This window comes from Periplaneta americana, chromosome 14 (genome assembly GCF_040183065.1).
Source record: "Periplaneta americana isolate PAMFEO1 chromosome 14, P.americana_PAMFEO1_priV1, whole genome shotgun sequence".
Taxonomy (NCBI): domain Eukaryota; kingdom Metazoa; phylum Arthropoda; class Insecta; order Blattodea; family Blattidae; genus Periplaneta; species Periplaneta americana.
The window spans coordinates 79,582,824-79,654,640 of record NC_091130.1 but is presented as its reverse complement, the minus strand read 5'-3'; the positions used below and the strand labels follow the sequence as shown (position 1 = coordinate 79,654,640).

At 34.5% G+C, this 71,817-nt stretch overlaps 1 protein-coding gene across 6 annotated transcripts; it reads left to right on the top strand.

The window, feature by feature from the left end:
- Positions 1-30,145: 30,145 nt before the first annotated feature.
- LOC138713489 (peptidoglycan recognition protein 1-like) lies at positions 30,146-68,499 on the top strand. Of its 6 annotated transcripts, XM_069845648.1 has the most exons (5): positions 30,149-30,299; positions 37,454-37,572; positions 43,026-43,082; positions 46,712-46,888; positions 62,459-68,499. In XM_069845648.1, exons 4-5 carry the CDS (start codon positions 46,810-46,812, stop codon positions 63,040-63,042), a joined length of 663 nt encoding a protein of 220 aa, XP_069701749.1. In that variant the 5' UTR covers positions 30,149-30,299; positions 37,454-37,572; positions 43,026-43,082; positions 46,712-46,809; the 3' UTR covers positions 63,043-68,499. The 6 variants fall into 6 exon arrangements, with proteins under 6 accessions (XP_069701747.1, XP_069701748.1, XP_069701753.1 ...); XM_069845647.1 differs by lacking the exon at positions 37,454-37,572 and having other exon boundaries at positions 30,147-30,299; XM_069845652.1 differs by lacking the exon at positions 43,026-43,082 and having other exon boundaries at positions 30,148-30,299.
- The last annotated feature ends 3,318 nt before the right edge of the window (positions 68,500-71,817 follow it).

The window sequence follows — 71,817 nt, the reverse complement described above, 5'->3', positions numbered from 1 at the left end:
CTAATCTTGCACAGGATAGAGACCGATGGCGGGCACATGTGAGGGCGGCAATGAACCTGCGGGTTCCTTAAAAGCCATAAGTAAGTAAGTATTATTATTGTTGTTTTAATTTCGTCTATTATTTCTTGTGTAATTCGTCTCTGAAATTATGGCATTTGCATAATGTTTCGAAAGAGTTTGTAGACCCCGAAGAGAAGTGCAATAGCATGAGGAAAGTCAGATAGGACTGGAGCCAGTGTGAATATTAATGGCAGACGGAGTAATTATCTCATGCCTCCAAGTTAATTTTATAAACAGTGCACTTATTAGAACCAGATATCTAGCTGCTAAGACTGTTAACCTTATCAACTAGCAGTTTATTTTCGTGTTTAAATTTTGGCTTTATTACAAAGAAATACACATTTTGAAGCGGCTGACTTTATTATGTTAAAGCATGTGAATAGCAGTTCATATTCTGAATGTATAAAAATAGGCAGTATTAAGTGAGCGCTATTGTGTTTATAATTCTCGATACATTTAGATTTTACATTGTAAGCACACGTAAGAACATGGAGAGGGTAGGTCGAAGTCAATGCCCTAGGAAGAGCGATTCCAAAGCAGAAGCGTATTTCAACACGTGTTTGACAAATTTATTTATTTATTTTGCTAATAATTGTAACAAAATATAATACGAACAGAAAAACTTTAGCTCACCTCTGAAAGAGTAGAACTCGTGCTCAGGGGCGGATTCCTGAATTGAAATTAAAACGTATATAATACAATTTGTCTTATGTCTACTACACAATAAGAATATATAAATTTAAATTTACAGTTTTTCATTATTTATAAAATCCATACATAACTTTTTAAATTTAATATTAGAACTATTAGAATTGACAAGATTAGAATATTTAAATATAACTTTGTTACATGTTCTTGGACCTTATTTCCTGCAATGATTAAATACTTTAGCAGTATTCAATGTACTCGTTCAAAGAATCTCAAAGAATTCATATCTTTTGTTTCATAACTATGACAATACAATTCAAAATTATTTCGATTTTTATGTATGAATTTTACTAATACAATATAATAAATTTGTCTCCTTTAAGACCATTAAAGTGTAAAAAGAATTTTTGCGATGGAAAATCAATAGGTTTGTGAAGACATTTTAATTATTTTCTCCTGTAATAAATAAAGTGGATTAAAATTGGATTCAAATAAACTATCCCATCCTATAATTCCATACATAATTACCGAATGAAATAAAGTTAAGTATATTATGCATAATAAACTTATTGACAAGTAATTCCTCAATGAAACAAAATAATACATCACTTTACGTAATTTATTACAAAGATAATTAATGTGTTGGTTCCATTGTAAATGATTGTCGAAAATTATGCCTAACTATTTAACTTCAGAGGACTCCTTAATAATCGGACATTTACATTGTATAAGGCAATGCTTATTTAATAAATACAGATATAGACCTAACCTCATCAGAGACAATAAATTACAACACACTGTGTAGCTGAGCTGACGCAAGATTTCCTATCACTCACTTCCCTCAACAATGTGCAAAGTCAGGTTTGTGAGACTACCATAATCCCTGTGTTTCCAGAAATTGTGAATAATAATATTTCCAATCTTTTGGAAGATCATGATGCTCCACCGCCCACGACTTCCTGAATCATTTCCCCAGCGCCGTAATTATAAAATTAAAGTATTAACGTCAATGAAACCATCACAGTGGAATTCATATGTACTTCTAAATTGTATCTTGAAAACAGGCCTAAGGATTTCGTTGATATGTGATGAATAGGGCCCGGATTTTTCGAAAATGCATATGTGCATACGCAAATACATATTTTGAGGGTTAGTGCATGTTTAGGCATTTATTTAGTATGTGTATGATCAATTATCTGACATTTCTGAACGAACTATAAATCTAGTAATGAATTTGTATGTCGAAAATCCCTTGGCACCACAATAACCTTCCTATAGGGATATCCTCAACTAGCACCAACAGATAGCGCACCTGTACTTTGAGGGATGCGCTTTGCGTGTGCATTTCTTTTTCGATATATATACATTGAGGATATACGAAGTGTATTAGTATATTAAACACCCTTAAAAACAACTCAAAGTGCCAAATTTTTGTTATATTCCTACATGTAAAAACCAGGGAAAGCTTTTTGTCTTCATTCAGGTCCCGAAAAATTCTGAATATATGCTTTAAACCTTAAAAAAATGACGAATTAAATTGCGCCTCGAAAGTGCTAGCTATTAAACAAAAGTAACTACTTCAAGTAATGAATTGCTGGCTACAGTTTCATTTTGGAGAAGGGAAAAGAAAAATCAATAAAAATATTATGCAACCTCGACAGCGAGCTACGTTACCTTAGATTATATGCAGTCTCCGAAGTTTACGCCTGCAGTAAACTCTCTATAAACTGGGATGTTCATTGTCCAGGACGATCCGTAGTGAAATCCATTTCGTGAATAATGTTTTTAATGTACTGTAGACTAATTATTAAAACCATGTTTTAACTTCAAATTTTCAAAACCATCCTACATAATATTAAAAAACTGCATGTCTTTAACCTACAAAATACAGAATAATCATGATACTACGGCGATCATATTACATCAACCTAACGAACATTGTACTTCATCTTACTGCAACATAGAAATAAATACGAGGAATTCAATTTCGATAGTCCCTTCCCTATAAAAAAAAACACATTGGTGGCTGCATATCTTATTTTTAGAGTACCTACGGTACTTAAATACCAATGATTAAAAAGGGAAATATTCACCTACGACGTAGTTCCTTTTTTTTATTCGTGCATCTCGTTCTCAAAGTTCTCGTTTAGGTTCATGAACATTCAATTTACTCGTATCTATGCTCTGCATACTGCAGATTTCCCCACCCATCTCGGGGAATCGCTCAATATTATACAGGTTTAGGCCTATGCTATTATTTATTGTAAATGAAATTAAATTATGAGGTAAGAAAATGCTGAATTATATTAAGTTATACTAGGTTATACAAAATAATTATAAATATAATTTTGACACGCACAGGAAACCAACAAGCGGGAAACGTAGACAATTATAGCATATGACATAGTATAGCCCTACAACATGTTATGCTACGTTTACACGGCGACAGATTAGAGAAGAGAGCTAGAGATTACAGCTGAGTATCACCGTGTAAACGGTTATGAGAGCAGGTATCTCGTTGACTCTAATATCTAAATAGAGAGTCTAAATAGAGCGGCCTTGAAAACTGCTCTCGCCGTGTAAACACCCTGAACAGAGAACTCGCATATACTGTCAGCTCTCATTATAGCTACTCCAAATTAGTCAGCTAAGTTGAACTTTTTCATTAACTCTCGCGACTGTTGCGTACGAGATTATACAAGCTTGCGCATAACTCTTAAAATACAGATCTAAAGTAATAATCATGTTACGTTTGCACGGCGACAGTTCAGAGCGAAGTTCTGAAGAATCATGAGAGCTCTCTAACTGAGTGTTTACACGGTGACAGAATATAGCTTCTCTAAACCCATTAGCGAGCTCTCATGAGATTTATATAAGTCTAAACTCTAAGTTACTCTCCGGACCGTTTACATGGTACAGAAAGTTTAGAGTGAGAGAAAGTGTTGAGAGAGAGCATTTAGAGAAGAATAGGCTGGTCAGTGCGTTTTTATGACATCATTGCCCATCTAACTTCTGAGCAGTTGTGTAACCTGACCGCGCATAGCACTTGCGTTACTAATATTGTTGGGTGAGTCATTATTTATTTATTCGTATAGAATACTATAATTGCACGAAGGACGGAGTTGATAGTCTTGATCAAAAATGTGCAAATTATAGCTCAAGTCGGCACACATGTAATTTACATTCTATGAATCAGAGATGCATGAAAATAGTACCAATGGTAAGAGAAACTCAAAAAGTTTAGTTGTGTTGACTGATAACACGCCTCATAATAGTGCATATAAACAAATTTGTTCATTGTTGAGGTGAAATGGCTGCTATAGGCGACAGAAGAGCTTAATTTTCATGTGAACCAGTCGGTTATTAATGTGCAAAAGCATTACCGAACAAAGTTTGGTGCAGATCCACCCAGTGGGCCTAAAATCCGTAAATGGTATACAGATTTCAAGGCACGATTCTTCGCAAGCGGTTGCGACTCCATCCATACCTACTACAGTTGCTGCAAGCCCTAATACCAGAGGACAAAGTGCTACGAAGAAATTTTTGCACAAGTATGTAGACTTTAATTGAAAACGATGATGAATTTATTCGTTCTGTGGTGTTTTCTGACGACGTCACTTCCTGATAAGGTGAACAGACATAACCTCAGAATCTGAAGATCGGAAAATCCGCGTACCTACGTGGAACTTGACTATAGGCTTGATGTGTGCCATGTTACTAAGGAGGGGGGACACATTGAACATCTTTAAGTCAAGAAACTAAACGTTTGGAGTTTCTTTCCATTGGTACTATTTTCATGCACCTCAGATTCATAGCACATAAATTACATGTGTTCGAAACCGGAAAGGTCTTTTGTAGGAACCCTGTATAAAGACAATTTTCAGGCTTCCTGATGAAAGAAAGGCAACGGATGCAACTGAAGAAGTGGTTCTTGAGAAGAAGAAAAAGAAGAAGATGTGCTTTGTGCCCCCCCCCCAAAATTAAAAAGGAAAAAAATATTCTTGCTACAAGGGCCAAAGTCCAATTTAACTCCAATGTTAAAAAAAGTGTGCACCATTTGCGATGAAAATGACTGATTGCGTTTAAGTTCCTCAAAAGAGACCGAGTGTTCAAAGAAAAAAAAAAAAAAAACAATAATTTTTCACATAACATTATTCATCTTCTTTCATTATATTGTGTTTATAATGGTTCTACTAATACAGTGTAATAGTTGTGCCTATTTCGTTTTGTTAAATTATAACTATATTCTTGTTAACAGATACCGGTACGGACCCCACTGTACCTGTTATGTGATTTGTTTGTAATGTACTAGGTGAGCGTTATTATTATTAATATGATGCATTATCAATAGTATGAAAGGAATATAGAAAATATTGCACATCAAGTGAATGGTGATAATTGCATAGTAATAATAATAATAATAATAATAATAATAATAATAATAATAATAATAATGTGATAATAACATAATAATGATAATAATAATGATAATAAAATAGTGATAATAATAGTAATAACAATAATAAAATAGTGATAATAATAAAATAGTGATGATAATAATAATAATAATATTATTATTATTATTACTGTTCGCACTTACTGGAGGTTATGGACCTTTCGCTATACCTCCTCCAGCAAATAAATAAGCAAGAATAAAACCCACAAATTAACAACTAAAACAATGGACCTTGCTAAAATTACAGCCAAATTACAATAAATTAACAAAACTAAAAGCCAAATTCAGACGCCTCAACAGTCTCAGCTAATTTTGACAATGCCTGATTTCTCAAGGTCCTTACTCTTGTAATTCTTGTTAAACACATTCCACAAACAACTTTCCAATTCATATGCTTCAATCAATCTTCGTGTCTTAGACACTCCATTGTTTTTGGCCGTCATTTATACTGCTTCTGTCGCGAGAGTTTATGAAAAAGTTCAACTGAGTTGAATAATTTAGAGTAGCTATAATGAGAGTTGAGAGCATATGCGAGTTCTTTGTCCAAGGTGTTTACACGGCTAGAGCAGTTTTCAAGGCCGCTCTATTTAGTCTCTCTAATATTTAACTAGAGTCAACGATATACCTACTCTCAAAACCGTTTACACGGTGATATAGCTCGAATGGAACCTGGTGAAGCTTCACCTTGATGGAGAAACCAGTTCTACGGGCGGTTAAGAGTGGAGGGGGTAACGCTTGTTCAGTCTCGTTTACATATCGTCACATAACATCGGTTGGTAGTCGATCCCACACCACAATACTGTTCTCTCCCTCCAAGTTTCACCAGCTTCCGCACGAGCCATACTCAGCTATAATCTCTAGCCCTCTCTTCTCTAAACTCTCGCCGCTCAGAGCGCTGTTCGGTTCTAGATATTTGTAGCAGAACACTTATTAACATCGACATTTGGGACATTTAAAGGACTCATCGTTGGGTATTAAATGCTTCGTACAATATTTTATGGTCAATAGACGTAAGTTCAAAACTTCTACGTATCAATTATATTAAAATAAATGGTTGTCATTTTTGATATGAAAAGATATTACATATTATAAACTCAGGCACTACCTTCCTGTTGTTCAATGCATACACCATACCTTTTCGAACATAATGAAAGAAACAATACATTTTACATGAGCAATGTAGTCTACCATTTTCATATGTTTATTTAATATTATTATTATTATTATTATTATTATTATTATTATTATTCATAATTTATTCTGTCAAGAACAATAAAATAATGTGTTTAGGGTATAAACCTGTTGCTAGGAAGCGTAATGTGACCAACAGCCTTTCCTTTATACTAATGACAATCCTCATAGTTGTGTCTTTTTTGCAAATTACAGGTCCGATGTGTAAGCTCCATGCGTGTTCCGGCGAGATATCCAGGGTTTTTCCCACGTAGATCTATTTCTCCTCTGCCTTCTTCAATTCAGAAGAACTGCACACTACAGCGGCAGAAAAAAGTTGTGTTTCTGCCATAGTTGTAAACGCAGTGACCAGCAGTCATTTCTATAAGCAGTAACACATCTCACTCATATGCTCGTAACACTTCTCTCTCTAAACTATCTGCACCATTAAACGCCGAGAGTAACATTAGAGTTTAGAGTTACATAAATCTCATGAGAGCTCGCTAATGGGTTTAGAGAAGCTATATTCTGTCACCGTATAAACACTCCTTTAGAGAGTTCTCCTGGTACTTTAGATCTTCTCTCGCTCTAAACTGTCGCTGTGTAAACCTAGCATTACGCCGCATGGAACGCTCCTGCCATCTATCGGTAAAACTTCGCATAAGATATCTATTTCAAGTGAAATGTTAACGGGAACATACTTCCAGTCTCACAATACATGCAGGTAGCTGGACGTTGCAGACCTTTTTCACAAAAGGAATTTCTTAAGGCGCGTCCACACTATGCCGATCGGCAGTGCCGCTCGGCAATATGATATAGGTATGGACGTATCGTTCGGCCTGTGCCGAATGGCCGATTTGTGCCGAGCGGCTTGCCGAATTCAAACCGACTGATGTCGGTTTCCATGAAAGGAAGCCGAGCCGAATTGTATAGTGAAGACGTGCCGACACGTGCCGCGTGGCATCAATATGAATCAGAGAGCTGTGAGCAGTGTTTGCGCTATGGAGCGGTCCAACGAACAAGTTACCAAGTAACTTGATCTATATCGCAGTCGTCCTGTTTTATGGGATTGTGAATGTAAAGACCGTAATAAACGACACGATGCCCGTATGGAACTCACAGTCTCTTTCGGTGTTGGCAAAGAACAAATTGAGAGAAAAATAAAAAAATTGCTAAGCCATTCTGCTACGGAAGTGGAAAAGGAGAAGGACACCAATAAGTCGGGTTCCGGTAGTGATATCTGCTATAAAAGCAAATGGTTCTGTTACGATAGTATGCTGTTCTGAAAGACAGAAATAAACCAAGAGGCGTTACAGACACAGAGGTATGTATAATTATATTCAAATTTCACTCGTTTTCTAACACAGTATAGAGTGTTTTCTCATGTTTTACTGAAAGTCCAACTTCCCTTCAGGAAAAATAAAGTACTCTTTAAATTCATTTCTCACTGTCTGTGCATCCACTGTACTTCTTTGAGGCATCCTGGGAATAGTAATGAATCCTTGCGAACTTGAATTTTCTTGTCTCCATACTCCCGGAAGAGTTTCACCTGTAGTCGCACATTCAGTATCAAATGTTCCAGTCGGATTGTAAATGGCCTTTGGCGTACTCTTTCTGAGGAAATTGTGCAAATAAAGTATTGTTAATGTTACTTTTGTTGCTGTGTCCTGTTCCAATTACATTGGCTTTCGAAGTACTCGAAAGACGGAAGATATTAACCTGAAAGCGTTTTCAGAAGCTCTACGTCCTATACTTAATCGATAGTTAAAAATCCTGTTCTTCGATCCTTTGTCTTGCACTCCAGAAAATGGTTTCATAATGTTATGGGATAAGGGGAATGCATCATCCTCAAGAAAAACGGAGTAGCAGCAGTTCTCCCTGGAATAGCGCAGGCTGGTGGAAGATTCATTGTGTTAACTTCTAGACATTTCTTGAATTTCGTCTCATTGAATACGCCACCATCCGATATTCTTCCCTGGCATCCTACACTTGCATATGTGAAGTTGTAACTTGCGTCGATTACTGCAAATAAGACAATACTGAAGAAACCCTTACAATTAAAATATTCAGTTCCATTGTTGATTGAGCTTGCAAATTTGTCTTTCCCATTCATTGCTCCTACACAATTCCGAAAGTTCCACTTGCCATTAAAATCCTTTGCTATTATTTTGCATTCAGATTTTTTGGGGCATCTGAAGAAAAGATAATAAAGAAATATTAGCTGTTAAATATATATAACTAGTGGCTTGTGCAGCAAATGCTGCAAACTAAGTTCATTACAGTAGAAATTCAAATTCAAATTTTTCAAATTTATTTCCAATGAAGAATACCAGACATTTTGGAAGTTATTTGCTTCCATAATAAACATATCCCTCTGAATGGTTTTCTTCATGCTAAATACTTTTTATTGAACCTATACATCTTCAGTTCTTGAATTTCAATGCGAAAACGCAAGTAACAATGTCAGGACGATCAGTCGGTTTTTCATGTGGGAGTGAAGCAATAGGTCATTGAGGATTGTAGGTTAGAGTAATGAAAATATCAGATTTGCCATGCTTTCCAACAACAGACATAGCGTCTTGTATAGCTGCTGCATGTTTCGTGAACTACCTTGAAATGTAGAGGGTAGAATCATTTTATCCTGCCAAGTATCTTGCTAAAGTGATCGGGACACTACAACATTTTGTAGGCCTCTTATTTTATCAGTAAGTAATACCTTTGGTCTTCCCTTAGGCATTATAATTTTTGTGCATCCTCCAGACAATACTGAAGAGAATCACACATATAAATATCTATATCACTTACTTACAAATGGAGGTTCATTGCTGCCCTCCTATATAAGCCCACTATCGGTACCTATCCTGAGCAAGATTAATCCAGTCTCTACCATAATATCTCACCTCTCTCAAATTCATTTTAATATTATCCTCCCATTTACGTCTGCCTCCCTCAAGGTCTTTTCCCTTCAGGTCTTCCAACTAACACTCTATATGCATTTCTAGATTAACCCATACGTTCTACATCCGCTGCCATCTCAAACATCTGGATTTAATGTTCCTAATTATGTTAGGTGAAGAATACAGTGCGTGCAGTTCTCCGTTCTTCTATAACTTCATTCCTCTTAGCCCCAAATATTTTACTAAGCATCCTATTTTCGAACACCCTTAATCTCTCTTCCTCTCTCAAAGTGAGAGTCAAAGTTTCACAACCATAAAGAACAACCAATAGCATAACTGTTTTATAAATTCCAACTTTCAGCTTTAAATATCTACACTACACCACCATTAAATATAATATCGAAAAGACCCATACCACTTGATTAATAACTATAAAAATATTTCATTCTTTATAACAAAATTGTTATCTTATGTAAGTTTTGTATAGACTACTATATAGCCGTCACTCAGTAAATATTACAGAAATGAAGATCTAACTTCAAAAATTCTCTACGTCTACTTATATAAACCCAAAATGTTTCACTTTCATATCACCAATACAGCATTAATCTGTATGATTAGTAACAAAACTCACATCATGGCATTCACTATAATAATATTTCATTTTTAATGGTAATAATGTCATCAAACATTCCTAAATTTTGTAGTTTTTAATATCCAACGCACAGACAGCTCTACTCAGAAAATTACACACCAGAGAATCTGACCTGTAAATTCGTTTTAATAAGTCATGAAGTTTTTAATAACCAATATTACAGAAACGTTCTGAAAAAGTTACACAAATGAAGATCGACATATTGTAATTATGATGTCAGAGAATCTGAGCCATCTCAACTCTAAATATGTCAGCAATCCTGCAGGTCGTAGCCTTCGTGTGATATTGTTTATTGTAGTGTGCTTGTGTTTTGTTTTATTCTGAGAAATCAATAGGCTGTACAAGGAAGCGAGTATCAAGTCGGCCGTGATTTGGCCTATGTATTTCTCAAAACTGACGACAGATGGATTTTGAAAAATACAATGATGTAGGAAAATTGACATTTCACTGAAAACTACTACTTTTCCGAAAAAAATTGGGTTCCAAGCTTCAAAATGAGGGGTTATTTATTAAAATCCGTTCAGCCGTTTTCCCGTAATTTCCATTACCAGTTCAAATTATATATATATATATATATATATATATATATATATATATAGATTTGAATTTAAAACAACAAATCGGAGTTTTGAAACAATGAAATGATTTGATTATAAACAAAATGTTCGTTGCTAGGTTCAGAAGAGCTCAGAGTCAGAAGAAAGACCTGATGTAGGTACTCTTCCTGAACATGAAGACCAGACATCCGAGCTATCGCCGCAACCCGAAGATAGAGGGAAGAAAAGGGCATTTATATCACTGGAGAAAGGCTGTACTGCATCACAGAAAGGAAAAGGACGAGGAAAATGCAGCAAATCTTCGGCGCAAGATGAGGCACTTTCAATTATGAGGGAAATTAGGGAAAGGAGACAAGAAAGAGACGAGTACACTGTGTTTGCCGAAAACGTCGCAATGAAATTACGCAAACTCTCGTCACCGCATGCTACGATCCTGGTTCAACATAAACACTACACTATTCGAAGAAGAGATGGGGAAATACAACAATCCACCAGGACCCCAATACCCAACCTCCATGAATTCCCAAATGCCAGTATTTGGTTTTCCTCAAGCACAATATGGACTACTGTTTCCAAATCCTACAGTTACTTCTCTCTCGCGCACCTCAGTGTCTCTCACTGTTCAGTCCCTAAATTCAGATTCTGATGCTCCTCCCTCTACAGAATCTCTCGATGTAGAAACTACGGACAGTGATTCAATTGATAATATTCTCCTCAATCTTTAATATGTTCACTTGCAATAATTGTTATTGTAATTTTGTTTCACTGTGTGAATTTTCTAATAAATAAATCTATTACACAAATGTTTGTTGTTTTATTCACTTACTTTAATAAAAATCTTGTAGAGCTTCTATAAGTCTATCACACACTTCTGGAATAATAGTTGAAATCACTTGCTTCGAAATCTTAAAAGTATGCATGAGAGAATGATAGGAAGCCCCTGTTGCAAGAAACCGTAACGTTACAGCAAGACGCTCATTAGTAGGAATGGCTTTCCTGTATGAAGTATCACACGTGCTGATTTTCGGCCCAATCACAGTGAGAAGAGTTTCAAAATCAGCACTGGGCATTTGAAAAAAAAATTGTGAAACCCCCTCCACATCAATACTCGAGATTTAATTGGTCTACATCGTCCAATATCAAGTCTTTCATCATATCACTTCCTCGATATATCTTTCGACTCTGGAGACTAGGACGTACCCAAAATCTACGCCTTCGGAACTTACGGTGATTGGCACTTAAGATTATTATTATTAAAGCTGCTGAGGCAAGTAGAACGTCCTCCTCGTCGCACATTTTCACTACTGATGCCGACCGATGCTGACCCATGTGTGGACGTACGAAACATTTTAACAAAGCCGATTGACTTTGCCACGTGGCAATGCCGATCCCTGCCGATCGGCATAGTGTGGATGCGCCTTTACCTCCTTTTCTGAATGCAGTATCCTCTCAAAGTTTGTCTCGACAGGACGGCAGGTGCTCATATGTTGACTTGTTTTTCATCTACTAGTTTATGCGGTGTTCTGTCAGATTAAACTAAAAATGCCTAAAGATAAGTCCACTAAATCTTTTTTAATTAAACAGTGGATTTCATGCAATAGTGACTATTCAAGTGACGGCGATGTAGTGTATTGTCAAGTATGTGACAAGACTGTGAAATGTGAGAAAAAGTTTTAACTAGAACAGCATTCGAAAACAACTGCACATCTCTGGTCAAAATAAAAGGGTAAGAACACGCAACAGGTACTTTTAACTCAGGCGAAATCACGGTCTGAAGTTAGTACATTTTCTGCTGACCTTTGTAAAGTTTTTGTATGCAGAACATTCCGCTGCATAAATTAAATAATCCATATCTACTATCATTTCTTTAAAAATAGTGTCTTAATCAGACGACACCGGATGAATCCACTCTTAGGAAAAATTATTTACTTTCGCTACATGCTTCTATCCTGGATTCAATACGGTCTGACATAGGGGGGAACTTCGTATGGATTTTGGTTGATGAATCAACAGATTTGTGTGGCAGATACATAGCGAAATTCGTAGTGGGTAAATTATGTCCAAACTTCATTTACTTTCATGCAAGTGTTGGAAAAGAACCAACCACAGTACAGTTGCAAGATTTGGTTAGTGCATATTGTTTTGTTTTAGTGCATATTTGCATGCATATTTTAGGTATTTTCAGTGCATATATATCCGGGCTCTAGTGATGAATCTGCCGTTTTCGGCACTAGAAAACTATTTAGCGAGGTCTCGACTTTGGGAAAATTCATTTAGGGAATTTAATAATCAGATTTATTGAGTTAAATAGCCATATTGAATTATACGAACTAATAACCCACCAGTAATAAAAAATGAAACATATTTACAACGTCAACAAATACCTAAGCGACTTACGAATCAGTAGGCCTAATACAGAGGGTAGCAGGAAGTGAAAGCTCCCACCTATACAAACAATCGGCATTAATAGCAATAGGAATGTCAATCCTACGTGCACACCACCTTTATCTCAAAGGAAATGCCCTTTTAAAGGCTGAGTAAACCTAGGGCCATAGTGCGGCCAGAAGAAGTAGATCAATGGAGAAAATCCACGATACTATCGCGAATCCAACCCACGACCTTCCGAATTTTCAGCATTACTCCTTAATCGCGACGTTACCGCGCGTCCCAAAGTACACAAGCATTTACGTATTTATTACAACAGTCACAATACACTAAATGACAATCCGTCATTACAAATTCTTTTCCTTTCAATTATTTTTGACATAAGATCTCTACCTGGAGTTCCAACAGGAAAGTGAATTAAATTGCACTTTGCACAAGCATGCTGCTTCTGTCTTCCTTTCTTTGAGCATTTTGGCCTCGGATTTGTAATGAAAAGAATCGGGGGTTGGAAATTCCAGTGTAACAAAGAAAACGTTTAATGGAAAGTCCAAAGACTAGTTGTCAGATAGGATGCCACGAAATCATATTAGCTCTCTTTTCTTTCATTTTTTCAATAGACAAATAACGTGGAAATACCAGATTCTACAAAGCAACATTCATAAAAGGCAGTGTCATGCAAATTAACATAATATATGCACGATAGTCAGCAAAAAAAGATCATAATATGCAATATAAAATTCTAAATACTGTATGTGCTATTAAGTCTAAAACCTTCAAAATATGCATTACACATGAATTTACACCCAAAAAAGGGCCAAAACAGACAAACATGCACACAGAAAGTACGATTATTTGAATCGATGTCATAAAACAAATACAGTATTTGCAAAGTTTGAGAATCTTATATCGTGTGTTCATTTTCAAATGGGAACGTACGGCAGTTGTTTTTCGTTAATGATAACATTGATCTATTTGCTGAGCCTAACCAAAGCATTCTAACGTAGTACATACTTGTGTTTTGTTTGTTAACATAAAACGGAAAAAAAAAGAGGATTAAACTCGTTCTATACCCATGGCCTCATGGGCACAAAAAACAGATCCCATTTGAAAATAAACACAGGGTCTAAAAACATGTATTTGGATGGAAATCCGAGCTCTACTAATCAACACGACGTGTTTAAATATTGTCATTTTTTAATTTCCCTTCATAGAGTTAGTTTCCCACATACTTATAAATCATTCCAGCTACCATTTAGGATTCCTGTCGAAGGTTCTCCAGTAAACACGAGTTCAAACATTAAAAGAGTGCCTCACAACAGAATTATTATTATTATGATTATTATTATTATTATTATTATTATTATTATTATTATTATTATTATTATTATTATTATTATTATTATTGGAATATTTGAGTATTATCTTATCCAGGGCTATGCGTGGTTTCCTTTCCATAAGCAGCTCTGCTAGTGTAGATCCATTGACTTCCGTGGAAGTGTGTAGCCTCAGCAAAAATCTTGATCCTCGAACTTTCCAAGACTCAACAACGTGCCTCCTCAACGAGTTCTTCACTTCACGAACTTGGCGTTCGATTGATGCATTAGAACACGGATTCTACGTGCTGTAGTACCATGTTTAATTCCATTCAGTTGTAAGAACATGTTAAATTTCATTGAGGTAAATTTTGTGCCGTTGTCTGCGACTGCTGCAAATGGAAATCCATGGGTGGCTAAGATGTGTCTAAGTGATAGAATAATGGCATAAATGGAAGGAATCTATATTATATAATTTGAACTGGTAATGGAAATTACGGAAAAATGGCTGAACGGATTTTAATAAATGGCCCCTCATTTTGAAGCTTGGAACCTAAAGTTTTTCGGAAAAGTAGTAGTTTTCAGTGAAATGTCAATTTTCCTACATAATTTTCCTATTTTCCAAAATTCATCTGTTGTCAGTTTTGAGAATTAATTTTATTCAATAACGGCCGACTTGATTGAATTTCAGAACAAAACACAGACTACAATAAACGATAGGCTATAACACGAAGGCCATGACCTGCAGATTGCCGACATATTTAGAGCTCAATTCAATTTGTTATTAAAAACTGATTCTGCAGTGTATAATTTTCTGAGTACAGCTGTATATTGGATATTCAAATCTACGAAACTTGAGGTGGTTTGATGACATTATTACCATTAGAAATTAAATATTATTATAGTTAATATCATGATGCATCTATTTTTTATTAATTGTACATAATATTGATGCTATATTGATGACATGAAAGTGAAACGTTTAGAGGTTATGTAAGTAAATGTAGAGAATATCTTAATTTAGATCTTCATTTCTATAATTTATTGAGTGGCTGCTATATATAACTACAAAACTTAAGTAAGATAATAATATTGTTATTAAACTTGAAATATTTTTATACTTATTAACCCAGTGGGGTTGGGTATTTTTCATATACTTAATGGCGGTGTAGAGTAGATATTGATATGTGTCATTGTCTTCAGCATTGGCTCGAGAGAGCGCAAAAATTACAGTTCCTAATGGCAGTGTAGTGTAGATATTGATATGTGTCATTGTCTTCAGTATTGGCTCGAGAGAGCGCAAAAATTACAGTTCCTAAGGAAAGATCAAAAGGTATTACTTACTGATAAAATAAGAGGCCTAGAAAATTTTGTAGTCTCCAGATCATTTCAGCAAGATCTCTTAGTTGGATAAAATGATTTTACGCTCTACATTTCAAGTTCTACACGAAAATGCTATTTTTCGAAAGCTTAGAAAACGTGACACTTTTTTAACTTTTGCCTACAATCCACAATGACCTGAAATAGCTACTGCTGTCGTCCTGACATTGATACTTGCGTTTTCGCGTTGAAACTAAAAAACTGAAGTTGGATAGGTTCAAGAAAACGTATTTGGCCTAAAAAAAATCCATTCAGAGGGAGTATGTTTCATTATTATGGAAGCAAATAACTATCAAAAAGACAAGTATTCTTCATTGAAAATAAATCTGAAAAATTTTTATTTGAACGTCTAACGAACTTAGTTTGCAGCAGTATTTGCTGCACAAGCCACTAGTAAATATATAATTGGATGCGAACTTACTGAGTTTCCCGTAACACATGCTAGAGGAGCTAATGTATAAACTAATCTTGCAGCTATCTGTTGGACGGTGGAGAACTTATTACATCTACCAGCGTACAAAGTAGCGAAAACAAAAACTAATTACTCCATGCATTTAACAACGCACCTGGTGACGAAAATGTTAAACTATGCAGAAAGTATTCTCTCCCTCCCTCCCTCCCTATTCATAACTCACCCAATTTAAAATAAAACATTTTATTACAGTTTTATTTCTCACACCATCTTCCACTGAAAATTCTTACCGGAGCCAACTGGAAGATAAAAGAGAAGATCTATTTTGCACTACCTAATTAAAATATAACCAGACAGAAACAGGAAATAAAGCAAAAATTTAGATAATTGGAATTTATTCTTTGGGTATTCAGCGTAGCGCGCAATGGCAAAGTCTGCAAAAACTACTTAGATAGTTCAATTTATTATATTACTTTACAATACATTCAACAACACTATTTTACAACGTCCATAAACATCACTGTTTAACATATACTTCTTATACGTAGTAGGCTATCACTTTATGTCCACTCATTAGCAAGTTTCTGGCTGCCAACTTGCCTTCTTGAGCATCGTCTGTTCGTCTTGAATGAAGGGATAAAGAGAACTCTGAGTAATCTATCCAATACGTCGTTCTAATGTTCACTACCTACGACGTCCGGCGCTGATCATCTTATTTGAACCCCCTTCCGTCAGAGGTGCTGACAGCAGTTTCGCATCCTATTATATATTTATCCACGATAATGGTTTGAGTATTTGTACAGAAAAGCTAATGGCTTGAATACTTGTAGAGGAAAGCCGAACAACTTCCATCCATCTAGAAAAAAAAATCCACTAACATTAGGAAGTGTCGTTCCTGGAAGGGCCCGGCCAAGTCATTTTGAAGTGAAATCCATGGTTTATATTTCTCTCCCCACGAGTCAGTTTCCTTAGGCGGTATTGGTCGCGAGAGCTGACAAACCGTGCAGGTTTTAACAAAATTCTCAATTCATACATCAAAACCAGATCACTAAACATAACTACGACCTAAAGTTTTCATGTTAGAAATTTCTAGATGGTCATTGTGGATGAATTTTAGTACTTTATTTTGAAGAGTTTGGAGGAGAGGGGAGAAAGACCACTCTTGAGCCCCAAACTAGACAACCACCTTGCACTGACAGTTCCAAATATCCACGAATAAATAAACCAAATGACGATTCCAGCTTTCCTCTGGGCAACCATCCATTACATAAGTATGGACTCCTGAAAAAATGTCATTCTTGGCAGTTTCTGTAGCCATATCAGAAGATGGTATTGGAAATGTAGACGGATCTTCCAGGAAAGCAATAATTGGCGGAATCGCAGTTGTAGTATCTGGATAGCAAAAAGGTAGTAGGCCTGTACTTAAACCAGCAGCATTGCGAATTTGACTATCTGGTCGATGTTCGAGTTGATATTCATAAGCAGATAATGAAAGACACGAGCATAACATTCGAGACGATACTATTAATGGAATTGGACAGTTTGGGCCAAATGATCCTAACATTGGTTTAAGATCACTCATTTATAGTGATCGACAACTTAAGAGAAAATCATAGAATTTTTAACAGCCACAATGACCACTAGTATTTCCCGATCGATCTCTGGATAGCGTCACTCCTGATCAGTTAATGTTCTTGAATAATATGAGATAGGTTTTTCGCCATCCTTTTCGTTGTGATATAAAACTGCGACAATTCCACAGGGAGATGCATCACAGACTAGAATCAATGGCTTATGAAGATCGTAATGAACAAGGACTTACATGACAACAATTCTCTAACTTTTTCGAAAGATTCTTGATGAATGGGTGTCCACTTCCATCTGAACTTTTAACTAGGAGTCTATGCAACGGGTCAGCTATAGAGGCTTTATTAAAAATAAACTTATAGAAATTGAACATTCCAAGGAAAGCTTTAGTTCGCTAACGTTTCTACGTGTAGGTGCTTTTTTTAATTTGACTACTTTTCATTCAGTTCGAGAAATGCCTTCTTTAGTAATGTCACATCCTAAAAATTCACTTCTTCTACAAAGAACTGATATTTTCCTTCACATAAGCGAAGATCCTTTTCACATAAACGTCTGAATATTACTTTAAGTTTATTTCACACTTTAAAAGGTGAATCAGCAAAACTAAAATATCGTCGAAAGAGAGTACTACGCCAGTAATGTCACGTAACATGTTCTGCATCAAATCTTGAAATAGCCCAGATGCAGTGGAATCACATTGAATTTTAACCTATTTACTATAAATGCACCACGATGTATAATTACAGTTTGAGCTTTTTCTAAAATTTCTTTAGCTGATATTGTTAATATGCATTTGCTACATCAATCCGTGAAAAAATAATCCATTCACTTAAAGTGGATAGTAAATGATTTGTATTAGGAATCTAGAGCGAATGGGGTCGTAAGGCTTTATTAAGAATCGACTTATAATCACCACATAATCTCACCTCACAATTTGGTTTCACACCGAACAACTGGAGTGCAACATTTAGACATACTACTGGTTCAATTATTTTCAATTTAAGTAGGCGATCTAACTGTGTATCAACTTTACCCATTAATGAAAAGGGGACAGTACCGGTATGTGCTTTGTGACGAATTGGGGTAAATGATGGATCAATTATTGGAAGTGAAACAGCAGATCCAGTGCAATAATTAAGATTCTCATCCAATAATTCACAGTAATCTTTAAAAAGTGATGAGAGATCTGTACCTATTAATCACATATTTCTAGTGGTGCAGATACCCGAAGGTTCAAATTATTCTAAACCTAGGAGGTTGGTAGCTGATTTTTTCGGTAATAATTGCTATGAGTTCAGCATAGTATTTGCCATAACGAACTGGAATTCTGCAACCCCCTACCATAGGAATAAGATTGGGTTCTATTGTTAATCACGGAGCTCCGTCATAAAACGTTCTAACTTAAGGGTACCATCTGAATTAATTTTATCGCAAACATGCTTAGCAATTATTGCATCTTGATCCAAAATCCACTTCAAAGCTGACTGTTCGATTGTTGAGCAATATTAGTTATAAATTTCCTAATTAGTAACTCGTATATTGATAGACTCAAAATTATCAATGCGAATAATTTTAGCAGACGATTTAATACTTTATGAGTCCATTGAACGAACTATAGATTGACAACTTCTTCTTATAGGCCTATGGCCCTTGCGTTGACAAGCAAAACAAATGGATTGTCTAAACGGACAGCTTATACGAAAGTGCTGTCCTCCACAACCAAAACACAATGAAGTACCAGTGTTTGAAGTTCCCTTAGAATCTTTCTTAAGAACTTGAAAATCCGTTGTTGTATTAATATTAATTTACCTAATGTTACGATAACATGAAACTACATTCTCCGCCATAAAAACTTCTGTAACAGCTTGCTGCAAAGTTAGACCTTCAATACCTAACATATTCTTCTGTGTCATTTCATCTTGCATTCCACATACTGTATGTACCAACAATTAAATAGCTGCCCAGAACTGAAACACGATAATTTTAAGTGTAATTATTTATTTTACGTTCCTTTTACACTACAAAGGCTATTCATAGACGTAACATGATAATTTTAAGTGTAATTATTTATTTAACGATCCCTTTACACTACAGAGGCTATTCATAGAGTGTAACACGGTAATTTTAAACGTAATTATTTATTTAACGTTCCTTTTACACTACAGAGGCTATTCACAGACTGTAACGCGATAATTTTAAGTGTAATTAGTTATTTAACGTTCCTTTTACACTATAGAAGCTATTCACAGACTGTAACACAATAATGTTAAGTGTAATTATTTATTTAACGTTCCTTTTACACTAAAGGCAATTCACAGATGGTAACACGATAATTTTAAGTGAAATCATTTATTTAACGTTCCTTTTACACTACAGAGGCTATTCACAGATTGTAACACGATAATTTTAAGTGTATTTATTTATTTAACGTTCCTTTTACACTACAGAGGCTATTCACAGACTGTAACACGATAATTTTAAGTGTAATTATTTATTTGACGTTCCTCTTACACTACAGAGGCTATTCACAGACGGTAACACGATAATTTTAAGTGTAATTATTTATTTAACGTCCCCTTTTATAGTAAAGAGGCTATTCACAGATGGTAACACGATAATTTTACAAGTAATTATTTATTTAACGTTCCTTTTACACTACAGAGGCTATTCACAGATGGTAACACGATAATTTTATGAGTAATTATTTATTTAACGTTCCTTTTACACTACAGAGGCTATTCACAGACTATAACACAATAATTTTAAGTGTAATTATTTATTTAACGTTCCTTTTACACTACAGAGGCTATTCTCAGATGGTAACACGATAATTTTACGAGTAATTATTTATTTAACGTTCCTTTTACACTACAGAGGTTATTCACAGACAGTAACACGATAATTTTAAGTGTAATTATTTATTTCTCCAAACGGTGTACAATTCATTTGGAGATACCTGTCTGTTTGGTGCTGGTCCTGACCTACACCGTATTGAATTGTAAGTCGGTAATATAAGAAGGAAGTAAAATTGACGAACAAAGAAAGATAAAAGAAACAAATTCATTGCTAATTCCTGCCGGTCACGGTGATATGTTATTCCTGAAGTGCACGAGTGATAATGAAGGAATCCTGAGATAGATCCGGTTTGCATTTATCTTTTACTTTCTCGTTGTATGTAGAAGCATAATAAATTGTTTTGGTGCTTCAAAGAATCGATTTTTAGATTTTCTGACAAACAGATACAAGCTCTTAGCATCACTGATACCAAAAGAAGTGGTTTTGGACATGTCTGTCTGTGTACAACGATTTATCCACAACCGTAGCTCTGACGGCAGGCGCGTTTACTTGATCCGAAGTTCCGCTTGGGAGTGGCTACGATTTCCGCTTTCCTGGATGGGTTTTTCCGAGGTTTCCCCAACTGTAAGGGGAATTTCGGGTAATCTATGGCGAATCCTCGGACTCATCTTGCTATCACCAATTCCATCAACGCTAAATAACATAGTAGTTGAAACAGCGTCGTTAAATAGCCAACTAAAAATAGGTAAGTTGTGTCAGGGACAAAACCGCAAGATTTTAGCGTGAATACTTGAATTGCTGAGTCGTGAAAGGAACTAACTACATTTGTGTGGTTTTCGGTAAATTGAAAAAAATATGTCGGAAGGTAAAGAATGAGTCACTGCTGTTAAAAATTGAATATAAATTATAATTTGTATTTACTATAGTTAGAGAAATAAATTAATGTATTGTAGTTAGTTCCGTTCAATTCTACATGAAAGCATCAGACAATAAATTGGCACTTCAGATTATTTTTGCAAACATATTTAAATTGCAACCTCTGAAATATTAACTGGGCATAATGCTTAACAGAAATCAGATCATAGACGACATTAAGATATATGGCCCACATGAGGAAACGAAGAGGAATGCAGAAAATAGGAATGATTGGAGAAAGCTGGGTTTGCAGCGAAAGACCTGTCCTTGGCAAGACACTAAATAAAATGAAATGAAATGAAAATGCTAAACAGGTTGTTATCATCAATACAGCCATTACTGAAATAAATGAATGTATTGTACTTAGTTCCTTTCAATTCTACGTAAGTTTCAGACAAAAACTGGGACTTCAGATTACTTTATTGTAATTTTTGTAAGCATAAAATTAAATTTCAACCTCTCATACAATAATTCAATTCAGAGTGTAGATAATGAATCTATGTCATAATAAATCCCCTTACAGATATCTAGTGGAACTGCACGAGACATTTTGTTGTAGCCTCTGCTGTCTTTTGGACTGTAGTGTGAAACCAAAAGTGAAAATCATTTTCTGTGGTATACAGTGAATGTTTGTAAAAGATTTTCTAGAAACTTCTAAGCGGTTCGTGCCTTATCTTCACCAAGAAAGTCTAGCTGATTTTAAGCTTCTTCAGAATCCATGCCAAACTATTGCTTTCCTAAATAATTCCAAACAAACCTTAAAAAGATAAAAAATTAAACTCTGAGAGAGTGCTAAGGTTCATTTCATGCGGATACATATTAATGTATTTGTCACATAAATGCAACCATTATCAAATGAAGTGATGTAACTTTTGGAATTGAACGGAACTGAATGCAACAGTAATTCCTTTCTTCACCAACTCTAAAGAAGAGGTTGTAATCTACTTCCCTATACTGTTGCTCTAGGTCAGGCATGTCAAAACCCTGCACATTGTGCATCCGCGCACATTGTGCACTGGTCTCTGTGCAATGTGCAGTTCCTATTCCCCTATCTGGAGGGAGCCAATCGGCTTGGAGGGGAACGCGACAGGGCTGTACAGTACCTATAGTAGCAGATCAGGTTTTGTTTCAGTAACACTGATCAGTACGGGTGCTCATTGAGCTTTGATTGTGAATTCGTTATGTAAAATAAAGTGAGGAGTCCACAGATATAAGGAAGAAGAGAAATCACGAATCATATAACATAACTGTTATGATGTTTTCCTCAGCCAACAGTAATTATTTTAAAATGAAAGGCTTTCATCATATCATGTGGACCTAATAGTGATGTGAGAATTTAAATCATATTAGTAAAGTTCTCAAAATATGATATTCGTAATTAGTACTCTCACGGCAAGACAAACATGACAATGATGTTGTTTTGGAGTCTGTACTAACACAGCCATCAATGGTTAGACGACTTACAACTTTTATTTTATAAGCTGACAAGTGCTGAGAAAATAGTGAGGAATACATGTGAGGATCTTGAGGTTATAAGGGAAGAAAGAAAACTACTATTTGTAAGGCGGAAAATTTTTCTGGAAAAATAATACATAATGGCGAATTTTCCATTTCACATTACTATATTATCTTAATATACTTACGTTAATAAATCTTTAAACCTGACATAAAGAAAATGTCCTCGCTTCAGCTTGTGAAGTACTCTTTTAACTCAATTCAGTAACGCTCCCAACTTGCTAATACTTGCTCTCAACTTTTTCCAAATAAACTATACTGTATATAATTTTAAATTCAAGCTTAATTTATCCAAGTTATTAATAATAATGTGAATTTATATTAATATACAGCAAGGAAATGATTCCAGTGTAAAAGCCTCACATGTCCTACTGCATGTAATTGGGAGTAAAATATTTTCTCTAACATTTGTGCACCAATGGTTCCAATATTGTTGAGGAACAATGAAAGAGTATTACTTTGAAATAATCAGTACTACTACGTAAAATGAAATATTGTGTTCGTTTTTTGTTGTTTCGAAATTACTGCAATATTTATATTTTCTTCAAATACTGTATACAAATCATGTAAATAAATGATTCTTTACAAACGACTGCATTGTGAATTGTAACTGAGTAAGTCTATTGTTTCTTGTGTTACAATTGTTGTCAAATATAGACACTGACAATAATTGTGTTTTTTTCCTTCTGCTAAGTATGTTCATAATGTCCAAATGTCAATTTCATTGAACACTAGAAGCGCAGAATAGATTCTTGTACACCCCTTCCGCTAAGAACTGGTAAGAGCAACACGTGAATGACGCAATCTGCACAGACCGGCGTTCCGCGCACATACACTGCACTTTCAGTGTCTGATGTCTGACATGCCTGCTCTAGGTGGTTTCATTCATTACCAATCTTGAAAATATAAGAAACAATGTATAACTCACTTTACCATAAAAAATGTCACTTAGTGCCTTTTAATACTCACCAATACGCTGTCCTTATCTACTCCGCCGCTACTCGCTTCCTTGGCCGTCCACCTGCAGAGCGTGCAGCGTCAGTCTCATCCAGAGTCCGTGGATATACAGAGTAACGCAATCACCGAGTCGGCCGCCATTGTTAGTCCTTTTCAACACGCTAGGGATAGGAATATTTGAAGTAAAACTCAGATATTTTTAATTTGAAGGGCAAAAACGTCTAAAGGATCTTCTCACATTATAGAACATTATTATCAGTCAACATACTAATGTATAAAAACTTCATTTAATAATTATTGCAGCATAAATACGCATTTAAGTGTCCAATATACTCCTTCATGAACATCACAGTTATAGCCATTACAGCAGCATGAACTTAATAAATTACAAGTAACAAATGAAAACAACAATTTTGCAAATAAAATAACAATAAATTTAAACATTTCCAACTGCATTCCTCGTGCAAACTCTCCGGCTTCCGCATATAAGGGCACACTATACTGAAATTTCTCGAAGTTTATTAGTTTTAAGAGTTCACAACAGTGAAACCAATAACTACCATACTTACAAAGCTAGAGTCACCAAATTTTGATCACTGGTATATCTGCTTATTAGTGACAAGTGTACAAAATTGCATCCGCCTATGATACGTGGTTCGCAGTTTATTAATTATTTTATGAAAATATTGAACCGCTTTATATAAAAAGTCTCACTACAATTGACATTATTCTTAAGTGATTTTCACTTACATGGCTCCTTACATACCGGTACATGGAATCAAAGCTTACTATAAGGTTTTGCTGTAAAATTAATAAGTAAATTGCTAGAATTTTTTTATTATAAAATAAAAGAATTAAGTCATAAAAATGCCTAGTAATTTACCCATTCGCTGTACAGAAAATTCCAATAGCAATGTTTGTTCCAATGTATATAAAGAATCTTATAAGTGAATATCAATGGAAAATAATGCAAATTGTGACGCATGGGACTTTTTGCATTAAGCAATACACTATATAATTAAGTTATTAATAAAGTGTAAACCACTTATCATAGAGAGAGATGAAAGTTTGTACATGTGTTATTATCAACCAGATATACTAGTGATAAACATTTTGTGAGTTTAGCTTTAAAAGTATGGAAGTTAGTAATTTCATTATAATGTCCCCAAGGATACACTGATGTGAGATTTTGTCATTTTTGATAAAAAAAATCGCATCTTTGTTTTTATCTTTAAAAATTCATTTATGATCTAAAGATGCCCTCTGCCAATTTTCATGACCATACGACCGGTCTATCAGCTGTTTAGGGTCACATTTTAAACGGCTGCGGGCTCTGACTGTTAATTTAAATTCTCCGTCCACGACCTCCACTCTGAATTCTGCGACCATTTTGGAAATTACGCTATATTTCATACATTATTTATTATATTAGATTTCCGATTGAGCCAATGTAGCTTCTTGACTTCTCGAAATATTTCTTCATAGAATCCAACAGGTGTTAGACCTACTTCAAAGGCTGCTTTCCTTTAAAAGATATTCAGTTACAAAGGAGAGCACAACTCTTACCTAAATAAAATTCCACTTGTTGCTAGTAGCCATAACAACGTGTTTTCCATACTTGGTTTTTGTTTGTGATACAATAAATATTTGCAAGTTTCTAACAGTTTTATTGTTTGTGTTATAATAGTGTCTATAGTCCATAGTGATTTGTAAATAATATTTATCTATTACAGTGTTTTCATAAGATTACCTAATTTTTTAGTCATCTTTAATAACTAGTGTAGGTTAGGTGTGCACAGCGTGGTAGTGTATATAAGGATAAGTTCTGTATATAATATGAGAGTTCTATATGTTTCAAAATGCCTAGAAAATAAAGAAGACAGAGACCTGGTTAATTATTATTATACCAAACTTTTGAAGTCAATTTTCTCCACTTTAATTTTCTGTAAATTTTGAATTGCTAAAAATGCTACTCTTTCTACAGATTCTGTACTACATGCATGATTTTTTGTAGAGGTTTTTGAATATGTTCTTAACAAAACTTACTATCAGTATTAGGCCTATTCCTAACACTCTTTTTTTTTTTGTTGTTCTTGTTGTTTAGTCAATTGTCCGAAGACAGATTTGAACCTCATAAGTACCACCAATAAGGCATCACTCATGAGAAAACTAGGCCAGGAGATAATGGGGTAGGGTGGCAAGTTTCTTTCCCCCTCCAATGCATACTTCGCCGATTAGCTACATATTCCACTAATCACACTTCAGATACTTACAAACAATTGTCTTCCTCTGACACTATCGTCAAGTGAGATGTACTGCCTGATTATATCTATATGCATATCAGCCAGAAGATGTATTTTTTAATATTAAGTTTTTTACGCTCGAGTTGAATTTTTCTGTTTTTACTCTTTTAGTGCATTAAATATCTTTAATTATTTTTTAGTCAAATAAAGAGGAAAATTGTATAGTAAGTTTCGTTTCTGAAGGTCTGGCACGTATGTAGACAAAAATTGTGGCCAAAATAGTAGCAATTTTTGAAAACCTAAATTTGCACAATTTAAAATTACAAATTAAAAGTACAAAATTTCATAAATCTACTTAGAATAGTTTAGAAAATTGAAATTTCACATCAGTCTAACCTTAATCCTAGTTTCTACGATCTTTGTATTTTCTAATCGAGCCAAACAATACATCTTGTCTCAAGAATAAATTCAGAACTTCACAAATATATTATGTCATTCTTGCAAATAGCAAATAGGATTAAATTCAGAAATGCTTGATTTGAAAGGGAGAAGATGGTAAAAATTTGACACTGATACTAATTGGTACGTGACTTTCATTTGTTTTATGTAGAAATATCATTGCTAAATCAACTTAAATTCTAGATTAGTTTTATAAAATTATTTTGGGGCCCAAATCTTGAAAAAATAAATATCAAAATACAGTCATTCATTAATCTCACAATGTATGCTAGCTTAGGTAGCGGATCGTTCCTTTTTATATTTATAGTCACTTCTTTCCTTTTTCCTTATTTCTTTCACCTTGTCACAGAAAAAACAAATGTGCGCTTTTTTCAGTTCTCTGTGAACAGTTCTGAACACAGTAGCATTGCATTTTTTCGCACTTAAATTACATTCTTTCCCTATGCAACTGTATACTGCATAGCGCGCGCTGGACTAACAATGGCGGATTTGTCGGCATTTGCCGGCTCAAACGATTGCGGTACTCTGGATATCCACGTACTCTGGTCTCATCCTCCGCCACATTGGTGAGTTTTCGTCGTTTTCTGCTGGATATCTGTAGATAGACCGGAGTCAGTAAGACATTGTTGATTCCTCGGACTCTGCTCTATTCGCCTGTTCTCCTCTTTTGTAATTCTCATATTTTTGCTTCATATAGTCCTCTTTTGTAATTCTCATATTTTTGCTTCATATAGTCCGATATTTTCGGAACTGAGTCACTTTTTTTTTTTTAATTTCGTTCACATCTGAAACAAAACAGTTAAAAATAAGTGGTGCACTGTTTCTGACAGATCTCGACTAGACGAATCCGACGATATCGGCTTGCGCAGTCATGCAATGGCTCAGCGGCGAGGAAGGGGAGTGATGCATAAAAAACTTAAGTCCTTTGGCTACTTAACCTCAATACCACCATTCATTTCGGTTCAATGGTTTAGCAAGAGTGAACGAAACAAATTACTAGTAAAATCGTAACATCAGGTTGTACTGCACGACACCCAGTACGGGAGCAATTTTAAAGATGTATTCGCATAAAAACATTATTTCTCTTAAACCATTGTCAATATGCAGTATCTACAGAAGGAGAAAATTTATCTGGGAATGTGCAGTATAGGATACAATACTTTTGTTGTAAATAATAATGTTTGAATTTGGAATGAAAAACAAAAAATTGTGATAAATTCAAATTCTATTCATTTTTTTTTTTTTTACTTTGGTTTTTGCTAAAGATGAAGAAAGGATTAAATGAGCTACTTAGTGTATATATATATATATATGTATATATATATATATATATATATATATATATATATTGTGGCGCTTGATTTCGTCACTTTCCCAGTTTCCTGTGTTTCCTTTTATCTTTTTTTAGGCTATTTGGTTTTTCCTTTATTCACATCTATTTCTTTGTCGCCTGGGTAGCGTAGTCGGTATAGCGCTGGCCTTCTGTGCTGGAGGTTGCGTGTTCGTTCCCGGCCCAGGTCGATGACATTTAAGTGTGCTTAAATGCGACAGGCTCATGTCAGTAGATTTACTGGAATGTAAAAGAATTCCTGCGACGCTGATATAACCTCGGCAGTTGCGAGAGTCGTTAAATAAACCACAATTTGTTTTCTATTTCTTTCTTTACTCCTTCTAGTAGGTTCGATCTAGTTTGTGATTTTTACGTTAGAATTCACCATCCCTGAAGTATTTGTTGCATATTGCGTTAGGTATCGTGACCTCATTTCATATGCACACAGGTATCGAGATTAGTGATAGTCCCTTTTTTGAGTTCAAGGCTGGGTATTTTCATTGGCTCTTTTGAGCTGTAACGGTTTCTTTATTTTCCTTATTCACGGCATGTATGAATGAGGCAGAGTTTCTCCGGCCGCCGCCAAGAGTGGGAATAGCATAGGGTACGAGTCCATTATGTTAGTGCTGGGGTCTGCGTTCTACAATGTTACGCTAGCTGCAGGTCCAGGAACGGCCTCCGCGTTCACGAAAAAAGATTATTGTCTGCTGCGTCCCAGTGCAGCTGTGATATTGTCTGCCACTTAACGATCGCACTGCACCGTTTGATACGGCGTTTTTGTCGTTCAGGAAGAGAGGAACACCTAATATATTCTATTATTATCGTGCCATCGTGTACCAAATAGCTTCCTGCACTCGTCATCTACCATTCTAGAAACATTCCTAGTTCGGCACTCACTATTACCGTGTTTCGCATAATGTTATGGTGACTTGTTTTTAAATGGAGTGTGATGAAGCAGACTAATGGTAATCCTATGATAGCAGTGTGGAACAGTGGTACAGTGTACGTGGTAGACGACGTCATATCTAAAAGGGCAAAGCGTGGATCATAATCAGAGAATTAATACTCGGCTCGGCCGTAATATTTGTAATAGGAGATTCCATAATCTGAACGGCATGTGTGATAGGGAGAGTTAGTTGGGGGTCGTTAGATTTCATGTAGTACTGTAATGCTCTTTTTTGTGTGGATCTCAATCAAAGTATTGACACTCGGCCTCACAGTAATATCTGTACTAGAATATTTCATGCTCTGGATAATGTGCGTGTGATAGGTAGAATCAGTTGGAGCCTTAAAATTTTGTGTGGTATTGTAATATTGTGTATTTTTTAATGTTATTTATTTATTATTTTTTTTTTGTTTATGGTGAATAGTGTTATGTTTTTATCCTCATCTATTAATGAGACAATTCGAGAGGGAATTACTAAAAGGTCCGCCGAGAGTAATACACGAACGGGTTGCAGATTGAAAGAGACTATAGGGTACCTGAAATGAATAGAAAACCTACTCGTGTATTACGTTTTGTGACTAAATGTACGGTTAATTAGAGAATTAAATTTTAATTTTCACCAGTCCGACAACATCGTGGCCACTAACACACGCTTCTCGTGATACAGATGTAAAAGGTCAATGAACTAGGTACCTCTATGTGTCTCGCTAGATGAGCTGTTCTACGGTGCTGTGTTACAACCAACTCGCAGCGAGAAGTGGCTTGAATTTAGAGGTTTTTAAAATTAAATTTACACGAAAACCGTCCACATTATTGAAATACGCCAGAGGGATAAATCATTATTGATTAGTTTTCCTATCGATATTGATAAAAATCACGATTATACTCGCAATAGTTACCGATTAAAGGTTGTTAAACATTTGAGAATGTTTCTTCTAAAAAAACTATTAACTTTCCACCAATATGGTATCATAGTTTTTTGTTACATACGACATGAGCTATTCGCTCTGAAAATCTCCAAGGCTATTTCACTTCCACCTTTGGTATATAACATTGCAAAATCCCGCCGCCGGGAGCTATAGCACTTGCTACAGTACTTGAAACCAAGTCTAGCTTAGAACAAGATTGAGTCAAGGTTCAAGGTTCTACCATGCTCTTTAGAATCATTTATTAACGAAAAGATGAACAAATGACTGTAGATTTCAAGGATTTGGTATTAAAACGAACTAATTTTATTGTACCACTATTATATAACATCCACACCACTTTTAAATAAGTATTTTCTAACATACAGACATAGGAATAGGAAGCATGACAAACATAAATCGATAAAGAAAGGCTGAGCTGTACAAGGACAAGTATTATACCTCAGAATCAGCTGACACGATAAAACTGCAAACGTGTTAACCTTTTCACAATAGTGCGTAAATAAAAACTTATCCTTTAACGATGAATGTAACGCGATTGTCTTTAATTTGTCTCCGGGGAAAAACCTTCAAACTTCCCCAGTGAAGGACCTTAAACCCACATAACTAGCGCCACTGCTATCACTACAAATAAACTGCAGAACACCACAACAGAACTCTGGGTTCTACGGGAGGACGTAGCATGGGAATCTGTAAGTACAAATACCACAACAGCAGAAACAAGGCAGTGGCAAATACTGCGAGTAGATGATTTCCAAATCATTACTGTTTGTCCCTTAAAAGCTACTGTGGACATTCAGATGCAATAAGACGATAATTTAAGTGTACTTTTTTTTTTTTTAATTTCCCTTTCAAATTATACAGATAGAGGTTATTCACAGACGACAACAAGATAATATTGTAATTCTAATTCAATTCAGTAGCTGTTAATGTTAAATTACATGTAGGGATGGGCAAAAATAACCGGTTATTTTCATTAGGTTAACCGGTTAATTACCGGTTATTTTTGCTTGCCGGTTTAACCTGATAAACGGTTATTTTTATCAATAACCGAACTATCGGTTACACAGTCTAGTATATACAGTCACGAAGCTCAATACTTACTAAATATGCAAACATAGAAGTTGAAATATGCATCCATAGATAGTTGCTAACCACCAGGATCGCTACTATCGCCACATCACAGACTCTTTCCCCAGCAGACGATAAAATGTATTGTACTTTCGATATCGTGTTCTTTTGAAAATATTAACACCTTCCTTCCACTATTGAAATACGAAATACATAAGGTTTATATATTATTTTCATAAAGTATATATTATATTTTATAAACTCACCTTCCTGGATCTTTCGGAAGAAGGATAACTCTGACCTCTTTTTCTTACAATTTATAGTCCAACAAACGTCTCCTTGCCTCATATTATTATTCAAATTATTGTATTTTAGTCATTTACAGTTATTACAACCGATAACAAACATTTCACAGTTTACGCAACTTTTCACAACAATGCGAAATACGGCACAGTCAATGCCTTTTCGACCTGGACCGCCATAATGTATGTTCGAGTTTTCTATTTCAGTGTATGGAGCTCAATGGAATATTATATTATAACTTTATTACGTATCATTGCTAAGTTTTATTTAGTGTAATGTGTCCATAAGTTTCGTGTACTTCTTGCTGCATAATATGTTGCAGAAATAATTATAAAACTGTGGTATTTTAATGTGAAGAGAATTTTACATGTTAATATAATCTGTTCGCATCAACATTTTAAGTTAAGAATTGAAGCTATTGAGGTTTAATAAATAAGAATTTACATTGCGATTTTAATTTATCACATTTACCTTCCTTAATTGTAGACAGAAAATTTACTATACCACTCCTATGAAATTAGTGTACATACAATTATGTTATTTCGTTTCTTAGGTTGTAAAGAATACAGTAATTCAGTCCCAATTGTAGTATTAAAATACAGACAAATTGAATGTGAGGGTTATCATACATGACAGTATGTTTAATTATAATGTATACTTGCGAATATAGGACTATAAGTTAAATATAGTAAACATAACCTATAATTTTCATACGACATAATATACCGGTACATATGCAATGGCAGGGCATTGGAGACCACTAAAATTAGACAGAAAGGGGCAACTGGTACAGTAAACATAACCTATAATTTCAGCATACCTAAATAACCGTGCGGTGCAACTGAAAATTATTGAATAGTGCATAAATGAATGTACAAGAATTTCGCAATATTTAATCGAAATAAAGGTAGGTATTACACATACAAACAACGTAATTTTCACACCATAAATAATGTTACACCTTAACTCTCAAGTGAATTATGTTTGAAATGTCTCATAATCATTGTTTTAAATTTTATTAATGCAATTACACTACATTTGAAAGAAATATATGTTACTCTTTATGCATTCCAACTAATTTATACGGTTGAAACGCATCCTTCGTGATCGGTTAAGGGAGTCACATGGTCTGCCTTACGGCCTGTATTAGATCACGATGGCAATGGCACAGTCTATTGTTCCTAGTACTCACAGCGCTCCAAGCGGCTAGCAACTATCGCGAGAAATGCAAAAAATCATCCCAAGCTTCGCGACTGTATATATTAGACTGTGATCGGTTATTTTTTAAAATACATTGTCTGATTCCCATCAACAAATTGTTCTCTTGTGTCATTCCTAGTTGGAGCATGAGATGTTGCTTTAGTTATTTAATATGTCCATAGATGGCAAAATAATTTCGACTCCAGCAGAGTCCATGGATCCAAGGACTATGGACTCCACTTCAACTGTCAATCTATGCCTATCATAATCGCTTACTTTCTTTGATTGTGCGGATATTGCAGCATTTCAAACGGCGGACAATTTTCACTTGTCTGATTGGCTGATATAAAAAAACGCGGATTACTGGAACATTTCAAATGAGCCGTGATTTAAAACGATGTCCTATCTCCTTTTTTTTTATTAACTTCCTTCTAATTAAGATAGACGGTACGTGGCTTTCTTACCGTCAGGTCTGATAGTTGAAACTACTTAATAAATTATTTTATTGTACATAAATATACGTTCACTGTGAAAATGTTCTCTAAGAAAAGTGTTGTGTGGAATTTTTTTTACGAAGAAGACAAATAATACATGTGTTTGTAATTTATATGGAAAAAATTACAAAAGAGGTGGAGGAACAACTGATTTTAAAAAATCTACTTCTTTGTAAACATCTATCGTGCTTAAAGTTAAAGGAAAATGGACAAACTAAGAGATCTAAAAGAACTTCATGTAGTTCTCATGAAGCTGATTATGTTGAAATTCAGGTAAGGTAATAATTATGATTATTGTCAATACATTTATATTTTCAACTTATTAATATGCACATTGGACTACATATAATATATTTCCGATATTATAGAGAAATACAGCAATTTATGTGCAATTATTTGTAGTGCTATTTATTTTTAATGTTAAGGTACAGTTCCACCCATCATTATAAGCCTAATGTTAGTAAAGTAGTCCACACCTGTGGAGTAACGGTTAGCACGTCTAGCAGCGAAACCAGGTGGTCCGGGTTCGATTCCCGGTTGGGGCAAGTTACCTGGTTGAGGTTTTTTCCGGGGGTTTCCCTCAACACAATATGAGCAAATGCTGGGTAACTTTCGGTGCTGGACCCCGGACTCATTTCACCGGCATTATCACCTTCATCTCATTCAGACGCTAAATAACCTGAGATGTTGATATAGCGTCGTAAAATAACCTACTAAAATAATAAATAAATAAATAAATAAATAAATAGTGATGTAATTAGATAACTTATATAAACTGAAATTTCATAACCTTATTAGGCCAATTTGTTGCATTTTTTCAGATACGTCGTTGATGTTCTTGACCATCTAATAAAATCCTTTTAACTATCCTGTGGTTGGGTTTGCAGTTGACTGTACATTTTTCTTTGATGTGTATTGGCAATAACCTCTTATTTTGTTTTCCTGACTAATTTGACGAATTTCAAAGTTTAAAAAAAAAGCTAACCGGTTATTTTTGATCAATTAATCTCCTTCAGGTTAAGTTATTTTCAAATAACCGGTTAACGGATAACCGGTTATTATCAAAGAACCTCCCATCCCTAATTACAAGAAGTAATCAAGGCGGTAAGACGATAAATGTAAATGCTATTCTTCATTTAACGTTCTTTTTAAATTACAAATCATATTGTTAAGACAAGTACTATTTAAATTACTTTTTGCACGATCGTGTATTTGTTGTGCTCACTGTTATTGTTGACAGAACTTGTAAGTTGGATTTTCAACACGCGGGCAGCTTGCTAGAGAAATAGCTTATTGTAACAATTGAAGAGCACAGGAAAAGAACGTGCTTTGTCCACTTTATCAAATTTTTCAGGAGAGCAATTTCAAAGTTTGAAACCAAATTCCATGGATACTAACGGAGATATTAATGAACACTTAAGTCAGTATGAAAGAACAGGTTATCTGAATGAATTTGAATTTAAGTTTGCATCCTTATTTTTTAAAATTGTAGTTTTATTGACATTTACGTAAAGTAATGTCATAAGTTACAGGGAAAAAACGTGCTTCTTATGTACGGAGGAATTAATTTTAGATAAAATATTACAAGTAAAGCTGTTTTCTTCCGGAAACGTGTTTGTATGTGTGTTTGTGCGTATTGTGTGTATAGAAATTTTGAATTCAGAATTTCAAAATCACGGGATTGACAAACCTTTAAATGATAACGTAACGTTAAACATTTTCTCTTTCCTTTTTTAACTTTTTCTGTAATGAAATGGAGTGGGGAATAATAATAATAATAATAATAATAATAATAATGATAATAATAATAATAATAATAATAAAGATCACTTTTGTCACAAAATGCGCAGGGCCTTATGAGAATAAAACAAGATCAATTCTGTCCCAAATCACACAAGGTATAATAATAATAATAAAGATCACTTTTGGCTCAAAATACACATGAACTAATAATAATAAAAATCACTTTTGTCCCAAAATGCACAAAGCCTAATAATAATAATAATAATAATAATAATAATAATAATAATAATAATAATAAAGATCACTTTTGTCACAAAATGCGCAGGGCCTCATAAGAATAAAACAAGATCAATTCTGTCCCAAATCACACAAGGTATAATAATAATAATAAAGATCACTTTTGGCTCAAAATACACATGAACTAATAATAATAAAAATCACTTTTGTACCAAAATGCACAAAGCCTAATAATAATAATAATAATAATAATAATAATAATAATATTAATAATAATAATAATAATAATAATAATAATAATAATAATAATAATAATGCTCACTTTTGACTCAAAATGCACAGAGCCTAATAATAATAATAATAATATTAATATTATTAATAATAATAATAATAATAATAACAATGATCCCTTTGTTCCAAACTGCACAGGACCTAATAACAATAAAAATCACTTTTGTCCCAAAATGCACAGCCCAGTCTAGTGTGGAAGGTTTGTGTAAAACACTCTATCTTTGTGTCCACGAAATTCCTTCAAAATCTGGAGGTCCTAATACTTTTCCTTCGATATTACCAGAGAAGTTTCTTTGTTAGAAGTAATGTTACCGATATTTAAATTATTAGCAGATATAAAATAAATTATTCAAAATAATTTGTGTTTTGCCTCTGTAAGCAGGACATGGGTATTCTTCAGATTGCTGCTCTCGAAATCGCAGTGAAGCTCTCACCACCGATGAAATCCTAGTTCCATTACACACATCACGATATTGAATGAGGTGAGGGTGTTCTTTTGTATGATTACCCCTCTGATGGGCCTTGTAAGAAATGAATATTTCCTCAAATATTTCTTCTGCAGAAATGACTCCCAACTTCCCATCGTATCTTGATTGAACACCACAACATCAAAAGGCGTGTCGACCTGGTTGGCGAGTTGGTATAGCGCTGGCCTTCTATGCCCAAGGTTGCGGGTTCGATCCCGGGCCAGGTCGATGGCATTTAAGTGTGCTTAAATGCGACAGGCTCATGTCAGTAGATTTACTGGCATGTAAAAGAACTCCTGCGGGACAAAATTCCGGCACATCCGGCGACGCTGATATAACCTCTGCAGTTGCGAGCGTCGTTAAATAAAACATAACATAACATAACATTTTCAAAAGGCGTAGGTTTACTTCGAGCTTATACCATGATCCGCACCCAACCCATTGGAAGTTCTGCTACTGCTTTTGTATCAGTTAGTCCTATATTTTATTACATTCCATAAACGAATGTTTCATTCTGTACATAAGTTTCAATTCGTTCACAAGATAATTAAGATACTTCAGAACAATATAATTCTTGCTCTGGCCTGAACATGAATCACAAAAATTTTCAAGATATCCGCTTTGTTGTCCATTATTCCTGTCACAAAGTGATTTAAAAAGGATACGACTTCATTGGCTCCTTTTCTACCATTATCTTCAGTACAACTATAAAACACTGAAGTTTCATCTGAAATTTGATGAATATTGAAAGAGTAAACAGATAATTGCCTTCTGTAATACTAATAGACATCATTGATACTAATGTACGGTAAGCATACATTTTTTTGTAGTCCATGAAAATTGCTTCTGTTTCTTCAAACTTCCGACTTCTTAAACGAGCATTCCTCTTTCTGGTATAAAATATTTCAACTTTGAGTTTATGGACCTTGTTGTTACTGGTGATCTTATTAATTTATTCCAAAACTTCTTTCTTCATGTTGCCATCTAAATTATTTTCAGTCAGTCTTGCATTCAGCAATTCCATCTCAGCTGTGTACTTATCACATGCATGTATCACTCCTTGAATATCCAAATGCTATATTGAATTTGGTGTTGAACATTATTCTGTATATTTCATATGAAATTATTAAATTTTGGTATTTCTTCTTGAACATTTCATACATCTTTTTCACTGATAGTTCTTCTGGGAGATTCAATTTATTGGTCCTTCCATTGCTGTAATGACTGATTGCTTTCGATAAACTGGAATTATTGTAATGACCCCAGTCATATGTAATGATTGTTGATTCCAGTCTTCTAAATCATTAAATTGCCTTATAATACTTGATCTTTCTTCAGCACTTACTTCCTCGAAACACTTTAACTAACAGTTGCAGTATTCTCCTACTTCATGTGATTGAACCCTTAATTTCTTCATGACTGCAGTCATTCTCCCTCGTACTTTCTTTTTCTTAACACTGTTACAAGTCGAAGGTCTCTGAGTTCATCCTCAGATGAAGTACTCTACATTCAATAATATAATATTTAATAATAATATTAAAATTTAAGTGACAAATTTACAACACTTATACCTCTAAACTGAATTTCTCAAACTAAAAATATTTATACTTGTACATAAAGTTTATGCAGCAAGAACGAATTTTCTCATTATAACAATAATGAAAAACAATGGAATATTATTTTTACTCCAATTCCCTTCTTCCTGCTATAACATGCATGCCAATCCGTAAGGAAACTAAAAATTAAATCACAGAAACAGTGGACAGAGCACATTATTTCCCTGTAGTGAGAGGACTTAGCACGTTCTTTCCCTGTACGCCAAATCTAAAATCTCTTGTAGCACTTCGACTATTCACATTATCACATTGGTCGATTAATAACTTTAAACTACATGGAATCCTGCATCTCATAGCATGCATAACTCATTTTTTAAAAAAAGTGGACGAAGCACGTTCTTTTCCTGTCCTCTTCAATTCGTATCAGTATTAGTGCTGTTATTGGACATAATCGTAACAATGAATTACAACTTATTTTCCACAGGCCTAACTCTTCAACATTATTTTGTGTCCACGAATATGTCAGAATCATCTCTTTACCCATCTTACAAGAGAACCGTCCCAGGTCATGGTGCTTGAAGTTAATGAAAATGCGTATTTAAGGTAATTGTCATTCGTTAAAAAACGTGGAGTAGTTGTTCGTTTCGCTTTTTCCTCGTTTAAGAAATATATTGACTTGAAAATCGTTGCTACCTATGCCGTTTCTTGCGCTCACTCGGATTCTCACAGTTCCGTGACACCATATCACAGCTCTCGCATTAATTCTTTAGTCATTTTTTCTCTAAAAATATCCACCGGCATCTATCATTCGAGCACCGTCCAAATCCATAGGTATGCAGCTGGAAGTCTAGGAACACGACTGTACATATTATGCTTTCAAGAACCGAAAGGGAAATTTGGACCTAAAATAAAACAACGCGTAGACAAAGATAAGTCATTTAATGTCGAGGTTGATGCAAGAAGTTCCGGTAAACTGACAAAAAATCATGTGAGAAGATGATTAAGAGATGTATTTCTCCTGAATGTTAAAAAAGACGCACTACAACTTCTGGATTCCTCGAGTGATCACATGGATGATACTGTATTTACTGACCACTGACAATATTTCACGTGGTAGGACAATCAAAAACACAAATTATCTCTCCAAAAACTACAAAATTTGTGCAACCCTTGGACGTGTATTTTTTTAGACAATATAAAATTGTAATTCGAAGGCTAGAAGAGTATTTCAGACAAAAAATTATCTGGGAAAACACTCGAGACACATTCCACGATAGGGACTTCATAATGACATTACATTACTTTGTGTATCACCAGTTTCATTCATTTGTCCTCAAAGACATGCTAATATAGGTGTGGCAGAGGTGTAGATATGTGACGGAGAAACATGTACGAAAGAAGTTTGATAACGTTCTTGCAACAATGTTGCATGTTAGAAATAGTGTGGATATGTTACAGAAGAGTGTCAAAAACCCATCCTATATAAAATGTTTATACTGTTCAATGGTTCTTTTTTCCGACAACTTCATTTCGAATCCACACTATCATATTTAAAGTGAGTTACAAAGTTAATACATATTTTAAATTCAAATTGAATTTGCATTTCAGCAAGAGTACTGTATTAATATGAGTTAAGAGAAAAAGAAAATAGACTAGAGCACTAATGTGCGAACAGTGATACGGTGTCGCGGAACTATGAGGATTCTAGTGCGTTCAAGAAACGGTGTAAGTAGCAACGATTTTCAAGCTATTATATTTCGTAAACGAGAGAAAAAAACGAAACGAACTACTAGTAGTAGTAGTATTTATTCCATATTTATAAACCCTATTTTACATATAGTATATTAGGGTTATATTTTAAACTAATCATAACAAATTGAAATGTACAGACTACCATACAATAAATATACACTTGTAAGAGTGTAACATATATAAATTAATTAGATTAATGCCTTGAAATTACAGTCGAAAAACATAGAGAATTTAACATGAATAGCATGTTGCATTTATAGATAATATTATGACACTTAGCTAATATACACACATACACACACATACATACATACATACATACATACATACATACATACATACATACATACATACATACATACATAGATACATACATACATACATACATACATACATACATACATACATACATACATACATACATACATGCATACTTACGTATGTAGAGACATAACATATAGATACATACGGTGAATAAACATTAATTTGATTGAAGGCTTGAAATTATAATCGAAATACCTAGAGAATTTAACATGAATAGACATGTTGAACTTGTAGATCATATTAAGACATTTCGCTAAAATATGTACATTTGTAGACATAATATAACAACATGTAGACATATATTTATAAATATACACATGCATACATACATGCATACATACATACATACACTCACACACAGATACATACATACACTCACACACAGATACATATATATATATATATATATATATATATATATATATATATATATATATATATATACACAGCAAGATGTACGTCAGTAACAGATAATTGGAAAGGATGAACAATATTAAATACCTTGGACATTCATTATCACTTACACATGACTTTGATATACAAAATAATTTACCAAATTTATAAAAACATAATGCATAATAAATACAATTTTAAAACCATCATTTATTTAGAGTTATACACGAATCGCAGTTAAAAAGAACTCATGCCCGACAGTTTTAATAGCTGCCGAGATGGACTTCATGAGACACAAAATGGAACCACGAAAGAAATAATGATATCCTGAAATAACTCAAAGTCGAATCAATATTACAATATGTTAATCATTTCAAAAGGATGGATAGAACACTGATACCGAAACAAATCCTGCAGTACGCTCCTCGTGAAAGAAAATTTGTTGGTCGCCCTGCTAAGAGTTGGACTGACGTGAGACCTTAACAGACCATCTAGTCTAATACATGTTTTGGATTATCATGATGATAAAGATGAAATTATAACCTTGAATATATAAGATGTATGAATTTGACGAAACGTTTGTAGCAACAGTGCTTTTGAAAAACAGTGCATATTGGTTGCACATAGGTTATTTTACAGTTTAGAGCATGGACAGTAAGGTATTGTCTTTGCATGTAAAATATAGGACATTCAAACAGTAGATGTTCAACCGACTGAATATCTCCACACGAGCACATCGATTCTTCTCCAGTCTTAATTTTGAATCGTTCAAAATAAGCTCCAAATTTACCATGACCTGATATAAATTGTGTACTAATAAAGTTTGGAGAGTAAATTTTGCATTTCAGTCGATCATATACCTGAGGAAAAAATAGGTTTTTGGTGACTGAACCTTTATCACTTGCAGACCAGTGTGAATTCCAATTAGAAGTAATATGTTCTTTCATTTTACATTTGATACATGAGATTGGGCACTTTATGTATGAATAGGGTATGTCTGCGGAAGTAGCTTCTTTTGCAAGTTCGTCTGCTCGTTCATTGCCTACAATACCTGTGTGTCCTCTAACTCAGGATAGGCATATGTGATTATTGTGATGTTTAAATTCAGACCTTATATCCAAAGCAATGGGGTGAAGATTCCTATTGTTTCTAACTGACAGAAGTGCTGCTTGTGAATCAGACAGTATGCAGGAGTTCGTTTTGTTGATAGTACTCCATCTTATTGCTTGAAGTATGGCAAATAGTTCAGCTTGGTACACACTGCATACTGGTGCTAATCGATATTTAGAATAAAATATTTCTGTACCATTATTAAAAGCGGTAAAAGCACAACCTACAAAGTTCTTGCCATCTTCTCCCTGTGTTCGAGAACCATCTGTGTATATATACACATCGTGCTTGCAAAGGCATCTTGAATTTACAACAGGATGGAGATGATTTCTTGGATGACCCAATGAGAGAAAATTAGCTCTTTGTTCAATTTCGTATTGAACACCTTCGTCAAGAAATAATTTACCCTGTTTATAACTAAGGAGCTCAGTTCTTGCAATGGCAGTTAAATAGAGTGGTGCTATGCCTGCTATAATTAGAGCTGCATCTGTTGAGATAGTTCGAAAAGCCTGTGTGATACGTAAAATGAATCCACGTTGAATCTGTAGTAATTTTTTCTGAGCCCATTTTTTATCTAGAATGTTTCGAAGAGCAGAAGTACAGTAGAGTATTGAAGGTTCAAATGCTCCATGATAAATAATACGTAAAATATCAGAGTTTAGTCCCCAAGTTGGTTTAGCAGCCCTAACTAGTGATGAATGAAATTTACTGGCTTTCTTAGCCAGATTATCAAAGTGTAGTCTGAATAGCATACGACTATCAATTACAACACCTAGGTAAGTGAAGTGACTCACTGTTTGAGTGTATTCGCTGTTAAACTTTATTAACGGGACATCCACATTCTTTTTCTTAGTGACTAACATGGCCGTTGTTTTGTGAGGATTAAAGTGAAGTTTGTTGTTATTACCCCATTTCGAAATGATCTTCGAAGTTGAATTAGCTTTTTCTGTTATGGTTTGTATATCTTCGCCCTTTATTAATATGAGAGCATCATCCGCATATGCAATAATGTTGCAGTTTACTGGCAAATCTATTTGCAACAAACCATCATACAGGATTACCCAGAGTCCGGGACTACAGACTGAGCCTTGAGGACAACCTTTGGTAATATGTTTAGATACAGTCTTCAGTCCTAATGTAAGTTGTGCTTTGCGATTACAGAAATAATTTTTGATTAGCTTGTATAAGTTTCTGGGACATTCTTTTCTCTTAAGTTGCAACAAAATCATGGGCCACCAGGCATTATCAAAAGCACCTTTGATATCCAGAGATATTAGTAGTCCGATCTGTTTGTTTGCCAATACCTCTTTAGCCCAGTTAACCACATTAAGCACGGCATCTTCTGTGGATTTTTGGGGGATGAATCCATACTGGTTTGTATTTAAAAGATTATTTGAATGCATATGATACATAATCCTGTCAATGATCAACTTTTCAAAGACTTTTCCCATCACAGGTAGTAGGCAGATTGGTCGAAAGGCACTAGCTGTTAGTTTGTCAATGCAATGTGGTTTTGAAATTATTCTTACAGCAGCAATTTTCCAATGGTCAGGAAATATGTGCAGTTCCAAACACTTATTAAAAATATTTACAAACAAGTTAGGACAACAATTATGAACATTCTTAACTATGTTTGCTGACAGTGCATCTAATACCGGGGCTTTCTTGTCATCTAGTTTGTTGATGACACTATTCACTTCTTCGTACGTGAACTCTCGTTCATCTTCTGTACGCGGAGTTAGTTCAGTAAGATACCGTACATGTTTATGAAAATTTAAATCCTGCGTGTCATCAGGGAAGAAGTTGTTAATCAGATGGGTAGCAGTTTCTTGTGCATTGATCGTATAACCATCATCAGTTTTAACAGTCGTAAGTGTACGATTGAAATTTTCGGGTTTGCGGCAAATTTTATATATTACACTCCATGGATTCTGTGATGTTTGTGTGGAGCAGAATTCTTTCCACGAACTACTATCACCACGTTTCTTAACGAACGAAAATTAGCTTAAATATACATTTTCATCAAATTCAAGCACACGGTGACTTGGGGCGGTTCCCTTGTTAGCTGCTCTGACGTATAGGATGTATTATAACTAGACCTTGAATTTTAGCCAAAATGCATATTTTGTCTATGGAAATAAACAGAAACTACTTAAATATAATTTCGAGAGAAAAATTGTTCCCTCGAAATTATTCAAATCTGCTTTACAGGAAGCTTTACCTGAAAGACTAGATTCGCATACTTAAATATATTCACGGTTTATATAAAGTATGAACGTTTAGAATGGACTTTATGGGGTATAAACTGCCTGTTTTGCCCATTGTGACTTATTTTAAAATTATACAGTCTAAAAATAACTATTCTTATTTTGTTAATATTACGTGTTTTTAATTTTTTATTTCTAGCATTGAGAGACAACGTTTTGAATTTAATGAGGCGGATCCGATTCAAAGGCCTTGTAATATTTTGATTGTAGGAATGAAGAGTTTCCCGGAAAGTGACTGGTTTTGTTGAGCACTTAAGCAGGCAGCAGGTATGTGAAGAATGAGGCAAATGTAGCCTATTTCTCCGTAAAGAAATTAGCATGGTAAATGTTGCTAGACTTAATTCTTAAATTGAGTAAGTATCCTATAGGATACATTTTAATTTATGCTATAAATTTAATAAATTATTAAAGTAGTTTATTGCTACAAATTTCTATTTTTAAAGGATTGCCACAAGAACAAAGTGTTACAAAGAATTAAATGTATTGGATATAAAGGGTTCTGTTTACAAACTATTTAATATGAAGTGTACATTTGTTCTTTTAAATTATACACATTATCACAATATTCATTAAATTTTTAATAGGTAGGAAAACATATTTTTTCTACGATAGTGAGTAAAGTTTCATGTTATCTACTGTTATCAGTGCGTAAAGTGAGTCTTTAAATCACTAGTACGTAATAAGTAAGTAATCACTTTACGCATTGCTAAATAAAATGCAATATTCAATGTACAAACTTCATTCAGTAAGAAATTAATGCATTACCTCGATCTTTCAAGACGTAAATATTACACGTAACACAAATTCTAACAAATTTAACATTCATATTTACATTTTAGCCATTATTATTCCAAGTTACATCTGTAGTACTCAACTTTTCTCAACCGCTTTGCCGGTATAGAGAGCCATGAAATAGTAATCATGAATAAATGTTATGTAATTCCAATTTCTTAATGGTTTTAAGATTTAGACGCCATGGAATCGTGATCTCATAACTTCCACAACTTTAAATATTTATATAATGTAAATTTGTACAATCGTAAAAAAAATATTGTATGATACACATTCGTAAAGTTATCTTTCTGGCACCCGTGTATTTGTGAAAAAAATAGTAACCTATGCCAGTGGTATTCAACTGATGAGTCACGACCGACGGATCCCGAAACGCTTTCAAGTGGGTCGCTGGTCACCATATTTTGATTTCAAAACATATTCATAAACAAGTCTACTGCTTGAATTTGAAAATAATTTATAAGTTCATTTCTGAAAATATAACATTTTCTTCAGATGTCTACTATATTTATAACAATAATGTTTCAAACTGGAAATATAAAAATTGGAAATTTATCAAATACCTGGGAGCAACAGTAACAAATATAAATGATACATGGGAGGAAATTAAACGCAGAATAAATATGGGAAATGCCTATTATTATTCGGTTGAGAAGCTTTTATCATCCAGTCTGTTGTCAAAAAACCTGAAAGTTAGAATTTATAAAACAGTTATATTACCGGTTGTTCTTTATGGTTGTGAAACTTGGACTCTCACTTTGAGAGAGGAACAAAGTTTAAGGGTGTTTGAGAATAAGCTGCTTAGGAAAATATTTGGGGCTAAGAAGGATGAAGTTACAGGAGAATGGAGAAAGTTACGCAACACAGAACTGCAGGCATTGTGTTCTTCACCTGACATAAGTAGGAACATTAAATCCAGACGTTTGAGATGGGCAGGGCATGTAGCACGTATGGGCGAATCCAGAAATGCATATAGAGTGTTAGTTAGTATTAGTATTTATTTATTTAACCTGGTAGAGATAAGGCCATCAGGCCTTCTCTGTCCCTCTACCAGGGGATTACAACTATAATATGAAGAATAAAATTACAATTAATATTAAATTTAAAATTACAATTACAATAAAAATTAAAGTACGACAAGATTACCTGATTAATGAAAGCTAGACAATTTATCATAGAAGTTAAGAACAAAGAATATTTTTGTATATTTAGTTGGGAGGCCGGAGTGAAAAAGACCTTTGGGGAGGGCGAGACGTAGATGGGGGGATAATATTAAAATGAATTTGAGGGAAGTGGGATATGATGGCAGAGACTGGATTAAACTTGCTCAGGATAGGGACCAATGGCGGGCTTATGCGAGGACGGCAATGAACCTCCGGGTTCCTTAAAAGCCAATAAGTAGGTAATGTTTCACTCATCTTTTCCAAGTAAGAAAACTTAGCTGCATAAACCGCGGTCTTATTCAGAGCGGCTGGAGACCAATTCACAAAGAATCGACACCATAAATTTATTTTTACGAACAGTTAGCAGTAATAGAGAAGTCTCTGTTGATAGGGGTTTGGCAGTTTGAGTTACGTGTTACTTCAGCGTTTAGTGAATCTGTTTAACGTGTGTTACTATGCATGATTCATTGATTTGTGCTCCAGTTAGGTTTTCTCATTACTTATAAACATTGATAAATTTGTTAACTTATTAGAAAGAATAATATCGTTCCTCTCAACGCATTTAATACAGTTTCAGTGAATCCTATTGATGAGGAGTTGTTAACTTGTACTGCCATCGTTGAAAGTAATACAATACTTTAACTTCACCGGAAAAATTGAAGATCAAGCGGGGGGGGGGTGGGAGACATCGGCTAGCTGAGTTTCGGTTTTTGTGTTCGGGAAGAAAGTGTGATTTTATCCCAATGCGCAAAGTGTTGTTTGCGGTGAAATATTAGCAAATGAAAGTTTAAAATCTTATAAGTTGAAAAGATATTTGGAAATTAAACATTCCAATTGCAGAACAATCTTTAGACTGCTTTCAGTGTTTCAAAAAAGACTTGCTTAAAAACAAGCAAGTTATTAAACAATACGCAGTGTTTCACAGTCTGCCCTAAGAATCTTTTTCTAGTTTCGGACATAGGAATTATTAAATGTTTGGAACCATATTCGGTAGGTGCCTTATGCCATTGTTATATGTATCGAAATTATTGGTGAAACCACAGTCTAATGTCCAATACATACAGTCGCGCAACTCCATACGTATAAAATATGCTTACGTTTGATAGCTGGTGTGGCAGTAGCGCTCAAGCGGCTAGCAAGTTAAAAGTTTGCGGAGTTCATATATTACGATAACACAGCAGAGAAATGATATTACGTAGTTTATTTGATATTTTTATGCCATTTACAATAACTGTTTACGGTTCTTATTAATTTCATTTTAGAAAATTACAAGAATTTTACATCCAGTTAATCAGACAAAGTTGTAAGTACGAGAAATTGAGAATAAACTTAAATGTTAAATGTTATGTTTTATTTAACGACGCTCGCAAGTGCAGAGATTATATCAGCGTCGCCGTATGTGCCGGAATTTTGTCCCGCAGGAGTTCTTTTACATGCCAGTAAATCTACTGACATGAGTATGTCGCATTTAAGCACACTTAAATGCCATCGACCTGGCCCGAGATCGAACCCGCAACCTTGGGCATAGAAGGCAAGCGCTACACCAACCAGATTGACAAATAAACTTAAATCTTTCTGCTTCTTACTTTCAAGTGAATCATAGTTTGCAATATGCAATTTTTCGAACCTGGATAGCAAATTCAATTAATTCCTAAATGTATTTATGCATTATTTGAATTCTGTACGTATTTCCTGTGAGAAAAATCAATATTAGTAGTCTCAAAAACAAGGACGTCATTTCATTTTTAGCCTTGGGGGGGGGGGACAATATTTTCAGAGCAGATCTTCTCGATTGCTGTACTGCACACTACTTCCCCAGAAATTAATTTTTTTCGTGCGCCATCTATCGGTCACTCTGTTCATTAAACTCACTGTCTGACTGAATCGACCTTTTCGATTAGTTCGCTTGAATGGTTGGTGCATTGTTTGCTTCTGTCGCAGCTGTTAACCGCAAGACGGGAGCAGATCTAGAGACTTGCGCGTGCAGGACAGAGCTTCGATCCCAGAGAGGTTCTCTCTACATTCTCTTCGCAGCAGCCATGGTCATCATGAGCGGTGTGGTCTTCGCGGTGACTTTCTTCAGCATGCAATGCGCCACTGCACCATTCATGATAGAAGGTAAGAATGGGAAATCGTCGCATCGCCAGCACAATTTATTAAATCCAAAAGAGGATAAGACGGACTTTGGAACCTGGTGTCCTTTCATAAAAGACGATTTCTTTGTGTCCTTCAAAATTCTAGGCGCCAATGTCACAAAGTAAGCAGCATTGATTAGTGGGCTCTTAATCAAACATTAATTTTGTTTACTGATACGATATTACGTTTAATTAAACATTTATTTCGCTGTAACAATAAACAGTGTTTGTAGAGATAGTTATGGGGTAAGCTGTTTGATACGGCCAAATCAAGCGCGAAAATAAATAGAAAGTGCATTCTGAAATGTAAAATGACTACTAAGTACAGATGACGAGAGCGATGTGTCGTTGCACATGGGCGCAATAATTTTCAGCAAGAATAGACATCATACTAGATTTTAAACAAATTATGAAACAAGCGGTTGAAATAAGAAAAAAATTGCAGCAGAGAACCGATTCACTGCTCCAACTAAGAAATACCTTTTTTGACATTATTTTTTTAGATAAGTTAGTAAATAATATACATGAACTATTTGAGTTTCGTCTGTAACGATCCAACATCATCAACTGATTAAAATACAAAATATTGTGACATAAAGCATAAACGATCAGTACTGCGTGGTTAACCTTTCTACCTGCTACATTCTTCCGTTGGCACAAACATTTAGGAACATTTTCACGTCACTAATTCGTTTGTGATTGGAAGAAATGCTGAACGAATTGTGCGAAGAAAGCATGGGAGTAGGCCTAAAAATCAACACCAGCAAAACCAAAGTACTGACAAATGACGCAGAAGGGCAGATGATCGTCAACAATGCGAACATCGAATTTGTCACGCAATACATTTACCTTGGCCAGACTATATCATTTCAGAACAGCATGGATAAAGAAACTGATAGACGAACAGCATCGGCATGGAGAAAGTTTTGGAGTCTATCCTTCATCCTAATGGACATGAGCCAGAAATTGCAGAACAAGAGGCAGATCTTCAACAGCTGCATTGCACCTGTACTTCTATATGGGGCGCAATCCTGGTCACTCGCCAAGAAACAGGCATTAAAATTAGGAAGATGCCAAAGAAAAATGGAAAGGAAAATACTCGGAATAAGCCTGAAGGACAGAATCAGAAACGAAGAAGTACGGCGACGAAGCGGCGTAGAGGACGTGGTCACACTCGCTAATAGGACGAAATGGCGTTGGGGAGGACACGTGGTACGAATGCATCCTACCAGATGGGCACACACGGCGACACTGTGGGATCCAAGAATTGGCTGGAGAAACCGTGGACGATCGATAACCAGATGGGGGGGGACGAGTTCAGGTTGCAGTTAGGAGGACTGTGGACCAGAATAGGACGCCAAAGTACACGGTGGAAGGACGCAGTCAACCAACTTTGTGCGGGAGCAACAACCAGTGCTAGTGAAATTGTGGACAAAGGACTAGGAATGTAAATAGACCATCAGGTCGGCTCTTCTGATGGTCAAGACTTGAACCACCCCTGCCCAAGCAGGAGGCCTTGCCCCACTGGGGATTTACTTCTTTATTATTATTATTATTATTATTATTATTATTATTATTATTATTATTCGTTTGTGTTACAAGCTCCGGTTAATGCATAAGCATATGATGTAGACATGTAATCATGTAGCACAAGCCTGGGCATAAGAGGAGAAATGAAAACAACGGTGGAACCCACGCCCATGTCCTTTTCGCTTACACCGCCTTATAAACAAAGATAGAGTAAAGCACTGTGCATCAGTGATGGATTTTAGAAGCCGAAAGTTAGTAAAAACTGTGATGCCTGCCTGATACAATCTGTCACTGACTGTCCTGTCTACTTGTACCAATGAACCGGTACCGCATCAAAACATTACTGTCTTAGCCAGGGAAGGTGGAGTGAGGAGTTAAGTGGTGGTGTGGAGTACCTCCATCGAGTCAGGCCCAGGCCTGATGTAGCATATTTTACTTATGGGAACGCACTTATATTTCAATTTTTTATTTCAATTTTCTATTTTATTATTGTTCATCTGCATATATATATGTATATGTATGTGTATATATATATATATATATATATATATATATATATATATATATATGTCCTTTTCGCTTTTGCACGTATGTATATTTAAAATGTCCAATTGCATCATCATTATAATTTTAATGTTTTAATGTTTAATTTCAATTTTATTAGTTCTTAAACATATACACATATCTATAAGCTGCTCACGATACATAATTTTAAGATGCATAAAACATACATATCCAATATGCAAAATGTAAAATACTATACACTGCCATAACATTCTGTTCTTAAGTGATTCTATTCGACCTGAAGATGACTTTTAAGTCGAAAACGTTCGTCCTGTTATAATTAGAGACGAGAATTCCATGAAAATGGGTGTTTTTATAGGAACATAGGACATAGCTCAAACCTAGTACATATCAATTTCATTACTTTCCGGTTCCAAATATGTGTACTTTTTCCGTGCATATTTGCATGTTTTGACCTTTTGGGGATAAAAACATGTGTAGTGCATATTTAAGCAATTTTTAGCTTAATAATGCATATAATATTATATTCAGTTTAAATGCATGTTTTAATGGTTTTGAGTGGACACCTCAGTTTCTCGATTTGTATGTACCTTATTTTAGCTTCAAGAATCAAGAATGAAGAAGAAAAAAACTAAATAACAGAAAAATGAAATAAAATGTTAAGATTTTCACAATAAGATGTTAGAGGACCTTTTGCTGGACGGAAGTTCGCTTTTACAACACTTTACCGAGAACCCTCTATACATCATAAATGGATTTATTACGTTGGATATTTTGAGAATAGTAGAGAGGAAATATAGAGAGTTCAAGGAAACTGCCGACAAATAGTTTAGGTCAAAAACACAGTCTTTCAGGGAGGTTGTAAATTTTGAAAATTTTCTTCCTTTTCCGTCACTAGTAACAATTTACATTCTTCTAAAATTGAAATCATTCGCTAAACTGTGTAAGTGGTTAATGTGTTTGTTTATTCTGTTTGCGTGTGTTAATTGGTTCTAATATACTTCCAATTAAAAATTCCAAAAGTGTACTCTTTGCATAGTGGATTAAAGGAAAGGATTTTTTAGATCAGATGGGGATGTCGTATTTTGCGATTGTTGCAGAAAAAGAGTTAAGCAATGCTATTCAGTTTCCGAATATTTTATATGGCAGTTGTTCTTCGTAAAAAATTACAAAATTTCTTTAAAATAATTAATTAAATTACGATGTCCGTTTTTAAATCGTTTCTAGGTAACCATAAGATCTGTTATAATTTCAGACGAAATGTACTAAAAAATTTCAAGTCGACCAGTATGTAGCATCTGCTTCACATATTGCAAGAATGCTAAAAAAGGAAAGAATCAGCAAAGAATTCCAAAGACCTCTCAGTTATGCCCGTGGGAAAGTGGGTGTAGCGGCGAAAAACTGGACAGGGTCATAAATGCTAACCCGGACGACGGATTCTTTTGTCGAGTGAAGATTATTTGTGGCGAAAACTTGAATGAAGAATTTGACCTGACACTGTCACAATATGTTCAAGTTTAAACCCGTAACTTCTTGCGATGAAGAGAGGTCATTCTCTATCTACAAAAATATATTGACTTACAAGCGCAGGAACCACGCAGAAACCAATTTAGAAATGTTGTTCGGTTGTTAACTGTGCAAAAAAATAAAAAATTAATAAATAAATAAAAGTGAAATAATATTTGGGACAAAAATTAAAGTGCATATTTTAATGTATTTTTCCCTTGTTCGTGCATATTTCATACTTTGATGTGCATGAATGCATGCATATTTTGTAATTTTATAGTGTATGAAATTCTCGTCTCCACTTATAATATATTGGACAATATTTTGTATTTTAATACACTAATGTTGGATAAGTTACAGACGGAACTTAATAGTTTATGTATAAGAAAGAACTGTTCTTAACTAGAAACGTTCATGCTCTAGAGCAGTGATGTCAAAGCAAGCGAATTTTTCTGACCTTGACGTCGTGCGCTGGCATCGAGCGCTAGTTATGGGAGGAGGAAGGATTATGTACTGTATATGAATAAGCAGCCTGTTGAATTAAGAAAATAGTGGTGCACAAACTTCAAACGGAACGTGAAATTTTATGTCGTTATTTTTATATGGCTTCCTTCTGTTTGATATTATAGATATTGTCTGTAAAACAAAAGCACTAACACCAATTTGTTAATATTGCAGTTGTGTTTTAAACGTTAATAAAGTAATAAAGAGGTAAGGAGGAATAGTCACATAAATTCCATAATAGTACGACTATACTGTACTAAGTGAATGAAACACGTTATTTATAAAGAAAATAATATCCCGAAGGAAGAGATTGAGTATGACATAATAAGTTGGAATTGATATTGGTGATATCTTCAGTCTTATAAACGTAATCAATAAACTAATCAAAACAGTATTGTAGTACAGAGAAAAAAGTTACGTAGATACATGTTTTAACTGTAACTAATATTACTTAACAAACCTCTTATCTTAACTTTAAAGTTATATTGGTGCGAAATTTCATATCATCAGAATATTAAATTATTTTCTCGAATTCTGCTGAAGCTATAGAGCTGACGTTTTACCAACACATGGGCACATATCTTTTGCTTATGATGTAACAGTCGTTGCTTTGTTAATTAATTTCCTTACAAACATTTTCCATGCGAATATTTTCAAAATTTGCAATACACTATCTTCAGTAATACGTACTTACGATATATTAGATTTACAAAAACATTAGTTCAGTACTTGTAACGCTACTAAATAAACATGTCTGAAATTTCACTTTTCCGTAAGAAAGTTGAGAAAATATTCCTTTTGAATAGGAAAGGAAACTTGTGAAAAATGAATATTAAAATAATTAAAACTTACATTCTTATAATGCACTCATATTTCTCAGACAAATCTAAAAATTAGCATGGATACAGTTTTAATAAGTTCTCTTCCCTTTATCCACTGAACTAGTGCTGGCCATCCCTGTATATAGCTCGACCAAGCGGCATATACTACCTCACTCGTCTGTCTCTCTCCTTTCCGCTATAAAGCGCTCAGGCTCTCCTGAGCTCTACAGCGCTCACTTGCGCCTATGGGCATCAGCTGACATGACTGCTCTAGAGTCAAATGAATTAAATGTTACTAAAATGTCAACATCTGACGTCACTTGCTTAGCAATGGCGATGAATAAGTACGTCACACTATTCTGACGTCACTTGCTTAGCAACGGATTAAACTCTTGTATTGATATTGTGTCAATTCTCTTGTATGAATAAAATTGTATTGGTTATTTTTCTTACCATAGACCCACACAACTGTTCTCTAGCAAACTGATTCAGATAAAACACAGTAATTCCATTGTAAACACTTATGCAGATATATATGGTGTATATTCAATGAGGAAATGAAGAAAAATAATAATTAATAATACAACACCTATATTTCATTACATTTATTTCACTATTAATTATATTCACAATTATTATAAAAAAGAACCAATTACTTAAAAATCTAAATATCACAACAACCCCAACCGAAAGCATAAACATTTTACGTAATTACAGGAATCCTATAAATCCCTTGTCACTTATTTTTGTGTTATAATGTCATAACAATGATATGTCGTTGACGTTTTCGAGTAAAGTGGTATTTAATATTATTACACATTACTTGAATTTTTATCGAAAAAGATGGCGTTTCTTTAGTTTTCGAATAAATTTTGAGATTGTAATCATTATTTCTAACAAAAGAGCCTAATTTCGACGGAAAATAGAATTCCATGCATGTTTTAATAGTGTCATAAGTCACAAGTGTTCTTAGCTTGATGATAACACTGTATAACAATGAAAATGTAAAATTAATTAAAATAGCCATTTCCTATCAATTCTGTTGTGCTTATCACGAAAATCACAAAGGAAATTAAAAATTAACTCTAGTTTTCATTTTACACTGCTTCACTACAGTGAGCTAATTTTGTATGTATGTATTTATTCACACTGCAAATGGGTATATACAATAATAATAAATTACAATTCATAATATTAATAATAAAATAATAATAGCAATATATATAATAATATTAATAAGAAGCATCCTAAATTAAATGAAGCACAATAACATAATTAATTAAAGTAAATCTAATTTATATCTTAACCCTAATTTCGAACTTAAATCCACGAGTATATATGATGTGTTTATACTTGCACAAGTACCTTTCAGCACTATACTCATTTCGCTACCTATTCACTCACTGCACTGGAACTATGAAACATTTCACTGACACTATTCTGATTTCACTAACACTTCAAAAATAATTTGTACGAATTTTTATGTTTTAATTTTGAAATAAACCATTATAACGATTTGTTAAAGTCATAATAACTTGTAACAATGATTTTTATTTGTTCCTAGTCTTACTTGTGTTTAATAGTTTGGATATAAACTTCCAGTTGGGCACGCTGTGCATATGAAAGAGTCATACCAAAACACGAAACTTTTACTATAAGCCATTAAGTGTAATGACTCTCAATGGCAGATTTGTGGTGACCTGAAAGTGATTGCATTGCTATTAGGTATGCAGTTAGGATATACGAAATACTGTTGCTTTATTGTGAATGGGATAGCAGAGCTAGTGCATCTCGTTACAGTAAACATGACTGACCTACCAGTAAATCTCTTCAACCGGTATAAAGAACGTTCAGAGTGAACCTCTACTAGACCTCAAAAAGGTTCTGCTCCCGCCCTTGCATATCAAGTTGGGTCTCATGAAAAATTTTGTGAAGGGAATGAACAAGGTGACGCGTTTAAGTACTTAAGGCAAAAATGTCCTTACTTAAATGATGCCAAAATTAAAGAGGGCAACTTTGTTGGTTCACAGATTTCAGAGCTTTTCAGAGACCATACTTTTGATGGAATCATACAAGGTGATGAAAATGGTGCATGGGAATGTTTTAAGAAAGCCTGTTTACAGTTGTTGGACAACAACCGAGCAATAAATTACAAGGATATTGTGGATAACATGTTGGCATGCTATGAAAAACTTGGTTGCAACATGTCATTGAAAATGCACTTCCTCTATACTCATCTTGACTTCTTCCCCAAGGATTGTGGTGATGTTCATCACTTGAACATGTGAGCGATTTCATCAAGATATTTCCACACTTGAGAAGATATATGCAAAAAAAGTGGAGCCCTACTATTTTAGCAGATTACTGCTGAACTGTCATAAGGGTTGCTCCCGAGTATGTGTAAAAGTGCCAAGCCAAGCGAAAACGTTCATCTTCTGATTAATTTATCTCTGAACAAAAAATTTAATTTTATATACATAAGGACATTTAAAATTTGTGATCGTTTGTATATATTTGTGACCAGTTAATATATATATCTTTTCCTTTGTGATTTAATTCTGGTACAAAGTAGGCCTACAAAGTATTTTCATTCATGTAATATTATTTTCATGTTCCACTTAATATTATACATTTGTACTTGTGCATAGAACTACAATATATCAATGCCAAACATACAGGACAATTCAAGTAAATATTCACTTAAAATTTATTGTTTTGAATGAATCCTGGAACACGAAAGAATAATTATTTAGTGAGTTCTTGATACAAAGATATAGATTACTAAAAAGAAACTAGAGCTAGGTAACTATTTTTGATTATGATGATATTTTATCATTTTATACTGACATGAACTTAAAAAAACTCAATATTGTGCAATTTACACATTTTCACTTAAAATTTGTTGTTCAGTGTAATTAATGAGCGCGTGGCGCGAGTAAATTATTAAAGATACAGGAACTCCAATGATATTAATTTGAAGACTATTTCGCGAATAATAATAATAATAATAATAATAATAATAATAATAATAATAATAATAATAATAATAATAATGATAATAATAATAATAATAATAATAATATTAATAATAATAATAATTTAATAATCAACAAAACGAAGGTAACATAATTACATTACTTTACAAAAACAAATGATATTATAAATTACTACGATATTTATTATACTTGCAATTGCTAGCACGCCATCACACAATATCACGCCTACTGCATTCTTAAGAAAACACTGAACAGATTTAATATTTGAACATCAGGTGCAACGATTTTAAACAAATGCGTATCAGGTGCGACAAGTTTGCAGTTCATGTCGGCTTTCAGTGTTTAAAATCTCAATAGGTTTTGAGCTATCCAAAGAATCGCGTGATATTTGAGTACGACTATTTCGCGAATAAATGAATAAATAAATGAATGTGGGTATGTATGTATGTATGTATGTATGTATGTATGTATGTATGTATGTATGTATGTATGTATGTATGTATGTATGTATGTATGTATGTATGTATGTGTGTATGTTCTCTATACAAATCTATACACTTTGACCGATATTTGCCAAAGTTTGCACATTTAATCTCCATAACACAGAGAAGAACATAGGCTACATTAAAATTGGAAAGATGGACGTTAAATTATTGAAAACAATAAAAATTAGAACGTAAAAAGGCCTTTATGATATTAAAATGGCCTCTTCTACAATCAATTGTTTTTTATTGACGTCATCCAGTCACGTCTTCTTCCGTTGTAAAAGCGGCCATATTGTTATTGGAATCTATACTAATAATAAATCTGTAGCCGAAATTTTTCTGGTAATTTTCGATTTTCCAAAAATAATTGGTCCTAACATATATAATTAACCACCCTGAAACCGAAAATAGCATTTTTGAAATTTTTGTTTGTATGTCTGTCTGTATGTTTGTTACCTTTTCACGCGATAATGGCTGAACCGATTTGTATGAAAATTGGAATATAAATTAAATTCGTTGTAACTTAGATTTTAGGCTATACGGCATTCAAAATACTTTATTTAAAAGGGGGGTTATAAGGGGGACTGAATTAAATAAATCGAAATATCTCGCTTATTATTGACTTTTGTGAAGAATGTTATATAACAAAAGTTTCTTTAAAAACGATTTCCGATAAGTTTTATTCTTTACAAAATTTTGATAGGATTGATATTTAATGAGATAAATGAGTTTGAAATTAAAATAACGCCATCTAAGACGGTGCAATGAAATAACAAATGACTTCGTCTATAAGGGGCCTTGGACAACAACAATCGAAAGCTATTAAACATAGCCTACAGAGAATGTTTCTGTGTTTTATGAAGTAATATCAGAAGCTAAATTAACCGATTTGTATAATTAATTATTATTTCACCATTGGAAAGTGTAGTTTCTCTAGATGGACATAATGCTATAATGTTATTACAGTAACGTCTGAGTAAATCGAGGACAGGTAAGATTAAAATAGCTTCTTATGCACAGAAAATTTGATAGGCTATTTTGTACATTCGTTTTCTGTATTTCTTAAAATAATATTTATGTACACTCATTTTAATCTCAGAGAATTAACGAATAACGAGAGTGTATTGATTTAGTATGCAGTAATAGTACGTTAGCTTAGCAATCCATTATTTTATAATTCAAATTTTAACTATGCTCAATTGAATCGTGTTAAAATACATAAAAAATATATATGCAATAAATGCAATGCAAAAAAAAATTGGGTAATGAGCGAAGCAGATTATCTTGCGCTGCTGTAAAAGTTGTTCCCTGGATCAAACGTCATATTTTAATTATGTAATTACTTTATATTTATTTCTAACAGGTGCAGCGGAGCGCACGGGTACGGCTAATATAAAATAATATTAAATTAAAACTACGTAAATGAGCTACGATCTCTTGATTGAATGTATCATGGCCAATAATATACAATACAAAATGACATAAAACACATATTTGTTTAGTTTTTATAAATTCAAAATCAAACATAATAGACAGCAAATGTAAAACGTTCATAATACTTAAATTCAAGCACTTCAATAGGTAGCTCTGTAGCGTAGTGGTAAAATGAGTGATTATAGTGTAAGGGGTCACAGGTTCGAACCTGAGCTCAACTCCTTTTTTTTTAACTTTAATAATACATTTACATTATTTTAGATACGTTATTTTATTTTAACCCGCCATAAAGAGAGTTTTACTACATAAATAATATATCCTTGTATTTTATTTATGCTGTCTCAATGTTAATGTACAATTATACTGATATCTTAATATATATGGTAAAAGTGAATGTGGGTATGTATGTTCTCTATACAAATCTACACGCTTTGACCGATATGTGCCAAAGTTTGCACACTTAACCTTCATAACCAGGAGAAAAACATAGGCTGTATTAAAATTGTACAAATGGACGTTAAATTAATTAAAATATAAAAAACAGAAATAAATACGACTAAACATGTAATATTAAAATGCTATCTTCTATAGTCAATTGTTTTTTTATTATTGTCTTTTGTATTCAACATCGACTTTCACAAGGCCATGGAAATTATAACACAAATAACATTGTTGGTAAACATCATGAAGGCTAAAACTAGATAATTCGTAAAATAAATATCTTTACGCAGTCCATGACCGTATTATGAATTTCTCGATGCGTTGTAGATAGTGAGCAGGCTGTGTTTTATCCAACTGAATTCTAGAATTCTTTCAAACTACAAGGATTGCTACCACATAATTTACTTAATATTGAATAACCAGACGTACTACTGCGAAATATTAACCCACCAAAATTATGCACCAACATGAATTGGTGTGAAGAACCCATTCGAAACGTAATAGAAGTCGCAATATTAACTGGAAAAACGAAAGGATAAGATGTTTTTATCTCACGTATTGCTATGATACCCATTGTGTTTAATGCAATTGCAATTCAGTGCGACTAGCATTTGTAATGACCATATTAAAATGAAGCTCAAGGACAGTACCTCAAAGTTGCAGACATTTACTTAAAAACTGCGTGTTTTTCACATCCTCGACTAGGCTTATATTTTGTACAAAGGAGTGGGGGTAAAAAAAAATATTTTACACATATCAAAAAGCAATTCAATGATATTTCTGTCATGTTGCTAATGTAGTATGTGAATGGACATAAGCCGACTGACAATAGCATTGTATTAATTCTAAAATATACGTCTCTCAAAATATTGTTGTTCACGTCCGAAAATATGTTACTGCGAAATTCTATCTGTATAATCACATTGCAAATGTAGTATGTTATGCGTTGTGGAAATAACAATCTCTTAACTTCTAAAATACCGTCAAGCCTATACGTCTCTCAGAATGTTAGTCTTTATGTAAAAAAAATGACTTATTGCAAGTTTATATTGTATCTGTATTCTGTGTATAAAATAAGAATTAATATAATATGATCTGAATTTGTGCGATATAGTTTTCCAAGTCATATTTAAAAAAAAACTGGGTATGATATAAGTGGGTGTACAGCGGTCAAGGGGTAAAAAATCTTCCAATATAAATTAAATTATATATGTACATATTGATTCGATGCTGAAACTGATCAGAAAGAGGAAAAGGAATCATATTATCGTTGGATTTTACTTTGTTCATAGTTTGATTTTTCTATCATTTTATTTGTATTTCTGGTGATGTGGACGAGAAGGCCTAATGGCCTTAACTACACCAGAATAAATAAATAAAAACATATAAATAAACAAAAACCTTGAACGTGAAGCACATGATGACATGTTTTCTTCCGGTGCCTGATTTACAACTGTTTTAAATTGAGTTAACGCTGGCAGGCATTTCGCTAAGGAGTTCATCAATTCATGTAAGTGACGTTAACTAAAGAATAAATCTTAGCTTAGTAAAGGAATTCGTTTTGGTTGTCTATAGTTAGGTTTCCGAGATTTCCAAAAATGTAATAAGCAGTTTAATTAAAAACAGAAGCAGAAAGGAAAACCCGTGCAACGCCGGGTGCTTTAAGCTAGTGTATAATATAATAGTACACAAAGATTCATTTTTCTTAGCTTCCCTCAATTAACAAATTGTATTATAAATTAAGATATTTAACACTTACATTTCGTGGTATGGTCATTACGCAATAACACCAATGTAACTAGAATACTTCAATATCATATTGTTGAGTAAACAATTAAATATTTGACATCTGAACATTAGGTGCGACAAAATTGTTTCGACAAAATTGCAGTTAATGACCATAGATTGCTTTGATTGGTTAAAACTCAAAAGATTTTTACACTCCATTGGTACACTGATACACTGACTTTCAAAGATATCTATCCTACGATTTTATGATTGTGTAAGCGAACTTTGTAACCACGGGATTTCAGAACCGAAGATATAAAAAAATCGACAAACTTTGAAATAGTTCCTCTAGATCTCAATAGGTGACACCATTATTGGGAAGGTTAAAAAAGTATAGGGGAAAATTATGATTAAGCATAAATTATTTTCACAATTGACAATATCAGCGGTTTCCAGCTAAACTCAGTGATGTTTTACAATCAGCAGAGGGGTATGAAATATTGAATTCTGTAATACAGGTATAGAGGGTAATTCACGAGGATTTACCGTCCTTTACGGAGCTTATTTCCGAAGACATTCCGAGCAAAAAATGTCATATAAACATGGGTCCTATTCTCAATATTTACAGAGTTACTTTTCGTTATTGGAATGCATTGCTGTGAACGCGTGATCTTGGTCAGCGTGCAGTCAGAAGCCAGCGCGAGCGCTACGGAAATCAAAGATAGCCGTTTGCAATTACGTAGAGCGACGAGTGTCGTTCACAAGAGTGTGGCCAAGTATACTCAAGCGGGCGGCGACATTTTTTTAAATGTGTTCTAAACTCTCCAAGACTGTAAATTAGGATGCAAAATTGAACTGCAAATAATTAAGTCGGTGAAAGTAGTGTGATTTGTAATAATCAGGGAAAGGATTTATATGTAAATACATATTTACTTATAAAGCTAATATAATTTATATTTTGCATTATCTTTATGTTTCACAATGTGTAGGGTTGAAAAATCCTACTTTTATTTTCCATATTTTTCCATATTTTAGAGTTTAGTACATATTTTCGTTAATTTCCATATATTTTTCATATTTCATATAAAACAGTCCATATTATATTAGGTTTAACAATAAAACAAAACAAAATTCCATTAACTTTTAAAAATACATTTCAACAATAGAGATTTAAACACATGTTCAGTAATCCCTTTAACATCAGAGTTATTTGAAAATTAGCAGTCCTATCAACAATGGGAAAGTAAGTTACAAAACTGTATTAATTTAATTTAAAATTTTTAACAGACTTCAGTTGTGCAGCTCAACAGTTAAATGCCAGTCAGAGTACACATAGGTTCAGTTTTGTAAATCATACTATAAAGACGGTAAATATGCCAAAAGTACGTCATTCAGTCAATTTAAAATCAAAACTAACAAGTTACATTTCAGAATTTAAAGAAGATGGTTTATCAACTGACAATAAAATATTATTTTGTAATTTGTGTCAGTGTGCAGTATCATCTACACAAAAGTTCCTGGTGCAACAACACATTACAACTAGTAAACATCAGGCCAACAAACAACTAAATTCCAAGCAGAGACAATTGTTTTTAACACAACCAACAACATCGAATGTAAGATCTGAGTTTAACATCGACCTGTGCCGTTCTCTCATCTCTGCTGATATTCCTCTCTACAAACTAAAGAATAAGGTCTTCAGGGAATTCCTTGAAAAATATACTCAACATACAATCCCGGATGAGTCAACACTTAGGAAGACGTATGCTCCATCCATCTACGATGAGACAATACAGAAGATAAGAGATGAAATTAAAGATAGTTCAATTTGGGTTTCCATTGATGAGACTCCCGACAAAGAAGGTAGACTTGTTGGTAATGTAGTTATCGGTTTGTTAAGTGAACAATATTCTGAACGAATTCTTTTACATTGTGATGTTCTAGAAAAGTGCAATAACAAAACTATAGTTAAACTGTTCAACGAAGCTATGGGTATCCTGTGGCCAAAGGGTATTATGTACGATAATGTGTTATTCTTTATTAGCGATGCTGCCCCTTATATGGTCAAAGCTGGACAAGCATTATCTGTTGTATATCCTAAATTGACTCATTTTACTTGTGTGGCGCATGCATTTCATCGTGTGGCAGAAGTGGTCAGAGACAATTTCCCTAAAGTAGATTTGTTGATTTCATCAGTGAAAAAAGTATTTCTCAAAGCTCCCAGTAGAGTTAACGTGTTGAAAGAAATGTACCCTGAAATTCCATTGCCACCAAAGCCAATTTTAACTAGATGGGGTACATGGCTAGAAGCAGTTGAATATTATGCCGAACATATAGACTCTATTAACAATGTTCTCCTTGCATTGGACTCTGAAGATGCAGTCTCAATTGATACTGCGAAAACAGTTACCTGTGACATAAGTGTGAAGAATGACTTAGCTCACATTCAGCATACATTTTCATGCATCATAAAAACGCTCAAAAGACTCTCTCAAATAGGCACCTTTCACTATCTGAAAGTTTTGAAATTATAAATAGTACTGTGGAACAACTGAATCGTGGTAGAGGTAAAGTTGCAGATGCAGTAAGAGCTAAGGTGGACACTGTACTTTCAAAAAACCCTGGATATGAAGAACTACAAAAGGTTGTTGCTGTGATGAGTGGTGAATCAACAGTGAAGATTAACTTGGACTTATCCCCAGCAGACATTGTGAAATTGAATTATGTACCAGTTACTTCTTGTGACGTCGAACGCTCTTTTAGTCAGTATAAATCTATCCTCAGAGACAATAGAAGAAGATTCACTTTTCAGCACTTGAAAGAAATGTTTGTAACCTATTGTTATGGTAACAGACAATAAAAATTGTGTTTTGTTGAAACTACATTGGAAGATAAGGTACGTCCATTATATTTTTTGTTTAGGTTGATTAAAATGTACCAATATTTAACGTACATAGTCATTTTTTTATAATTTTAAGTCCATATTTAATTCCATATTTTGGTAAAAATCCATATTTAATTCCATATTTTGGTAAAAATAACTACATATATATTTACATATTTCATATATTTTTAGTCCATATAAATCCGTTCCCTGGTAATAATTGTTGTGATAAGTGCGTAAGAATAATGTAATTTTCCAGTTAAAAATGGAAAAAGATGTCTGTACCAAGTAACTAAAGTTAGCTTCATAATATTTTCCAATTAAAGAAATGATACTTCTGAATGGTACATTCTCTATTTGTATTATTCTTTTACCTTCAAACTAAAGGAAAAACGTATTTTACAAACAACTTTGAATTAGTGTAACTCTGAAAATATTGAGAATAAGAACTGTGTTTATACTCGTATATTTATCTACGATTGGTGACACTCAATGGCATCTTCGCCATCTATTCATACAAGTAATAACTAAAGAAGGCACACTTACACCAACGAATTATCGATCACAATCGATTAGCAGGGGTCAGATATCTTTGAACGTCAGTGTACATGAGCGATAATCACATCATAAAAAGTTAATTCTCCTTATAATTTTGGCGAGACGCTGAAAACCTGAGTCTTCATTTGTTATGAATTTCAGAATCGGAGTCTTCGCCCACCCTGGACATGTCAAGAGACCGTATCATCACTAGGGAAGAATGGCATGCAGCAGAAGCAAAATACGTGAAACAGTTGCGCCATCCGACGCCATTTGTAGAGATTTCACACACAGCTACGCCGGCCTGTTACAGTCCCGTAAAGTGTTCAGCCCGAATGAAGAACATACAAGATTACCACATGAGCACCGAAATAGGGCTGCCAGACATCGGCTACAGTTTTGTATTGGGTGGAGACGGCAATGTGTACGAGGGCAGGGGATGGGACGCCACCACGATGCACATTGGATTTGTTAAACAATGTAACATTGGTATTTCGTTAATAGGGAACTTCGTCAGTGATACACCGACAAATGGTCAACTAAAAGCCGTTAAAGACTTGATAGAGCTTGGAGTCAAGCTGGGGAAAATAGATGAAAACTATAAACTTGTTGCGATGAACGAGACAATTAATACAATGAGTCCAGGGTCTGTACTCTACGGCATTATTAAGAAATGGCCACATTTCTGGACGCCTTCGAAAGATGATATAGGTGCATGCCCAGATACTATATATGAATTGGATTAAGCACTAATCAGGAACGTAGGCGCATTGTGACGTCATTCTCGAAACACATAAGACAACTAGAACAGAGTAGTATGTAAAGAGAATAGCTCAAAGTTTCAGGTAACCGCCATGATGTTCTCATGCACAGCAGGCAGACTTTTAAACTTAATTTCGTGCTTTAACTTCCAGGCTGTAACACTAATCAACACTATAAAAATACTTCTATGTACTGTAGCTATAATTTAATATATGAGTTTCAGTTAAGTGAGCAAAAAATCTGTTTTCGTTTTATTTTAAGCAATTCTAAATCTTAACTGTTTTCTGTGCACAATATTACATTTTTTACTTCTAATGCTCTAGAAATTTGTATGAAATATTATACGTAAACTGTTCCAACAAAATACCACGCCTTTCTTTTAGTGACATCAGACATTTGTCTACCATAATGCAGTAAAGCAATAGATCAAAAGAGAATCGCCAAGGCAGAATTGTATATAGTATCGAGAAAAAAAAAAAGAGAGAGATCAAGAAAAAGGCACAAGGAAGAAGAACAGACAGGTTGTGGGGAACATTGCAACATGTCTGACTAAGCAGTGCGTGGATCTTTAAATTGTGGCTTTCTCGAGTATACATTTTTCATTACTCAGAAAGTAACTCGTCAAAGAGATTAAATATTTAGAAAATGACTTTTAAACTGCATTAGATAATTAAACAAGGAATTATTATTATTATATTGAAACTTTACTCGTATGGATAAAAATGGGATTTATTATTTTTCTATAAACAAAAGATAAAATGCACATATTCACAGAAATTCTGCTGAATGAAACGACTTTATGTAGGCCTATTAAATATAAAGAAAATTTAATATAAGAACGTGTAAAGTGTCAATGAATAGCAAAACTGTACACAGACACACTAGTACTAAAATTATTATATTTCATTACAAAATTCCCTGATAAATTGACTCGTAGATACTGTATATGAATAAAATCCTACCAATAGTTTAGTACAAATAGCTGTACACAGACCAGTACTAAAATTGGGCTACTATAGCTCATGTACATCATTCCCTGATAAACTGACTATTCGATATTGAATATGAATAAAATAAAAATATCGGTAAAATAGTTAAGAACAAATCGTTGTACACTGACAGACTTGTACTAAAATTATTATATTTCATTACAAAATCCCCTGATAAATTGTCTCAAAGGTAAGTTACTGAACATAAATAAAATCCGTCCAATAGTTTACTACAAGAGAAGAATCCAAAAAGGATAGCTGCCCTTGAAAAAGGGTTACCGAGCGGTGACAGCACCTAAATTGATTGTAGATCAACAATATTTTATTTTTATTTTATTTTATTTTTGGGCAGCTATCCTTGGCAGAAATAATTTATTTTTGATATACAGTACAGTAGCCTATTGTACAGATGGTTATTTACAATTAACAAGGAATGTCTTAAAACATTGATGGCTATGTCTTGCAGTTTCAAAATATCAATATGGAAGCGATGAAAGAAATTGATACAAAGAGTACCAAAGAGCAAGCCAATTCCTTCCCAGCCACAAACAGGTAGGCCTATGTGGTACCTTTCTATTCCAGATAAGTAAAGCAGGGTTCATAATGTCTTTTCTTTTCCAAATGTACTTCTTGTGGTTGTAATTCAGTTCCCTTAAATCTGATAGTCGGATCGATTATGAAGCCAATATTTCGATTGTTATCAATTGCTATGATGTCGGAGCATTTGGTGGAGCCAACCCATCGATGTCGATTGTTCCTCTTTTTTTTTTTTTTTTTTTTTTTTTTTGCAACGGGATTCTTGGCTTCTACCAGGAACACTACGTACTGCGATGACATTACAATTCATTTTTATAGCGTTAGTCCACGGAGAGGTGGAAAGGCCTTTCTTGGTTAAACTCCAGGAATTTTTATTTTGACCATTCTGAAAAATGCGAAATATCTTTATCACGGTGGCTACGTTCCCCCCCACCTTCCATTCTTCAAACTGTTCATTTCGTAGTTTGTTCCGTAGATTTAGCACACTAGGCTGTTCCTCAGAAGGGAAACCAAGGTGTTGTATACTGGCTCATTTCTTGTGCGAAATTTCTTGTAGTCGCAAGAAGAGGATCATCAATGGAGTCTAACAGGTTTTTTTTTAAATCCATGGCGCTACAGCCCTTTGAAGGGCCAAGACCGACCAGCCGGCTGCTGGCCTCACATCCACATGCCGAAGCAGAGGTGGACGATCACCAAACCAGAATGGAGGTATCGTGTGGTTAGCACGATGATGCCCCAGCTGTTATAGCTGGTTTGCGAAATCGGATTTTCGCTACCTATCGTAGCTCCCCAAGTGCATCACGATGCTGGGTGGGCACCGGTCCCATACACTGGCCGAAATTTCATGAGAAAATTTCTTCCCCCATGAGGATTCGAACCAGAGCGCATTCCGTAACGTGAGTCCTAAACGAGATGCCTCAGACCGCGACGCCACGGCGTGGGACAATCTAACAGGTTGCATACATTAATATGTTGCAAGAATGCTTCCCTCGAAGCTTTCATAATGCCCAGACCATGAACTTTCCTGGAACTATAAAGCATACTTTCTGGGCTATCGATTGGCAATCAAATTATTTCCTTGACAGCACTTCTTATCAATTTATCAATATCAAGCAAGAAACTATGTTTGAGCTTTGATAATGGAGCACATTGTAGAGGATAAATCAGACTCGGCTATATAATATTGGTTTATTATATTTATCTTTTGATCTGGTTTGAGAAGTGTTGAATGTACTACTAGTTTGGATATACTAGTATGTAATATATTCATAATGCCTTTATCATCTAAAATTATTTCATCTTTATATGTGACTCTTAAATATTTAATGGTGTCATTGATATTTGTTGAACTATATTCAAACTACTTATTGTTGTAATGTCGGATGTTAAGTCGATAGCCAGATTGAACAGAATGGGCGATAAAGGCGATTCTTCAGTAACTCCTCTACGCACCGGGATGTCTTTTGTACAGGTAGCTGCATCTAATTCAATGAAGACAGAGTTATTAGTTAAGAGAGATTTTATTAGGGATTTCATTTCCTGAGGAACAGAGGTCGAATTAATACAATGTTCACTTTTTTGATGTCCAATATTATCAAAAGCTATGGAAACGTCCAAAAACGTGATGCAACAGTCTTTCTTCTTTAAGACAGTTGTTAACCAGTGAAGAGTTAATAAATTTCCCGGAGTTCTTACAAATCCTCTTTGTTGGAGAGATACTTCAAAAAAAGGTCGAATTTTTCTTTCTAAAGTCCTTTCAATAATTCTGCGTAAAATAGAAAAAATAGTAATGGGGCCCCAATTAGTAATTATTGTGGGATCTCCAGATGTAAGAATGAAGATGGTACGGCCTCTTCTGAAGGATTTGGGAACATAATTCCAAGCAAGCATTATTATATTGGCAATTTAGTGCAAATATTGTTAGAGCACTTAAGTTCTTTTATTACCTTAAGTAATATCCGATCAGGGCCATGTGCCGTATCAACATTCATTCCTTTCATGACATGCTGTGTGTCTTCAATTTATATAAAATGGTAAGAATCATTTATACCATCAGTTTCACGGAAAATGTAGTTATCAGAAGTGGAATGTGTCCAGTTGTCAAACGTCATTTACTTATTAATAAGATTAAAAGAATTAGTTCCTGCAAGCCAGTTGTGTAGCCCAATTTACCGACAGTCGTTGCCCAAGGTACGCTATAGGAGACTGATCTACACCGCGATGAGATGAGGTGATGATGGAGATTTGTTGCAATGCCACAGGGGAACCGGAGTTCTTAAAGAAAACCTCTGTGTTACCTGGACCACGGGCTTGTCCAACATAAGTTATAAATCGGAGGAATACGGGGGTCGAACCTAGAAGCACAGGATTATAAGTTCTTATTAAAGGCCTGCCATGGTTTTTCCTAATATCATTTGAATTATGTGATGGTACTATGGCGAACTAGTGTCACTACAAAGATGTTTTTCTTCTTCAGAAAAGAGCTGTGCATAATCATAAGGGTTGTGGCCCAAGAGAATACTGTAAGCACTAATTAAATACATTTGGAATATTGTTGTACAATGTTCGTATATGAACATTTACTTGAACATATTTCTGATAATACTACACATTCTCATGAGGCTCGAAATAACTGTAATCTGTTTCTAAATGTAGATTAACTAAGATTTGTAACAGCCATTTTGTTGTTGGTGTTACATTTTTTAATAAAATTCCTTTCTATAATAGATATATTAATAATATCAGGGTTTTCAAATCTAAATTGAAAGATAGGTTCTTTAGTAAAATCTTTTACACAGTACAGGAATATCTTGAATGAAAATTTAATTATTTTGTAAGTTTTAATTTTGACTAAGCATATGGTATTTATTTACATGGCTTCTTAACTCGCTTAGCTGTAACTGTATTGTTGTCATTTCTTACTTTTCATAATATAGGCACCGAGCAAGCTCCTCTGGTGGCGACTGTTGTTACAAACTACAGGACAGCAGTGATAGAGTCGTGCTTGAATCGTATGAATATACTTAACATCTCAGGTTAAATGATTAGAAATATGGATGATCCTAAAAAGCGGAAAGGTAAGCAAATTGCAGTGTTCTTGAGTGTAGTACTGCTTATAGGAACACACCAACCGATATTGGTTTTATTCATTTCCAAAAAAGGAAACTGAAGCGGAACGACGCTAATTGTGGATCCATGTAGTACGCAGACGAAAGTAAATAAGGCTACACTGCTTGTATTCATAGTATTATTATATACTAGGCCTAATAAAAAAATTAAAAAATATATATATATATATATAAAATGTTATGTTTATAAATAACCATTAAGTTAACAACGACAGGAATTTATAATTAACATTTCGAAAAGTACATAATTACTGAGTTCTTTACATATATATTGTGTATAATATTAGCAACAATAAATAATAATATACTTATTTTTAAATGCATTCGATATTTAATTCTTGATTTCAAGTGCTGATGGTTCACCTTGGAAACCAACACTCGCAACAAGAATTTGCGGTATTCATTTTGTTGGGAATGAGGTCAGGACACCCCCAAAACTAGCATACAGTTTCCAATATTTTTCCAAAACATTGCAATAAAAAGACTGCCTCATCTCAACTAGCTCCGGAAAGGTACGAAAGAGACGCAAAAAGAAGAAGAAAAGATGAAAATTTATGGAAGGCGAATGCTCAACAAGTGTTATTTCGAAAAATGAAGTAGCCATACAGGCAGAAGTAAATGAAACCATTCTTAGTGATTTTGTTTTTTCTTTCACAATTGAACTGTGTGAATTATCTACTCAAGTGTCTATTCCATTACATGCCGGACTGAAATCACATAAGAAATGTTATGACAAGAGTTCAGGAACAGATGATATGTTTAATGGAATGCAAGGTTTCGAGATTATTCTACAATAAAATATGAGACAGAACTACCAGACTTAATGGGAGTGACATTTGTGGTTTTGAATATATTGTTAAAATTGCTGCCAATTGAAACACAATCATAGCCGTAGAATCATAATAAGAAATATTTCCAATTCTATCATTTAACCCAAAAATAGCTACCATAGATAGTCGAAACGCCCCAAGATGTAGACCATACATATTTTTTTTATTAGTGAATTTCACATCGAAAGCTTTCGAAAAATTCTGTCCAAGAGTAAGATTGGTAAATGAAATCGTCTACTCATATTTCCAAATTAAAATGAAAACTGGATTGTCGTATTCTGCTATGAGGGTGATGTTCGGAGTTAATCGTACAATTATAATTATGATGTATTTTTACCGCCATGTTAATGTTATTGACATCCACAGTGGCTACTGTAACTTTGGGTTTTGGCCTAGCAGAGAAAGTATTCAAGAAACAATGCCTGCAATATTGAAAAATGTAGAGTGACAATTAATTGTTCAGAAGTGGAACAGCCACCCAACGTGGATCAGATGGTGGCTTTCAAATCTAAATGCTACTGTGGCAGATCGAGTGACACATTCATAACAACTGATTGCGGATTATTGACTTTATTAGGAGGTGGTGATGAAGTCAGGTTTTCCCGGAATAAAAACAAACCTCTCCGATAAAGGGATCATTGTTGTTACTTCACCGTATCTGCGTGATGGTAAATTAACAGCTGAAGAAGTCGAAACTACTTACAGCGTTGCCAGTGTTCGAATTCATGTTGAAAGATGCATTCAGCGAATTAAAATATAGTGTATAATATTTTACACAAACTATCCATTGAACTGCTTCCGCATGTTGATCTTGTTGTTGTTTAGTAAACTGTCCAAAGAGAAGTCTGAACCTCACAAATGATACCAACAAGGCACCTTTTATGAGGCAACTAGGCCAGAATATCATGGGGTAGGGTGGCCAGTTCCTTTTCCCTTTTATTGCATATATCGCCGACTAGCTACATATTACATTAGTCAGACTTCAGATGTATACAAACAATATTGTTCTTCCTCTGACACAAATCGTCAAGTGAGATGTACAGTCTGATAACAGATGTACAGTTACACTTAAAAGGAATGAGACGACTCTTGGTCGTCGGAAGTTAAAGTTCTACAGCGCGGTTCACTCGATATTGACGTAACGATACGTAAAATGTCAAACACAGGAAGAATTGTTACGAGGACCACAACAAAGACAAGGACCAAAATAAGAATCACGAAGAAGACAGCCATTTAAGGCCACGATTTCACAACATAGCTCGGGTCACAAACTATCATTGCTTCTCTGTACCGAATGGCAAATGCCTGCTATGGGATCTACATTCTAGATTGCTGTTGTCACTTTCTTGTCTCGGTAGCTCATATAGTAGCGTGTCGGTTTCACTGCTTAACCGAAACGTCTCGTGTTCGATCCCAGGTAAAACTTTTTTTTTATTGAGATGTAATTAATTTCTTCAGAGATACTCGACTGTCTAATTTGTCGAAAAATATGAATAATTTATGCCCAATTTCTGGGTCTTACAAGTGGGCTGAACCTCGTCAAAAAAATAAATCTTATTTGGAAGTTAAGAGTATTCTTCCTCAAACAAAAATCATAAGAAACAAAAAGAGACCTGTCAACTTAAAATCTTGTCCACATGCCATCAACTTCTATTACAGATCTAAGTCGGTCTGGCATGGATGTCACGAGATTGTGGAATAAATTCTAATCCCCGGCGAGATCTTCCCAGGTTTTAACAACTTGATCCCACAATTAGTCTCGATTTCGAGGGCGTCGGTGGGCATAGGTGGCTATCCTTCTCTTTTTCAATTCCGCCCATAAATTTTCGATGACATTCAAATCAGGTGACTTCGGAGGCCAATTAATGATTTCGATCTCGGGTCTCCTTTGAAACCATCTTTGAATGCTTGCGGCATAGTGCACGGGATGGTTATCCTGTTGGAACAGCAATGTTCCTTCGGGAAAACGTTCTAGGGGCGGAAGGAAGGAATATATTTTCCAGAATGTGCTCGTAAGTTCCTGCATTAAACCGGCCATCGATGCGTTCTATAACGCCAGGTCCATCGTAAGACATCCACCCCAACACGATATCACGGTCTACTATATACAGTCACGAAGCTTGAGTTTTGAGGGTGCTAGAAACAATAGACTGGGACGGTACTATTTTGCATTGCCTGTAATGAGGCGATATTAGCGACCCTAATGGTGAGCAACTATCTAATGTTTGCATATTTACTACGTATTGAGCTTCGCAAGTGTATATACTAGACTGTGACGATATGCTAATGCGCCCCGATCTTTCACGTCGGTGCACATAGCGCTGATCATGTCGGAGACCATCCTCACGATACACACGGACAGGATTTTCGTAATCACTCGAGATGGTTGTTTCGTCGGAGAAAATTACATTTCTCCAATCGAAATCCACTTGATTGGTAGCGAAGGCAAGACGGTCGACAGCTTGTGCTTCCCCCAATATTTCCATTTGCGCAGCCCTGCGGCTCCTAATACCGCGGTTCCTCAACCTGCTGATCACAGTCTGTGAAGAGCCGGGAAAGTTAGATGCTGCTCTTATTTCGTTAGCAGTTCGAAAGGGGTCCTGTCGAACTGCCTCGAATAAGAGAGCATCCACTTCCAATGAAGAAATCCGGAGACGCCCAGGAATAGGGCGATTTTCGACCTCCCCTGAATTTTGGTCACGATGAACCCACCTCTCGGCTGTACTTCCAGGAACACCGACCAAACGGCCAGCAGATCTAGCCCCATATCCAGCCTCAACTAGAGCTATAACTCGCTGTCTCATATCACGTCGGTTCGCTATTAAGATGAGAAATGAGGGATGATGATAATACTTTAGTGTAGACAATGATTATTTAACGTGATAAAGAATTATTGAAATAAGGGTCATCTTGCACAATACGAGTTAATAAATCAACTCTAACTTAAATATTTAAATAACAGGAAGTCCAATTGTTACGAAGCTAATCAAATTAAATCTAATTACATTAAGTAAACAAACCCCAAGTTATGACACCACATTGCTACAGCTAAATTGTAGGTTATTAGTGTTATTACCATAAGCATTGAATAGGTCAGTGCTTATGCGTTGGACGACAAAACCAAACATCGAAAAGTTCGAATCTTGCCGAGGAATGTAACTTCTTGCTTTTTATAATGTACATCAGACTTCTAACTACAATCATTCATATTTATTAATATTTATAGCCAACATTGAATTTGTAAAGAAAAGACTTTAGAAATCGCATATGGAATT

Bases quoted from the DNA above. Each gene is read 5' to 3' on its own strand.
- LOC138713489 (XM_069845646.1), top strand. The intron at 46,889-62,458 runs GTAAGAATGGGA...TATGAATTTCAG, and splicing joins TGCACCATTCATGATAGAAG to AATCGGAGTCTTCGCCCACC.